General features: G+C 45.1%; 8 protein-coding genes and 1 pseudogene across 8 annotated transcripts in view; 6 read left to right on the forward strand and 3 right to left on the reverse strand.

Moving 5' to 3' along the window:
• The first annotated feature begins 7898 nt into the window (after positions 1-7898).
• Positions 7899-9527, forward strand: LOC133930729 (hydroxycinnamoyltransferase 4-like). The gene has a single exon (XM_062377450.1). It carries the CDS (start codon positions 7968-7970, stop codon positions 9252-9254), a length of 1287 nt encoding a protein of 428 aa, XP_062233434.1. The 5' UTR covers positions 7899-7967; the 3' UTR covers positions 9255-9527.
• An 8341-nt stretch (positions 9528-17868) lies between these two features.
• LOC133930730 (hydroxycinnamoyltransferase 4-like) lies at positions 17869-19726 on the reverse strand. Its single transcript, XM_062377451.1, has one exon. It carries the CDS (start codon positions 19517-19519, stop codon positions 18236-18238), a length of 1284 nt encoding a protein of 427 aa, XP_062233435.1. The 5' UTR covers positions 19520-19726; the 3' UTR covers positions 17869-18235.
• Positions 19727-26071: 6345 nt separating this feature from the next.
• Positions 26072-27550, reverse strand: LOC133930247 (uncharacterized). Its single transcript, XM_062376899.1, has one exon. The coding sequence runs from the start codon at positions 27548-27550 to the stop codon at positions 26072-26074; it is 1479 nt and encodes a 492-aa protein (XP_062232883.1).
• A 5608-nt stretch (positions 27551-33158) lies between these two features.
• Positions 33159-33746, forward strand: LOC133930732 (uncharacterized). Its single transcript, XM_062377453.1, has one exon. The coding sequence runs from the start codon at positions 33247-33249 to the stop codon at positions 33598-33600; it is 354 nt and encodes a 117-aa protein (XP_062233437.1). The 5' UTR covers positions 33159-33246; the 3' UTR covers positions 33601-33746.
• Positions 33747-34613: 867 nt separating this feature from the next.
• LOC133930731 (pentatricopeptide repeat-containing protein At3g25210, mitochondrial-like) lies at positions 34614-36454 on the forward strand. The gene has a single exon (XM_062377452.1). The coding sequence runs from the start codon at positions 34669-34671 to the stop codon at positions 35833-35835; it is 1167 nt and encodes a 388-aa protein (XP_062233436.1). The 5' UTR covers positions 34614-34668; the 3' UTR covers positions 35836-36454.
• Positions 36455-36954: 500 nt separating this feature from the next.
• On the reverse strand, positions 36955-38619 carry LOC133930733 (putrescine hydroxycinnamoyltransferase 1-like; annotated as a pseudogene).
• A 2071-nt stretch (positions 38620-40690) lies between these two features.
• Positions 40691-41428, forward strand: LOC133930734 (hydrophobic protein OSR8-like). The gene is made up of 2 exons (XM_062377454.1): positions 40691-40967; positions 41047-41428. Exons 1-2 carry the CDS (start codon positions 40872-40874, stop codon positions 41173-41175), a joined length of 225 nt encoding a protein of 74 aa, XP_062233438.1. The 5' UTR covers positions 40691-40871; the 3' UTR covers positions 41176-41428.
• Positions 41429-58068: 16640 nt separating this feature from the next.
• LOC133930735 (BTB/POZ domain-containing protein NPY1-like) lies at positions 58069-62285 on the forward strand. The gene is made up of 4 exons (XM_062377455.1): positions 58069-58332; positions 59655-59724; positions 60149-61318; positions 61431-62285. The coding sequence occupies exons 1-4, from the start codon at positions 58271-58273 to the stop codon at positions 62007-62009; spliced, it is 1881 nt and encodes a 626-aa protein (XP_062233439.1). The 5' UTR covers positions 58069-58270; the 3' UTR covers positions 62010-62285.
• A 7522-nt stretch (positions 62286-69807) lies between these two features.
• Positions 69808-70675, forward strand: part of LOC133930736 (cinnamoyl-CoA reductase 1-like) — a 3401-nt gene continuing 2533 nt past the window's right edge. The window contains exons 1-2 of the mRNA XM_062377456.1: positions 69808-70083; positions 70172-70326. Of these exons, the coding sequence (XP_062233440.1) occupies positions 69906-70083; positions 70172-70326 (333 nt within the window). The 5' untranslated portion in view covers positions 69808-69905. The remainder of the gene's footprint in view (positions 70084-70171; positions 70327-70675) is intronic.

The raw sequence follows: 70675 nt of genomic DNA on the forward strand, positions 1-70675 counted from the left end.
AAGGCGAGCGCCTCAGGTTTTTGAGACACGTGTGTGCCCCATGGGTGCAATATCAGACCCGGATCCTACTCAGGTCGGGGGCCCGACGCGATAGCCCCGCAGGGCAGATTCTACACCCGAACCCACCCCCTGTCAGGTCTGAAACCTACAGGTCCCGACGCGACCTGGCCCACTGCCACCCCTAGGCATCATGCATGAGCTAATTAAAGTGTGGAAATTACAAAGGCCGTGCATCATTCCAAGCATAACTAGTGTTTCCTAGTCAAGTCGTTCTGACGGCCTGGCAGGTTATTTTCAAGCTTTGCCAACTCTGAAGAAATTGAAGCCATCAGCTACTGAGAGGAAATTAGGTTCTCTTTGGATAGGATTTTTTTTGTTTTTTCTAAAAATAAAAGCAATATGCTATCCAGAGGTTGGCTTTTGGCCCCGACTTCTTGTGGCTTTTGGCTGTCTGAGGAAGCGGTTGTAGCTAAAATAAACTAGAAACTGAGAAGCAGACTGAGATGAACTTGTCTGGCTTTCGGTGTGCTGAGAAGCTAAAAGTTTATTATAAAAGTCAACAACCAAAATTCAACAATCACAGCCACTTCCTCAACCAGCCAGAAGCTCTAAAGCCACAAACTATCCAAACGGGGCCTTATACTCTACCAGCGGAGGGGTCCTGGATCATGATTGTATTGATGTTGTTAATTTTCTCCCGTAGTTGGATGCAAAACTTTGTAGCACATGAACTCACACAACTTGTTAAGTGGGCGATACACGTTAACTGCAATGTGAAGGCGCAGACACTTGTGTGATCTAGCAGTAATCATGGGTGTCAAGTGACACCAATGACATACTGCCAACACTAGGTAAATCTCTAAGGGCCTCTAAAAGGATCGAATGGCTCAAGAGGGAGGGTGAATTGGGCTATTAAAAAATTTACTCCTACTAAAATCTAGAACAAATAACAACATTAGCCTAGATGAATTGAATACGACTACATGATCAAACTAGACAGAAGCGCAAAAAACAAGCAAGCTAGAACACAAAGTAAATGCGAAAAGAAAAGCTCGCAAGAAGTAAAATGATCAAATGTAAATGTGGGAAAGTAAGGAGATGAACAGGAGAATATTGATTTTTTTTCCGAGGTATCGAGAAGTTGGCACTCCCCCTAGTCCTTGTTGGAACATTCACAAAGGATATCGCTCTCTCTTAAGCCACGAAGTCTCAAGTTCTCACTCATAATTGTCACTTCTTCATCTCTGAATTGGTTGGTATCAAACTAAGCACATAGCTCTTTTTGGGGCTCCCACAAGAACTCTAAGAGCTCATCGAGACACCTCCAATCACCAAAGACCGGCTAGGTGTTGTCAACCACCAAGAGTAACAGGCTAATATCTTCACTTGACCAAGATCAAGTCTAGACTATAGCTAGATACACACTTGCTACTCTTGAAGCATTAATGAAGTCCTTAACCTTCAATTAGGGACTTAAAAATCAACTCAAGTGATATCCCTTGCTTCTTGATGACATACATAGTGTATGAACTTCTCTGGGTTACAAAAGAGACAAATAAAATCAAGTGAGGGAGTATTTATAGGCTAGATATCCAAATTTAGTCGTTGTCTAACCACCCACTTTTTCTGTTAGCACCGAATGATCCGGTGAGTAGAGACTCCAGAGATAACTGTGCCAGCTGTCATTAGTCGTTGATCCTCCGGTGTACTTATCTGGTGACCACTTCAGTAACACCAGACAAACCGGTCAGAAGAACCAGACCAAAACACTCGTTGCAAACCTTTATGCAAGAATTAGTCCAGTGATGTCATCTTTCCCTACACCGGACCATCCGGTGAGTGAAGCCTCTTCTGAACCTCACTACAACATTGCTCTAGTGCATTTTTCTGGTGAGCACAACGTAAACATCAGACTATCCGGTGAGTAGAGCTTCATTTTTCTGCACTTAGAATTTGTCTCTGCAAGAAATAGTCTAGTGATCCCCTCTTTTCATCATCGGATAATTCGGTGAGCTCAAATTCATTTTTCCTTGAAAATTTTGCTTCTGCTGAAAAAAGTCCGATTCACTCACCACTCTAACATCGGACCATCCGATGAAACACTCTGAAATTTTTTGAACACGTGTCACAGAAAAAAGCTTCTAGTGATTTCACTAGTTAGACATCGGATCATCATGTGCACTAAGTTCTCTTCTGATCTAAACCGAAATAAAAACTCCGATAAGAGTTCATTTCAAGTCAGCGGACTATCCGGTGAGGTATATTTGTTGTTGAGCTCATCCAATTCAACCATCTTTGAGCTCTAACTTCTTGACGACTCAAACAAGAGCTTATATAAGCTATCAAGTGTTAGAAATTCATAAGTGTGCATTAAATCAAGTCTAGACACACTAGATCAAGCTACTACTCTTAGACTCTCTTTATAGTATAATAAAAAAGACTAATAAAAAAGACATACTACTCTAAATGTCCTCCATCTCCTTTCTGACACTTAGAACTAAAAGATCCTTAATCTTGATGCATATGTCCTTTGATCGTCCATATGATCAACTTAGGAACCAAAAATACTCAATTATCATTGTGAACTAAATTTTTGATACCATTAAAAACACATTTGTTAGTCACAATGATACGATTGTCATTAATCATCGAAACACTTATCACTTAGCTAGAAGCCTAGATGCTACAACCTCTATGGCAGAGCTCTTAGAGTGGAATCAGTGGGAGCTTTGCTAAACGGTAGTTTGCAGTTTTTAACTTCTAGAGTGATTATGTTGGAGTGATTTCTTGAAATGAACTATATGCTGGGAGCTAAAAAACAGTTTACTCTAATTCACTTTTTTAACAGAATCACTTCATTCATAGTGTTTAACTTAGAGAATCACTTTCAGATTTTAGCTACGGAATTACTTTCTCCAGAGAATCACTCCTCTAAAAAATTTAGATCAGAAGAGCTCTACCAAATAGACTTAAATATAATTAGCAAATACACTTATATAAGTAATGACTCTATGTTATAGCAGTAGTGACACCAATAATATTTTTTTCCTGTATGGGCCCTTACTTGTGTGCGTGTGTTGGGCATCTCATTGCTCTGGATTGTACTTGTATCTTTAAGTAATGAATAAAGCTCTCTTTCCTAAAAGGGGAAAGAAAAATCCAGAGCCATTCTCCTAGCGTGATGATTTAGGCTCCTCTGGACTCTGCTGTCTCCACCCTTAAAAAACTTCAGAGAGCTCCTTTCGACCCTAGAATATTTTCCTGTTCTCGCACGAAAAGGACATCTTTTGTTCTTGGTGCCCGATCATTGCAGCCTTTAGAATTTCTGTCCCTGCTATTGAGAGACCGCCGTAAGCAACTGAAACTTAAAAAAAATGGCATATTGCAGGTAGCTCAGTGAAGAGGAGAAAAATTGTCCCTGCTTTTGACTGCGAATTCGGCCCTTGTGTCAGTTTCGCGGACAGTGAGCACGGCAGTCAAACAGGAGTACGAAAGCAGACTTAGCAACTCCACCAAACGCCACGATTGATGCATGCAGTGTTCCGGATCAGCATGAGAATCTACTTGCATTTTCCAGGAGACCAGGACAGTGTCACCTGAGCAACCAAGCGTCATCTTAGTCGATTCAGTCACTTCAGCGTAAGCTGATCATCAGCCTGTACAGACAATTAAACAAGATCCTATGCAATCTCTTGCTAATACTGAAATTCTTGCTCAAAACGGACTTGTACACGCCCGCACTTTGAGCTGAGCTAGTCCGCAGCCAGCTCTACTTAATCGCCGATAGTTAAACGTTGTTTATGCTAACTCCACCTCAGAAAATTTGTAGACTGAATCTTCATAATTTGGATCCATTGACTCCAATTGTTCCATTGTTACGGCTTGTTCAGGACACATGAATTTTACAGGAAGTAGTTCGATCCCCGTGTGAAAATTGTTCTGTTCTTAAGGGGGTCTTAGTCTTTTGTTGTTTCATGGAAGGAGTTTATGCCATGTAATCGCTGGACTGTCTGGAAATGAATCATCATCACTCTTCAGTTAGCATAATTGACTGAAGGAAATGAAGCAAGTACGACCTCTGCAATTCCTCCCACCAAACACCAGCATTTCCTCCCACCAAACACCAGACATTATGGGCTCATGCAGCCATGCGCGTCTACTCATGGAAGCTGCATGCGAGTACCTTTTTTCAACGGAATGTGGTGATTGCATTGTCCTGGCCATGAAGCAAACGTTTTCAAAAATGGAAAAAATCCCCAGGAATCCCCTAGATTATGTTCGTAAGCTATGACACCATGACTCCGAATTGAGAAATACTTCGTGTAAAAGTTGTTTGGGAAAATCTTTAGTGCAAACAAACAAATAGGTATAAAGTCTTTAGATAGGATCAGACAGGCAACATTCGTTGTTTGCATATTTACACCTGTTTATTTGTTTGCATCAAGATTTCCCCGTTGTTTTTACAAATCCGTTAGTTTTGGACCCTTTGATTCATAAGTGAGCCACCATCCAAGCAATTTGAGCTCTTCGATCTCCCGTTTGTGAAGGAGATGTAAGTATAATAGCACCTGAATTGAGAAACTGGACTTCACTGAAAATTAGAACCTTGCACTTAGCTCGTAGGTGGGCATAGGCACAGAAGCAAAGGTCAGATTATGGGCATGACTTCAGTGACACTTCAGCAAGCAAAGTCCAAGCCGGCAAGCCCACAGTTGGTGGTGATTTTTACCACTGAAAAAACAAATACAGTTGGTGGTGACTCTGACTGATCTAATTTTCAATAAATGAAAGACTTGACAGTGCGGTGTTTTAGCATCCAGACTCCAGAATCTAAATTTACGGTAGGTGGCGTTTTTACTGGACAAGCTAGGATTTAATTTTCAAGAACGAAAAGACTTCACCGCCAAAATACAAGAATGCTAGGTAATTTCCCCAAAAGAATTTTGCTTCGTTGTGCTAGATGCCTCCTCCCCTACCAACTTTCTTTGCGTGAACAAACATTTGTGAGAGGCCTTATGAAGGGAGTCTGCTAATTCAAGCGCGAGCTCTTGCAGGGCTCCGAGCGCATCTCCCAATAGCAACTTGACAAATTTTTCGTGAATAATTTTGTAAGTAGTTTTTATAAAAAAAGTTGTGTTTATAAAACTTTCGTGAATAACTTTCCAGAATAATTTTGTAGAAAAGGTTCCATTCAATATTTCTACAGTACAGAACTTTTAGCTAACAATATTAAGTGAACAAAAAGTTTGTCTAAAACTTAGGTTCTTAATGAAAAAAAAGTTGTAGTGAACAACTTTCGTGTACAACTTTGCGAAACAAGTTTTACACAAAAATTTACAAAAAAGGCATTAAAACTTTCGTGTACAAAGTTTTTGTACTTTTGTTGTGAACTTTGCAAAACAAGTTTTCAAAAAAAAGCTTACAATAAAGATATTAAAACTTTTCTGATAAATTGGCTTGAAACTTTTCCAACAAAGATACGACTACTAATGGAATGTGAAACGAGTGGTGGGCTAAAACTTACCGTGTTTGGTCTAAAGCCAACTTCAACAGCTACCTTAAAATTTCGTACTCTATAACACTATTGCAGTATCCACTATCACTATTATAAGACTATTTTTCCAACCATCTTCAACAGATACTCTATACATTAACCCTATCTTCTCTCCTATATTTTTTTCAGTTAACCGTCCACTCCCACCTCTCCTCCAACTGCCGCCGCCTCCCTCCCTCATCCCTTCCCCAAGTCCATTCTCGTCAGTTCAGCCGCGCCGCACTCGTCGTGCCGAGGGCCGCCGCCGTCTCCTCCTCCTCCTCCCTCCGCCTCCCCACGCGCGCCACCAGGATCTCCTCCTCCTCCCTCCGCCTCCCCACGCGCGCCGCCAGGATCTCCTGTACGGCAGTGGCCGCGCCGTCCCCCTCCTCATCCGTCACCGGTGCCACGGAGCGTGGCGTCTACAACTTCGCGGCGGGCCCGGCCACACTCCCGCTCTCTGTCCTCGAGAAGGCGCAGGCGGAGCTCGTCGACTACCGCGGCTCCTCGCGTGGGCCGTGGGGGCTGTCGCGCTGCGCCTGCCCGCTCTGCAGCGCCGAGATTGCCGTCGACACCACTCGGCTCCAGCATTACCTCCTGTCCTCCGCCGCGGTTGCGAACGCCGTCCCTGTGGAGGAGGCGGGCGGAGATGGCGCGCCTCGCAGACGAGTTCCGCGTACAGTGTTGCAGCTCCTCAGTTTCGGCTGTAAAGAAGCCGCCCCTCTCTCCTCCCTTTGCCGCCACTGTGTTCCTATACCACTGAATTCCGGCTCTGTTGGAGTTCGATGCAGGTCCTACAGTCCCTCCGCAAATTACTGTAGCATCGGATTTCATCGATTTGCCGAATCCGATGGAATTGGCCTTAGGCTCGCAATGCATGGGCGTCCAATAGTCATTTTGCTTATGAAGAGTAGAGTTATGGCTAGACAGAGCAACTTACCATATTTACACTCAACTGAACTAAAGATAAGTATAGAAATGTTATTTGTATTATTCCCAGCATATTTTTTGGTTTGACGCATTTGCTATCTTAAAGTGAACAATACCATGGTATTGCAAAGAGTGAGAAACACAGTTTTTGTGCCATGCTTACAAAGGTTAGGGTGTTAGGTGATGTGGAAATGACCATTCTACCACTGAAGGCTTGGTTAAACTGAAGCGCATTTTGTCGAAATAAGGATGAGACTGGACAACGAGCTAGAAAATTTGTACGCAAGAAACCATATAACATAATTAAAGAGATGTGAATTCCGTGCATGGAGTCAAGCCCAACTTATTCTTCGATAGGAAGTCACAAAAATAATGGGACTTATTTGATGACACATAATTGGTTTTCTTTTAAACGTAACGATATTCTCATGCTTCAATTTTCTAGCAACATCTAGAATCAACATAACAGACATTGTGTGCTTGGCATTGGGCACTTGAGACCTGTTTCACCCTGTAACCCTCTCGGTCGTAATACTAGAACCCTTTCAACCATTACAGTGATTTCTTCTCAGGACTAGAGGGGTGGGAGAGCACCACACCTGGCCAGTGTTCCATCTTTATGCATGGGCTAGGATGAGAAACACGCGTTTGAAGAAATAAAGTCTTAGAAACTAGAGCGAGCAGAAAAACATAGACCTTTAGCCTGGATACTCGGTAAATTTTGCAACTATATAAAATACGAGTTGATTTTAACGTCACATTATCTCCTATTCTTCTAACATCTAATAAAACTCTTAAAATTCGAATAATTTACTCATTTTTATCATCCACTCTCGTCCTCCAGTCTCTCCGGCTACAGATATAGGATATATTTTACTAATAAAAATAAATAAATAAATTATGAGAGAAATTAGCGGATAATCTCACCATACTTTTTTTATCACATCCAAAATCAAACTACATACGCTTCTGATATATTCGTTCGGTGACATTCCTATGTCATATGCAGTTATCTATACTTGAATTTATACTTGATGTTATCACGTTTAATATTTATATTTTTATTATAACGCATGGATACTTAGCTAGTTTTTAATTAAAAATTAAGCTGTCAAGAAAGACGAGCATTAGAAAACGTCAGTACCTCTGTGTCATCTAGCAAAAGCCGCTATAGCTACTCACCGTCGCTGTAGCTGTATACGAAGACGAGTCCGCAGCTTACCAATCAAACAGATTAACAAAAAGGCCGGCCCCGTGATCTGGTTGAATCGTCTAATCATTTTCAGTCTCCCAGTGTCTTCAGTGCATTCACTGCCTTCTAACCAGTCAGCTATGTGACACGCCTGCAGACGACGATGTCAACACTGGACAGCGGAGCCTGCCGCCACCAACCGTGCCCTCAGTCCTCACGGTCTCACGCGCCTCTATTTAAACCGACGAAATACTCGCAAGAAACCATCACCAGCTGCTCATCACCACGAGTGAGCTAGCTTGTGAGGCGGCAATGGCGACGGTGGAGGTGCTGACGTCGGAGGTGGTCGTGCCGGCCGAGGGTACGCCGGCGGGAGGCCTCTGGCTGTCCAACCTGGACCTCGCCGCACGCCGCGGGTACACGCCCACGGTTTACTTCTACAGGCCCAACGGTGAGCCGGGATTCTTCGCGGCCGACGCCGTCAAGGACAGCCTCGCCAGGGCGCTGGTGGCGTTCTACCCGCTCGCCGGCCGCCTTGGGATGGACAGCACCGGGCGCGTCCAGGTCGACTGCACCGGCGAGGGCGCGGTCTTCGTGACCGCGCGGTCGGACTACGTGCTCGACGACCTGATGAACGAGTTCGTGCCCTGCAACGAGATGCGCGACCTGTTCGTGCCACCGACGCCGGCTCCGAACCCGCCGTGCGCGTTGCTGTTCGTGCAGGTCACGTACCTGCGGTGCGGCGGCGTGGTGCTTGGCCAGGCGATGCATCACTCGGTGTGCGACGCGCGGGGCGCGGCGCATTTCTTCGAGACGTGGGCCAGCATCGCCCGCGGGGCCACCCTGAACGCGTCCGTGCCGCCCTGCTTCGACCACAAGCTGCTCGCCGCGCGGCCGACACGCACAGTACTGTACGACCACCCGGAGTACAAGCCTGAGCCGGAGCCGGTGGACGCCGTCGTCGCGTCCACGTACGCGAGCGCCATCGTCACCATGACCAAGGGCCAGGTGAGCGCGCTCAAGGCGCGGTGCGCGGGGGCATCCACGTTCCGTGCCGTGGTCGCGCTCGTGTGGCAGTGCGTGTGCCGCGCGCGGGCTCTGCCTCCCGAGGCGGAGACGCGGCTCTACTCCATGATCGACATGCGCGCGCGCCTGGACCCGCCGCTCCCGCCGGGGTACTTCGGCAACGCGGTGATCCGCACGTCGGCCTCCGCCACGGTCGGGGAGGTGGTGTCCAGCCCCGTCGGCTACGCCGCGCGCCGCGCGCTCGCGGTGACGAGTCAGGGAGACGACTACGCTCGGTCGCTGGTGGACTACCTGGAGGGAGTGGACGCCATGAACCTGCCGAGGAGCGGCATCTCGCGGGCGCACCTCCGCGCCATCAGCTGGATGGGCATGTCTTTGTACAAGGCCGACTTCGGGTGGGGCGCGCCGGCGTTCATGGGGCCGGCTCTCATGTACTACAGCGGCTTCGTGTATGTGATGAACGCGCCGGGGAAGGACGGCGCCCTCGAGCTCGTGCTGTCGCTGGAGCCGGAGAGCATGCCGGAGTTCAGGAAGGTGTTCGCCGAGGATCTGGCGAGCCTGGAGGTGGTGTAGTTCCATCACTCGAGACGTAGCAGTTAGCCGCTACGGCCTACGTATAGAGTTGCATGCGTGCAACGTGGTTATAGACGTTTGTGTGGAACTGTGGATTGCAGTTTGCCTCCATGGCGTGTACTACATGTGAATGTGATTGTCTAGTTCTACAGTAATTTTCTTTTACCTCTTTCTCGGTGAAGTCTTGGATGCAAAGCTACGCATGATGTTGCAGTGACCAACAAGAGACATCCGTGGCAATAACCAAATATCCATATTGATTTATGACTACCACTCCTAATTGCCATTTTTTAATTCAAAATAGGAAATTTGAAATCAAATAGTGTATAACGTATTTGATGAGAATAGGATACCGCCTTTAATCTGGTCCCCACAATCCCAAGGTTTCTGAGGAAGATGGAGATCACTTTTAGTCTCCATTGCTGAATTTGGGACCAACTCACTTGCTCATTTGCTAGAAGTGACAATTGCTGCTGAGGATAACATACGATCTGTCCTGAATCTATGTATGTGGGGTAAGGTGTTAAATGAGATACCACTCGAGAGTCACCGGATGTCACTCAACATCAACGGGGTTAAGTACAGGCAACTATTCGATCTCCTGATTAAGGGTCTGAACCTATCTAAACATCCGAGTCTTGTTTGCTTGCACCACAGTTCTTCCCATCATTTTGCCTAAGTCTTGTGGTTGGCGACTAAATCTTTGGCTGACTTGTCTATAGTATTATTTACCCTTGGACATAGTCATATGTCATGTACAAGTCTTAAGTATCAGGATATGTGTGACTTAGGAATCTGTGCTTAGCTTGAAGCCTTAAACATTATCAATAGTTTTTTTTATATCACCAATTGTCGATAAAACTAAACTTAGTGTGTGTGTTGGGCATATTTGGAAGAAGCGTGACTGGCGTATCTTTGAGAACAAACTCGACTTCTGGAACTCAGTCATGCTCGTTCCGTGTCTCTAGCTAGTTGTCGGGGTGACAGTCTCTTAGCTTTACCTCTTTTCCTTCTCTGTACAGTGTTCGGTTTTGTTTTGGTTACTTGTACTTTGTTTTATCTTTCTATCTGTACTATTTAAAAAACGTCTATAAGTTTTTGTTCCACTCGTCCGATGTTCTGTTTCTGAAAATCCCGCTCGCCCCAGCATTTCAGGTAGCCCGCGTCGCACGCTCCCGCGCCCTCGCTCTCGTGCACACTCCCGCACTCCCGTGTGGACCCGCTTCCCACGTGATACCGCTCGCTGGCAGCGCAGGCTCTCACATTACTACCTATAAAGTATGTGTATCGAACTAGTAAATAAAAAAAATAGCTCTCATAGGAAAAAAAGTATCATATTGTCTTTATGTGAGGCGATGTCTGGACCCAATCCCCATGGATTATCAAGGAAATAGCTCATTTTTCCCTTCCGAGAGTTGAGGATCTCCATCCAAACAAGCCGTAGAAGGATTAAAAGGTCTCCACTCTCCAAGAACACCTCTGCCTCCATTAAATCTTTAGAGCCTTGTTTGGATGGGCCTTGCTAGAAATTAAGTAGAACCTGATGGAGGTGGAAAAGCCTTGATCTACTGATGAAATCTTTCAGGCTGTGCTTGAATGAGAGGTGTCGGCTGGGCGGCAGTGCTGTGGCAAAATTTTGGGCTTGAGATGGACTGCCTGGTGGCGCTGGGAGTGCTACCCACTTAGGGATGAAAACGGCCTAAACCACTCTTAATTTTATATTTTCTCTTTAGAACGAAGTTAATAATAATAATGATGAAAACGAATACAACATCGATAATACGATAAAACTAGAAAGGATATTGTCAAAACAGAAACATACCGGTATCGATCGTGAATCAATAACTCAAACCTGAAAGCACCTAACCGTAGCTCTGAGCGCTAGCTCTGACTTATGATACCTTATTTCTGCACTACTAAAAAAATACCAAGCAAGCAATTCAGTCGTAGTTTCTTGTGTTGCATCATGTAGGCTAAGTAATAGCTATTGGGTAATTGCTTTTAGGATTTCAATCTTCAGCCTACCACAGGCGACTAGGTGAATAGACAACAGGAGGCTGGGCTAGGAGGGTGGGAGCCTGGGAGGCCTGTTGATGGGCCGTGCCCGAGTTGAGCCACGGGAATTCCATACGGTAATTTCTAGCTGAAAATAGAAGAACTCGAAAACGATCGGAAAATAGCTAAATCATTTCCGTTATTATTTTTATATAGTTTTTTTTGTTTTAGTTTTTTCAATATAACATTTCTGACTGTTATGATCAGAAAAATTCAAAAAAAATCTTCAAAATATCAAGAATTACCATTTTTATTTTCATCCATATACCCACACGTACACGTGTGCTCTTTTTTCTCTTGCTCCGTGCGGCTCAGACCCCTTTTGTTCCTGAAATATTGTTCGTTTTAGTTCCATTTTTCTCCATGCTTTCATTTGCTTCCTGTAGTGTGTTTCAGGAAACCAGGTTCGTACCGCTACAACTGTTTTATTAAAAATAATATGTTGATTAGGGCCTGTCTGGAAATATGGTATTATGATCTAAATCTCTAGAATTTAGTACAAATTTAAACTAAATTCTGAAAAATCCTAAACCAGCCCTCTCTTCCAAACGTCTTAGTACAAATTTGGAAGAGAGGGTTACTTTAGTAATTTTCAGAATTTAGTTCAAAGGCAATATTCTTCCTAGAAATGATTCGCTACTTCAAAGCCGGTGTTCCAATTAACTAATGTTCCAGTAGTTTATTGTCAATGATCCTCTTGTCAAAAGTAGGTTTTCCACTTGTTCACGGCCAGTGTTCCGGCAAATTATCTTCAATGGTACACCAATCTAAAGCCGAATTCCACTACTTAATTGAAGGTCAGTGTTCCGGTAATTTATTTGCAGTAACCCAATAAATTCAGCGGTGGCATCACTGTCGTAACTATCATTTATAAAAAGTGTTTCACTAGTTCAAAGTCCACAGCTCCATTCTACTTTTTTTTTACGGTAGGATCCATTTACACGGTCTTCATTGCTACTTCAAAGCCGGTGTTCCAATTAACTAATGTTCCAGTAGTTTATTGTCAATGATCCTCTTGTCAAAAGTAGGTTTTCCACTTGTTCACGGCCAGTGTTCCGGCAAATTATCTTCAGTGGTACACCAATCTAAAACCGAATTCCACTACTTAATTGAAGGTCAGTGTTCCGGTAATTTATTTGCAGTAACCCAATAAATTCAGCGGTGGCATCACTGTCGTAACTATCATTTATAAAAAGTGTTTCACTAGTTCAAAGTCCACAGCTCTATTCTACTTTTTTTTTAACGGTAGGATCCATTTACACGGTCTTCATCGCCGAAAATAAAATAAAAAATCCCGTGTATATCGTGCGAGTGCAGCGCTCGAACACGGCTGACTCGGGATGGAAGCTCCGTGCTCCCTCCGTCATTGCCAACCGAGCTACAGCTGAGATCTTCATGTCAGCTGTAGATCTTCAGAGTTGATAGGGGTCTTGCCCCTCCTACCCCTAACGGTTATTACTCCTCTGTAGCCTTTCTCCTTCAAACCCTCTATATTTTTATAAAGAGAAGAAGGAGAAAAAGAAAAGGATGAGGTGGAGGAGAAAGTGGACCAGCCTCCTTCCATGACTTTGTTGTGTCCGCCACAGCTTCATGTAGATGTAGATAGAGCAGAGCATATTCAGGGGAGCAAGTAGTGCACATTGGCAAAAATGTGCCAGAACAAACTGGAATTGATGGACCAGAACGGGTCTTTTTCAACTCCAGGACACTGTCAGCTCCCTTCAACACCGAGTTCAAATTGCGCGCTAAAAGTCGTGGAATGAAGGGGACGTGCAGGGCAGGGAAGTGTCACAAACAGGACCGGTGGGGTCGACAGGAAGGAAATGATCAATGAGAAATCAGTGAAGAAGTGTTTTGGTTTTCATGTGATAAAGTTTTGATAACAGTTGATATATTTTAAACTTGATTAGCATGTATTTGTGGATGCTTGTTTTTTCATATCCAACTCGAGTTGGCGGTGTTTGGAATTGGTTAATTTTTCTCTGTACGTGGAAAAATTACACACATCGAAAGTTCTGCTATGAACATCGGATGTTTCGGTGTTCACCGGAAGTTTCGGTGTGAGCAGTATATACTCGTCGGACTATTTCTTGTAGAGAATAATTTTTCGGGTAAAATTGGAGATCAATGCACCGGAAGGTCCAGTGAGTGTGGTGGCTACACATGAGAAGAACACACTGAAGCATTTTTAGTGCTAAAGCAGAAATAAAGGCAAACATCGGATGATCCGGTGATGTACTTTGAGAGCACTGGAGTATTTTCTGTAGAGAGGAGATTTTAGCGTCAAGTTTGATTATGTACATCGGATAGTCCGGTGTGAGATTGTGAACACTGGAAAATGCGCCGAACCTTTTATTACAGAGAGGTTGCAGAAGTGTGGTTCAGTGGATTGGCACACACCAGATTATCCGGTGATGGATATGAGATCATTGGAAGCTTTCACCAGATCTTTTCTTGTAAAGAACAAAGTTTTCCTAGAACAGATAATGTTACACTCATCGGATGATCCAGTGTTTAGGAGAAGAACACACTGGAATATCCGGTGTTCAGGTTTTCAACAGGATGTGTTCTGAGTTAAAGTTTCTGATTTTATGCTAACCTAGAGATATTTTAGAGTGTGAAGAAATATGTTTGCTTGTTTCTTAGTGTGTAGGTGACGGATGCAACTTGACGGTCGACGCGAATGATCGGAGCTAAGCGGTTGATTGGTACTGGACAACCAAGGAAAGCCTGGTGGAGTCAAGGATGATCCTAACTGTACACATGAAGCTCAAGCAAAGTATGAAACGAAGGATGAAGATGGCATATTGACAAAGTCAAGTGAAGGAGATGCCGGTGTAAGTGATAAAGTGGTCCGATGGATCAGGAGCGAGAGACTTGCCGGCGGTCAAGATCGCAAAACGAATGACACGCGTCATCATCGGAGCGCTTGCTTTAGGTGGAAGCAAGTGGCAGTTAGTCATGCTTTGAGAAGCGTGCTGGGGTTTCTTGGTTTGACTTCAAAATCGTGGGAGGACTAGAGGAGTATATGGCACCATCGCGAAGCTTGCGTCAAGGAGAAGCTAAGTCGTAAAGGTGTCACGGCCATCTGATGAATAGAGAAGGAAATAGATTAAAATATCCTTGGTGATAGGTAGAAATGTATTACAATAGATGGCTATTTTGGAAAAAAAAAAGTTAGAAAACTTATAGATCAAATTTTTTAAATTTATAAATACAGTGGTAAGGCTATGTGAGAGGGGGAACTAGTCATTTTAAGCCCTTATACCACCTATATGAGAGCATTGTGTTAAGATTTTAATGGAGAGGAGGATGTGCGCGTAGCCTATGTAATAGGTGAGAGTTTTGAGAGTAAAATATTTGTAATCCCCCTAAAAAGGGTTGAGCTCTTTGATTAATGAACTTTATTTTATTTCATATGTTTGAATTCTCATTCTTCTAGTTTTACTCTCTTGCCTTGTGTGTCAGTTTTTACTTTTGATTTTTGTTTTCATTTTTGAGCTGAAATTTCAACACTTTGTGAGATCATTCTTCTTGTTATTGTAGGTATAAAATTCGTATATACACATTTATGTGATAGGATCTTGAACTCTCTTGCTTCTAGACAATAAATTTGGAGAGTTTCGTTGCTCGGTCTTTATCTTTTTTGTTTCTTTACTAGTTGTGATCTTTCGAGTGCTAAGACATATGAATTGAACTTAAATGTAACATATGGTTCGTATAACATTCTTGGAATTGTGTTACTCGATGTTTTTTTGATAAAATTTCTCTCGATTTTTACTTCCGTTTGAGTTTTAAGATGTATTGAGTGGTATAAATAAAATAAAAATTCATCGATTTCAGAAAAAAATTATTAAAGCATATATTCACCTTCTCTAATAGACAATCTCATTCCTACCGTCAATGAGTTGGTGCTCGGTACATGCTTGGCGTTCGAGCGGCCACGTTTAGAGACGATCATGTAGAAGAGTTATCTGGTGACCTGCCATGCATGCCGAGTTGATCAAGGTATTAATAGAGGCCTCGTGTTGATTCTCTGTTACCACCTCTTATCTGATTTACCTTTTTTTTTACCAATGGGGTTGGATTAAGATTAAAAATCGAGAGTGCATACCCTTTACAAAGATGTCCTTGAGAAAGAAAAAAAACAAAATTACATTAAAAGAAACCCAGTGCCACGACTGACGTGCTCCGGCACACGCAAGAGATGGTGGAGGAACATCGGCTGACTCCTTGCCGGCATAGATTGGTCAACAAAACTGGCACCAACAGCATCACACCTACTAAAGTTTTCGATCAGTATTTTTTATGATTACTATTTCTTCTCTAAGAATACATATCAAAAAATTAATAAAGTTACACTTATGTGGAACCATGGTTCAAAAATATATTCATGTGGAAGTGTTTTTCATGATACGTTTGCTAGTATCATTGACATGCAGCGTATAATATAAATACTTGATGCATAGTATGGCCCGACTTTAGAAGTTTAAACACACGCATTCGAACACGATATCTATTTTTCAACCACAGATAGTAGTAAGGTACTCACAATTTTTGCGTGGGCACACGTTTGCTCCACACGTGGGCAACAAGATTCTTGAAACAGTAAACAAGACGGTTCCTTCGGATGAGCATTGTTCGTGTGGGTGCCAGGGATCACATATTCTTTGTTTAGACTTTCGCGTATGATTGAGGCCCAAGCTTGGCTTTGTTGAACGAGTTTGTAATTAAACACGTTGACGTCTCCTCAGCGAGCTTTCCGTGTCATGGGATCTAAAACTCTGATCACATGCATCATGAGCCGTCTAAGCAGTTGCCATCCTGGGAAACTAACACATCATCGATCAATCCATGACACTGACATCACAACGACATCTTTGACTTTGAACGCTTCGTTCATACACAAGTGTCACGCAAAAGATGTCGAAGCGACATTGACTATGTATGCCCGCACACCAGTGATGTAAATGAGTACCTAACTTATAGTTTTAAGTCACTATTTGGTTTATTTCTTGTTGTTTATTATGAAAATTTTAATGTGTGAGAAATCTCGTTTGGGTCTCGATTCTTGCAGCTTGGCCCAGCCTTCTTCTCCTCTTGGCCCAGGCCCACTGGCCCTCTCTGTCAGAACGCTGGCTGCTAGGGTTATGGGCGAAGGAAAAAGAAAAAGAAAAGAAAGGGGAGAAGAGATAAGGAGGGGACTGTGCTGGTGATGGGAGGCGGCGGCGGCAACCACCTGCTCCGGGTCCTGCGGGCGTCGTGGGTCCAGGGGCGTGGCCGAGCTGCCGTTGGCCGCCGGATCCGAAAGAGATCGATCGGGTGGAGGTGAGCACAAACGATTTGGAGGGGGATTCGTCCCTGTGACGTTCGTGTTCAGCTCATCCCCTATATCTATCTCCTTCTCTCTAATTGGCAAGAAATACAGGAGATTGACTCACACCTTTTGATTTTCCCTTCCATATTTCTTGTTTCTTCTTGGCTGTGCACTGGTGGGTTCGAGCTCGAGGTTTTGTCGGGCTGTGGCCGGTGCGGTTTGGAGCCGGAAAGTGAAAGGTGGTGGTATTCGGAGTTGCATAGCCGAGGTTCGCCCACACATGCCGTCGCAGTGTGATAGGGTTTTGTATCTCCGATCTCCTCTCACTGCCGGCAACGGAGGGTGATAGATTTTCTGGGACAGCGGCCATTGAGCCGTGCCTAGCCTCTGTCGTTCATGCTTTTAATTGCATCTCACTGTGAGTAATTTTGCTTCTTGTTTGATCTGATCAGTGGCTTGGAATTACAGTTCTATGATGATTATATGCATTGAAATTGTGGTGTAGTCTAAGTAAGGTAGCTTCAGACCTGTATATGAATTCCTAGCTCAGTGCTGCTGTTTGTTCAGATCAATTTCATTGCTATAGCTGGTCCATGGTCTCTCTGATATGTTTGTTCAGTATATTGATGAATGTGGTACTGTTCTGTAGATGATATGATCTAATTGTTTCACTATTAAGTGGTTGATTTTTGAAAAGAACAACAGCACTGTCTATCTCTGTCTTTTGTCTAGACTTTATATATAGGCTCTGAAGCTAGTTGAGACTTAGACATAACTCAATTTATGATATGCATTTTGCAATATTTAGGGAGTAGGATTTTATAAGTCCTGGAGCCAATTGTTGCAAAACAATCTGAGAACACTGTTTTATTTCTTTCCAATCCTCCCTGTTCAGTTTCAATTGCTTAAGTACACATGAATAGTGCTTTCTTATCTGTTATATTGCAATCACTATTTTGTGTTATCATGTGTAATGGAGTTATGTTGATGTACTCTAGTTCTTTTATCTATGAAATATTGATTTATATGCTCATATGTTCGCACTATATACAACATTTCTTTCTTAACTCATATAGGTTAGAGTAAATCTCTAGTTCATTTATTTGAGTTTTAGATCGGGCAGTGGGGATTGGTGAGGTTTGGTCGGGCAGCTTTTGGACCGTTGGAAAATATTCTAAGTTCTAGGTATTGGTCATGCAATATGCAAAGTGTGAGTAGAAAGGGATTGGAGAGAGAGCAGAGTGAATCAATAGATTGTTTCATTGATTAGTGGTGTTTACATGCACGATGAACGGGTGCCGTTGGGAGACACCCTTCCCCAACAGACATAATCAAATAACTGGAATTTGCAGTTATGCTAATTGATCTTAATTCTTAACACAAAGTTCTGAGCTTCTGGTGATTGATTGATGCCGAATACAGTGATATCACAGGGTGAACATCTTTGTAACAAATTCACGTGTTAATTTGATTCATGCCTAATGTAATGACGTGGCATGTACCTATGATAACAACACAGCCGTCGACAAGGACACACCCGCACCTCCCAACCAACCGCTCTCGGCAATTACGAGCTTAATTACAAACACGTGCATGGACGTGTTATCGACTACAGCTCGAGACGCGCCAGCTCCTCGGTGAACACCTTCCTGAACTCCGGCATAGTCTCTGGCTCCAGTGACAGCGCGAGCGCGACGGCGCCGTCCTTCCCTGGGGCTTGCATCACGTACACGAAGCCGCTGTAGTACATGAGCGCTGGCCCCATGAACACCGGCACGCCCCACCCGAAGTCGGAGTCGTGCAGCGACATGCCCATCCAGCTGATGGCGCGGAGGTGCGCACGCGAGATGCCGCTCCTCGGCAGGTTCATGGCGTCCACGTCCTCCAGGTAGTCCACCAGCGACCGCGCGTAGTCGTCGCCCTGGCTCGTCGCCGCGAGCAAGCGCCGAGCGGCGTAGTCGACGGGGTTGGCCACCACCTCCCCGACCGTGGCCAGCGCCGACGTGCGGATCACCGCGTTGCCGAAGTAGCCCGAGGGGAGAGGCGGGGCAAGGCGCGCGCGCATGTCGATCATGGAGTGGAGCCGCGTCTCTGCGTCCGGGGGCAGCGACCGTGCGCGGCACGCGCACTGCCACACGAGCGCGACCACGGCGCGGAACGTGGACGCCCCCGCGCACCGCGCCTTGAGCGCAATAACCTGTGCTTTTGTTAGCGTGATGATGGCGCTCTCGTAGGTGGAGGCGGTGACCGGGTGCACCGGAGTCGGGTCGGGCTTGTACTCCGGGTGGTCGTAGAGCACTGCGCGCGTCGGGCGCGCGCTGAGAAGCTTGTGGTCGAAGCAGGGCAGCACGGGCGCGTCCCCGGTGGAGCCACGGGCGATGCTCGCCCAGGTCTCGACGAAGTGCGCCGCGCTCCTCGCATCAACGACCGAGTGGTGCACGGCCAGGCCGAGCACGACGCCGCCGCACCGCAGGTACGTGACCTGCACGAACAGCAGGGCGCACGGCGGGTTCGGCGCCGGCGTAGCGGGCACGAATAGGTCCCGCATCTCGTTACATGGCACGAACTCGTTCATCAGGTTGTCGAGCACGTAGTCCGACCGCGCGGTCACGAAGACCGCGCCCTCGCCGGTGCAGTCGATCTGGACGCGCCCGGTGTCGTCGAGCCCGAGGCGGCCCGCGAGCGGGTAGAACGCCACGAGCGCCCTCGCGAGACTGTCCTTCAGGGCGTCGCCCGCGAAGAATCCCGGCTTGCCGTCCGCCCGGTAGAAGTACACCGTGGGCGTGTACCCGCGGCGCGCGGCCAGGTCGAGGTTGGACATCCAGACGGCGCCGGCCGGCGTCTCCTCGGCCGGGACGACCACCTCCGACGTCAACAACTCCACCGTGGCCATCGGCACGTCGCGCCTTTTAGGTTCGGTGGGTTTGCGCTGTGCGTACGAGCGCGCTTCCTCGCGAGTGGATTGCGCTGTGCGTGCTAGCTTCCGGGGCTCCTGGCGAGTTCACGGGCTGTGTGTTTTCGGCTGTGCTGTGGACTTGTGGTGTTTTTGCGAGCGTTTTGCATGGCTTATATAGAAGCCAGGGCCCAGGAAGCGTGTTTCGGGATCAGGATCTCCTGACCTTGGAATCACGATGACTAACGGTGAAGTTAGGGGATCCCGGTCGGAACGAAACATACATGGTTGGTGCCTTGTTCGTATGGTGGAAGTGCGCGCCACTTTTGCGCGCGTGAAACTCCTGACTCGGTTGGCTGCATTGGAGAAACGGAGACTGGGAACTGGTATCGAACATTTTACTTGACTACGAGATGAGATGCGGTCAGACATCGAAATTATAGCAAATCAGATGCTTCTTTGTGTGATACGATACATCATCAGTTTGCACTTACGAGTTCTCAGAATTTGAATTTGGCGTACTACTATAAAAACTATTTTTTAAAATAAATAATAATCTATTTTTATAGTTGTTTAGCATACCTATCTATGATCAAAGGTCTAAATAAATGGACAATTTCTACAAACACAAAAACATAACTTATATGAAAACCGATTTTCACAGGTGGTTTCTTAAACGGACCGTATGTGATAATCGGTCATCGAATCGATATTTTTTAATAAAAAATATTTTTTTGGATTGATAGGCACCCCACGGTGACTCTTGTCACTCGAACTCGAAACCTCTCAAATCGTGCGAATCCTACTCACCATCACACCACAGAACTACTACTGATCATAATAACATATGCATTCCTTTTGATATCTTCTATTTGAAACTTCAAATAATTATTTGGGTATCTAAAATGATTTCAAATGAGAAAAAATTAACTACAAAGTTGTAGATCTCGTTGAGTGCTATAATTTTTATATAAAATTTATTCCCATCTGAATTCGTATAAAAAAATTATAAAATTTTTAAGATAATAATCTATTTTTAGAGACGGTTACATATGTAAACTACCTATAAAATTAATCATCTATTTCTATAAGCAGTTCACAAAAGAACCATTTCTAAAATTAACTATTACCGCATACAGTTTCTTATGTGATCTGTCTACTATAATAATACGATTATCATATGCGATTCACGTAGGAACTAGGTGCGAAAATAATATTTATACATATGGCTTTTTATATGATTCGTATCTGAAAATCGTTAAGACAGTTTGCATAAGACTCGCCGTGGGAAGAGTAAAAATTAGTTTTGGAATAATGTCGGTGGAGAATCTTTGATTATGCCGCGCGTGTATAGTAAGATTAGTGAATGGACGAAGGATTAGGACTTGGAGATCGAGAGTTTTGACGGGATTTGCCTTCCTATGTTCAATTTGGGTCACAAACACATGTCAAAATTTCGAGAATTTGGCTATCAATACCTTTGGAATATTTACATTGAAAAAAGAAAAATTATATGGATAAATTTATCTCGAAAAATATTTTCATAGTATTGAAATTTTACTAGATTTTTTTTTCTAAAAATGAAACATAGTTGAAATTTGTTCACTACTAAAAAAATATGATCCCACTCAATTCCAAAAATGTGATCCTAACGGTATCAAAAACCGACTTAGATATTTTTATCCTAGTCAGTTATAAGCTCTACCCGTCTGAGATAGCCAAGAAGCTAAAAGCCGACTAAGAATGTGCCTCACATAATAGCGACATCACGAGGTGATGTTATGTCAAAGGATCTCGTTCCGAACCTATGGGAGAGCCGGCTAGATTTTAACCTAGTTCGGTGAGAGATGTGCCGGCCTAAAAGAAAAAGGCCGACCAACCAAATATTTTTCCATTCAACCAATTTTACAAACTGACTATGATGAGCCGGTACATTTTTCTAGTCTGTCCATTTTACAAACCGACTGAAATATGCAAAAAAAACCGGCTGTGATATTTTTGAGTCGCTCCTAGATCAATAACCGGCTATAAAAACATTTTTACAGTTTCGTGCTAGTTTATTTAAAAACTAACTGGAATTAACGTTTTTATAGCAGTGAAACCACATGGTAGCTAGAATATGTGACATTCTCAAAAGAATTGTGTGGCATGCATGCATATATGGACTCGATACTCTGAGCTGACCAGGGAGTAAAAAAGGAACCGGAACGTCTAGGAAACTGAAAGGCATACGTGCAACTAAAATTTGACCAATCTGCTGTGGTATATTATTCAGTATTTTTCTCTCTCGAATATATAGTGGTATACTACTTCGGTATCACAGTTTGTTGGTGGCACTGGCTCCGTGGGTCCGCAACTCTCGGTTCGAATATTGTGCTGCAACCCCGCCCATTCTTCAGCCGGTCACGTCACACTCGCAGAGGCGAAGGATCGTCTTACGCATAGGCGGCACGACTGACCGGCCGGCCCGACCCGCACTCGCACCAACTCCTGGACTTGAGAGGCTTGGACCTTGGAACTTTGGAACGCGCAACGCGGAGGCAGATTTCGTCTTGCACACCAGTGACAAGGCCGATGCGGTCATCATCTCGTCACCACGCCCAGGACACAGCTTGCTAATAAGTACGAGGATATCCTGATATAGTGTCGCTGACGTGTAAAACTAGCTCACATATCAGCGATGGAATTATCGTAACTAGGGATGGTAATTTTCCCCGTTAGGTCGGGTCTCCGTGGGTTTCAGACTCGACGGGGGCGGGTTCGGATGGAAAAATAGCCTCACGAAACTATCAAATTGGGTCGGATCGAGTTCGGGTCTGTTTTTTTTTTTACCCGCGGGTGTCAACTGAAACCCTGCCCACCCAGCACCCGCGCCCGCTGCGCCCCGCCCACCCCGCTCACCCGCGCCGCTCTCCCACTGTCGGGTTTCGTGTCCCCGTCGGGGCCGGGGTCGGAGTGGTTTTGCGCCCGATATTGATTTCGGATCCGGATCGGATTTGGCAAGTCGGGTTTCGAGTTCTGGTTCGTTCCAGCAAAACCCGACAGAAATAGATTGTTACTATCTCTAACCGTAACATAAACGTCAAAGGATCCAGATCTTACTAACAAAACTAGAACCACACAGTAGAGCCTACTCCGCCGCCAACGGGCTGAGACCCAAACTGGCTTAACATCCTGGGATTTCAAGATGGTCCCGAGACAACCGAGCACCAACAGGACCCAAGTCGAATCGCACAGTGAAACGCACAAACATATCCCTGCGCGGCGGGAAAAACAAAATTCAATGGAGCGGTGCTGCAGAACCTCCCCTGCAGCTGTTAGAAATCGCCAGAGATACGACGCCTGTACGTCGTCGGCGAGCTTCCTGGAAGACACACGTACGCGAACAGAGCTGGAAAGCAGAGAACGCACGAATGTGTGCTGCAATGCGGCAGCCTTTCTCTGAACTCTATTGCTTCTATATAAAAGAGATTACAGACTCTACATCGTCGTGGCCACTGGCTTTCCGACGGGCGCGGCACGCCGTTCGCACGTCCCAGCATGCCGCGTCAACCGCTATGACTCCGCTCCGGCATGAACAAGCATGCCTCGAGCTACAAACGCGCACAACCAGTTGATGTGATCGTGCTCTGAACCGAAAAATGAAACAAACGAACCCAAAACTCGACGCTAAGCGCTCAAGACTTATTCTAACAATTCTCCCCCTAATTCTTGACGCGCAACACTACTGACTTGACAAGTACTGAAGTCCAATCTTCTCGCAAAGATCCTGGAACTTCACTCTGCAAAGAGACTTCGTGAGATTGTCCCCAAGTTGCTCTTCTGTCCCGATGAACTTCACTTCGATTTTTCCTTGTGCTGCATACTCCCTGATCAAATGAAACCTTGTGTCTATGTGTCGACTGCGATCATTCAGCACTGGATTCTTGATGAGGGAAATAGCAGACTTGTTGTCCACCCTTAGCAATGGCATGCTCAGTTCTGAATTCAGGATTTCAGCTAGCAGCCTTGCCAACCACACAACCTGACAAGCAGCAGTTGCAGCAGCAATATATTCAGCTTCACAACTTGACATAGCCACCACTCTCTGTTTTGCAGATTGCCAACTAATAGGACTATCACCAAGGAAGAAAATAACACCAGTAGTGCTCTTTCGGCCATCAATATCTCCTGCTAAGTCACTATCACTATACCCCTCCAAACTTGGTTGTATTCCCTTCTTCCTTGGGTAAACCAGACCCCAGTCACATGTGCCAGCAATATATCTCAGAATGTGTTTCACTGCTAGCAAATGATCCATGTGTGGCTCTTCCATGAACCTACTCACATACCCAACTGAATAAGCAAGATCAGGGCGAGTATTGACTAAATACCTGAGGCTGCCAATCAAACTTCTATAGAAAGTTGCATCCACAAGAGGACTGGTGCTCTGCTTACTGAGTTTCAGTCTGGGCTCCATTGGTATCTTGCATGGATTGCATTCAGCCATCCCTGCCTTCTCCAAAATCTTCTTAGCATAGCTGCTCTGACTGAGGAAAAACCCATCTTCTTGCTGTTCCACCTCAATGCCAAGATAATAATGTAGCAACCCCAAATCACTCATTTTGAACAATTCATTCATCTCCTTCTTGAATTGTTGGATCCCTTCTCTGTTGCTGCTAGTGATCACAAGATCATCTACATAAACCCCCAGTACCAGGCGCTCACCACCATCTCCTCTACAGTATATAGCATGGTCTGAAGGACACTTTAGAAAACCCAGCAGAGTCAAGCTCTCATCCAGCTTCTGATTCCAAGCTCGAGGTGCTTGATGTAGCCCATATAGTGCCTTGTGTAGCTTAAACACTTGATGCTCCCTTCCAGCTCTCACAAAGCCAGGAGGTTGTTCAACAAACACTTCTTCCTGCAAATTTCCATTCAAGAAGGCTGACTGGACATCCATATGGTGTACTTCCCAGCCCAGATGAGCCGCCATGGCCATGATCAGCTGTACTGCTTCTAGCCATGCCACAGGCGCAAAGACTTCACCATAGTCGATGCCATGGCGTTGGGCATACCCCTTTACAACCAATCTCGCCTTGTGCCGCACCACTTTTCCCTGTTCATCTCGCTTCACTTTGAATACCCACTTCAAACCGATCGCTCGCCGCCCTTTGGGGAGCTCAGCCAGCGACCAGGTCTGGTTTTCTTCAATGGATTGCAGCTTTTCTTCCATCGCCTTGTGCCAACACGGCTGACGTTCCGCATCCGCCAATGTAGCCGGCTCCTCGGCGCTCACTGCGTGCAGCTCGCTGTGGCCCAGATTGCGGATTGCCTGCCCCGGCAGTGTCACCTCCCTGAGGATGTTCTCCATGGTTCGGAACCGCAAGGGCGCGTCATCGTCGTGGTCGGCATCCAGCTGGTCCCCCAACTCCGTCGGTGGCGAGACCAGGTGTACTGGAGTGGACGCCGCGCCACCAGCTTCCCCGGGCTGTGGTGGTGACGTCGGTGCCGCCGCAGGTTCTTCTTGTGGTTCTTCCCCCCCGGTGATCACCATGTACTCCACTGTAAACATGTCACTGGCATCAGCCTTGCCTTCATCTTCATCGTCCCAATTCCACTGAGCATCTTCATCAAACACCACGTCTCTGGTGATGTGAACTCGCTGCGTTACCAGATCATAAGCTCAGAACGCCTTGGAGCCTCGTTCATAGCCGATGAACACCGTGCGCCGACCCCTGTCCTCCAGCTTCTTCAAGTGGGGCATCGTGTTCTTCACATGAACAATGCATCCAAATGTACGGAGATGATGAACCGATGGCTTCTTGCCGTACCAAGCTTCAAATTGTGTCATACCTTCCACACTCTTCGTCGGCGTCCGGTTCAGCACATACACAGCAGTGAGCACAGCCTCCCCCCAAAACCAATTCGGGAGCCCTTTCGCTTTCATCATGCTCCGGGCAGTGCCCACCACGGTGGCATTCCGCCGTTCCACGACTCCATTCTGCTGAGGGGAATATGGCGCTGTTGTTTGCCGCCGCACGCCATGTTCCAGACAGTAGTCATGGAGCTCTGCTAAATTGAACTCCCCGCCACGGTCAGTCCGTAGCACGCCCATCTTCTGTCCTGTCTCCGCCTCGGCCGTGAACTGAAACTGCTTGATTGCTTCAGTGGCTTGATCCTTCATCTTCAACAGAGCTACTGACATGAACCTGCTCTTGTCATCCACCATGAGCAGAAAGTATTGATTTTCGCTTGGTGTGACTGGCGTGATCTTGCCGCAAATGTCTCCGTGCACCAATTCCAGCACTCGCCCAGCGCGGTACTAAGCTTGATCTGGGAACGACGTTCTCCTCTGCTTCCCTGCCAGAAAAGCTTCGCAAAGTTGATCCACTTGACTGAACTCAGGAAGTCCGCGTACCAGAACCTCACGGGCCAACCTCCTCATTGCCGGGAAGTTTAGGTGCCCCAGCCATGCGTGCCAACGCCAAGCCGCCTCACTGCCTCGCAGCGTCAAGCACACCGGCCGCGCGAGCTCAACAGAGAGCACATACAGGCGGTTCTGGGCACGCTTCACCTTGGCAGGCGTCCTCCCAGTTCACGAATCGTCATCACTCCGCCATCAATCAGCACCTGATAACCTCCCTCGTCGAGTTGACCCACACTCACAATGTTCGTCGTGAGCTGGGGGATGTAGTAGACACCGGCAAAGGAGCGGTGCTCGCCGTTCTTGCAGACGAACATCACGGTCCCGCATCCTTCGATCCGCGCGACGGATTCGTCGCCGAACCGCACCGTTCCGCAGACTTTGGTGTTCATCTCGACAAAGGCGGCTCGCGACCCCGTCATGTGGTTCGTCGCTCCAGTGTCGAGGATCCATCGCTTGGCATCGCGGTTCTCCTCCGCTCTCCCAAGCTGCACGAAGACCTTCTCCTCCCGGATTTGGGGCGGGGAACCCGCCGACGCCTCCACAGGTCCGATGTCGAGGTTCGGGGCTAGGCACGACACCGCCCGCTCCTGCACGACCTCACATTTCGCCGCTCTGGTCGTCGGTGTGATCGCGGGGGAATCCTGTACCGGCGACGAAATGGGGATTCTGCCGACACTCGCTCGCAGCAGCAGTAAAGCAGCCTCCTCTTCGTGGGCCACATGGGCCTGCTCCTTCTTCGGCTTCGACCTGCACTCCCGGGCCCAATGCCCATGTTTTCCACACCTCCGGCACTGGTCCGAGGCCACTGGCGGCCCGCCCGACGACAATCCGCCGCCATGGCCCATTCGTGCATGCCCATTCGAACGCCCCCTTCCTCGACGCGCGAAGTTCTTGCTTGAGCCGCCGCTGCCATCACGATTCTTGGCCTCGCGCCGTTTTCTCCTCGCATCCCATTCCTCCTCTGTCAAATACAACTTGCCATCGTGTTGCACCATTGACAGTGGCGGCTCGAACGCATCTTCGGCGGCCTTCAACCTCCCTGTCGCATCCGCCAGCGTGAGCTTGGACGCGTCAAGCAGCGTCTCAATTGCCAGGACGATCTGACGAAATCGCTGCGGCACGCTGCAGAACAGCTTCTCCACTACCTTGGTCTCCTCCACAACCTCGTCGAGAGTCGCCAGAGTGGCCACCATGCCGCTCAGTTGCAGAGCGAACTCTTCAACGGACTCACCGTCCTTGAACGCCGCTACCTCGAACTGCCTGCGCAGCTGTTGGGCGCTCGACTTCTTCACGCGGTCATCGCCAACTCGCATGGTCTTGATAGCATCCCAGGCTTCCTTCGTCGTTTCTTTGTCGGCGATCGCGGACACCATCTCCGGCGGCACGGCGCTGCACAGAGCATCGAGCGCCATCATGTCTTCCTGAGAATCCACGCCTCCTGTGTTGACGGCGGCCCAGAGCGCCTGGGCCCTGAGCTTGACCCTCATGAGGAGTGCCCACTCGGTGTAGTTCGTTTTGGTGAGAACGGGGTAGCTAGTCCCGCCTGACACCTCACGCACCACCCGCTGGACCACGACGCCATCCTTGGCGCCGCTCCCCTCGCCTTTACCGTCGCCGGCCATGAGCGCGTAGTCGATTGCGCAGTCTCGATTCCAATGGCGGTACCTTGCCGCGATCGAGCTTCCTCCTGCAACCTGCTCTGATGCCACTTGTTAGAAATCGCCAGAGATATGACGCCTGTACGTCGTCGGTGAGCTTCCTGGAAGACACACGCACGCGAACAGAGCTGGAAAGCAGAGAACGCACGAATGTGTGCTGCAATGCGGCAGCCTTTCTCTGAACTCTATTGCTTCTATATAAAAGAGATTACAGACTCTACATCGTCGTGGCCACTGGCTTTCCGACGGGCGCGGCATGCCGTTCGCACGTCCCAGCATGCCGCGTCAACCACTATGACTCCGCTCCGTCATGAACGCGCATGCCTCGAGCTACAAACGCGCACAACCAGTTGACGTGATCGTGCTCTGAACCAAAAAAATGAAACAAACGAACCCAAAACTCGACGCTAAGCGCTCAAGACTTATTCTAACAGCAGCCTCGTCGGGATGTCCGCCATGTGACCACAAAAATGATCTCAAAGCAAATGGACGAAGCCGAGCAAGACGCATCCGTGCGCGAGCCGTGAGCCTAGCGAGCTACTCCGTGCGAGCCGTCTGTCTCTATTTTCTCTCCGTGCGAGCGCCGCCGCCCCAGCTAGAATAGGAAACGATCAAAGAAAATAGGAAACCGTGAAACGAGATCGTCGGCCACGCTCCTGGACTGCACCATGATGAGATCGCCGCCCCCGCCCCCGCCGCTGCCATCAACCATCCTCGCCGAACAGTCTGATGCCGCTGAGATCGCTGAGTAGGCCGTCCCTGATGAGCAGCATAACGCCACCGAGATCGCCGAGCCGGCCATCCCCAACACCGACGAGATTGCCCAGCAGGCTGGCCCTGTCGGGCTACCATCAGCTGAGGATGCATGCGGCGTCAACACCAGTGACGCTGTGAACGACGAGGACGAACTGGCAACATCAGGAGCAGGAGAAGACAGCCAATAACCTCACTGCCACTTGAATTTGAGTCCCGCCTGAGATCAACTTGTGTGTATACTATCTCTTTCTTCGATGAATGTTTATGCTTTTGATCCGTTTTCAAGGCTAAACAAAAACGTCAACTTATATATTCATGTCAGCTGCTTCCCTTTGCACTAGCTTTTCTTGCCAATAGTTATTCATACACTAATTTGCATTATTTTAGTAGAATTGCCAAGCCATGTCAATTTTAGAAATACCCGAAGGCATGAGGCCTAAGGAAACGCTAAACAAGGTAACCAGAGCTAACGAAGTTAAGTCTAACATATATTTTTTATTGTAGTTAGATCATTTAATTTTTCCCCATTATACTGCAGGTGGACGATATACATGGTCAAACTTTACTTGTTCCTCATGATGGAATGAGTTGTGTATCATGCATATGAAATGTACAATTCTTATACCAAAAAGGTTGGGTTTAATATTAGAAAGAGTTGCATTTACTTGAATCATCTGATGCAAGCACCAGTGCTACTATTACCATACCAAACTTTTCAACCAATACTTATGGAGATTCTTCAACCATGGTTGCTCCTTTGATCGAAGGATGATATACAACTTTTTTACTTCATCAAGATGCCACATTATGGTCCGCTGTTAGAAAATTACATTTTGATGAAGTACCAAATCATGCAACATTTAAGGAGTAGGTTCCAATGAATTTTGTATAGAAAGCAATCTCACATTCAAAATTTTTAGCTTGTAAACAAAACTAAGTTTGTTAAACTTTTCTGCATGTGTTTTCTTTAATGGAGATGCAAGAACTCATGTGTTATGTCATTTGTAATAGGTTTATGTGTCATTCAGTACTAAAGGATTTAAGCTTCAATGTCATCAGTATTCCTTCTTAGACATAGTTCTTGTTGGTAAAAAAACAATATTACAATTTATGTGTCATTCAATATTTTGGTAACAATCTTACATGGTTCTTGTTTGGAGCAAGACATGGTACTGATTTGAAGGGAGCATCAATTTTGAAGGCAAAATATTGTCAGCAAACAGAGACATACCAACTGAAGTCAGAACATTGCACTATAACTCTCTCAGTACACTGTAACTCTTTCGATACACTACTTTACGGGAGAAACAAAAAAGAGCTACAACATCAGCCACATTGTTTGTTCGCGCTAGGCAAATCATCATCATAATGGCCATCATCGCTTGCTCCATCTTTCTCGCCCTTCTTCCTGACAAGGATCTTGTTTATCGTGTGGAGGTCATTCGTGAGCTTTTGGTATGTCATCCTTGTTCTGCTTCCTGGTCTTCATGTCATCCTGCATCTTCACCCCAAACTATGCAGCCTTTGGCATGGCTGTATCACACGAACAAAACATTAAAAAGCTGAACATCTAGTATCACACGAAGTAGGCCATCCTGCCAATCAATAGAATTTCAAGAAATGTAGTCCAGAACTTGTTACAAAACCCCATCTCAAATTAGTATTGGAAGATATACTTAAAAACAATAAACAGGGGAAGGATGGAAAGATTAAAAAGGATGTTGCATGGTGCAAAATCAAATAAACTACTGAAACCATGATAAAATACATGGTGTCATTTCCATAACTGTCAATTGTAGATGATATCATCAGAAATTAAACCAGGATATTCCTGATAATGCACCATATTAGTTGTAGCTAAGTTCAAAAGGGAAATAACACCAGAGTAGGAACCGTGAAAGATATAACTGATTACCAAAAGCATATTTAATGTGTCTATAACAGAACAATTACTGAGTAAGCCAACAATACGAAAGAAATTGTAGAAGATGGAACTTAAGATGAGGGTGATCAGTGGCGGCAGTGATCCACAACAAAGAATCACCAAAAAAAAAAAAGATGGAAACTGTAGAATTTATTGGGGGAAGGACGCATTCGGGAGAGAGAGATCACTCATGACGCCGTGGGGGAGCTGGTGGTGAGGGAGAACTTTCTATTGCGTGGGGCCGTGGGGGAGCAGATCTTCGCGCAACCGGCCATGAAAACCGTCAAGATCAAGCGATTCTTGGGCACCAAACAGCAGCTAGAACAAGAAGAGGAAGGAGGAGAAGAATAAAATCAGAGGGAGAGAGATGGCGATCCGGACCTCTGGTCTTCTTGCCGATGCCGTCCCTATCCCCAGGCGCGACCCGTCCGTTCGCATCCAAAACAAATTCTATAAAATCTGATCTTACAAAAAAATATATAATTAAATCAGAATCACACAGAGATCTTCTGAAAAAACTATTAAATTTGCTTTCTTCGGCACCGCCAAACGATCTGACACCTCTCTCGGCCGGCCCCATGCACGGTGCGCCAGAAAAATTCGCAGCGTACACGGGCAGCTTCGGAGATCCGGGTACTGTCGCTCCGTTGCCTCGTGTACCTCGTCCCTGGCCCCGACGGCAACGGCCGGGTCGACGTCGTCGTGGCCATGGAGCCGAAGAACCTGGCCAGGTTCAAGGAGCTGTTGTACGAGGAGCTCAAGTAGATTAATTACCGCTTTAGCAGAGTACTACTGTGCACTAGCAACTATTGATTGAGTGCTTCCGTGCATCTCAAAAACTGATTCATTGTGGCGCTAGCTGCATGTGAATTTTCTATGTTGCTTACCGAAATCTTGCCTGTGAGGAGTGACCTCCTTCTCAATCATGGATCTAAGAAAAGACAGATGCCACTCCCACCAAAGTACTCCATCTAATCCCAAATATAAATTCTTTAGAACATCAACCTGCTCTCCAATATAATACTTCAAACAATAATATATATATATATATCAAATATAAAGAGTTATATCTTATGAATAGATTTTTTATAATAAATTTAGTAACATCAGTTTTATGTTGTCAATCTATGTGATTTTTTAGCTATTGATGGTCAAAGATAAAAAAAACCTAAATGAACTTATATTTGTGATCGAAGGGAATACCAAGCAGCTCGCTGTCAAAGAGGCATTAGCCGGTGCGTCCTAGTCACATATCTTCGACACAGCTCATATTAAATGGTTCGAGTACATCATATGGCTACGGGTATTACCAGGCCCACCGACCACTTTTAATCCCTTGTTTGATGAATCATAAGTGTCATGTTCAAGTGCATTTCTTCCTTATTTGGTGCACTGGAGAGTGAAATTTGTGATGGGGTTTATGTGTTGAAAATACCGAGGTAACTCGATTTTTTCAAGAGAGAGGCACGCCTTGGTATAAATAAAGCACTCGTAGCTCTATTTATACCCTTCTTCAACTTCCATCCTCAGAGCCCCTCCATCCCCGCCTCAACCCCACATGCCACCGCTCGCTGCAACCTCCGACATCATGGCTGCCCACTGCACCGCCACCTCCTCTTTCTCTAGCAATAGCCAGCGGTGTCCTCATCACCTAGACATCGCTCTTCCCTAACCATTGCAGTTGCTCAACCCCCCTCCACCCCACACGCAACTGGCTCTGCCCATCGCCCTCCTATCTCTCGCAGCATTGATGGCATCACTACTGCACCGTCACGCTGCCACCCATAGCTGATCGGACCATCGACCCTAGCCATCCGTTTAAGCCCGCCAGACTCGATTTCTAACCCCTAAGGCCCCAACAACCTTAAAACCTAACTTGAGCGGCGACGACAAAGGAGGCACGACGCAAATAAGGTGGGGCCCGCTGTCAGTGAGAGAAGATGGGGTGGGCGACGGGTGGCTTAGGGTAGTGTGGGGCGGACCAGATGATTGGCGCTTTCCAGAGCCAGGATGAAATGGCACACGACTGTGCTGACAAAATTGTTATATAAGCTATAAGTAAAGATGGGTTGCAGCAGAAAACTTTTTTTTTTGACGTAAAGCAGCAGAAAATTACCCGAGGTAAATATTTGGGTAATATGTCTGGTTCCCCAAGTGAAACGTAAAATCTCTAATACTGATAGCTGGCCATAAATATTAAGGCTAAGGGTTCTTCTATTAAAAAGCTACAAGATGATAGTGTTGTTGAAGATCATATCATATTTTTGGCAAGATGAATGGATTCATACATGACCTCTCAGAGATGGTTTTCCTTGAATTGTTTCCAAAGAAACGAGGTAACATTAGACTATAAAACACGAGTTGATTCTCGCATAAACTTTTCCATTACTCTTTCCTCGTTTAATAAAAAACCTAAAATTTGAATAATTTATTCAATTTTGCTATTCACACTCATCCTCCATTCACCCTGCCTTATTACTGGCTACGGATATAAGACATATTTTACTAATAGAAATAAATAAAAAATTAGAAGGAAAATTAGCAGATAATCTCTTTCTTTTTTTTCGAATCTCATCTAAAATCAAACTACAGCATCACTTCCGACGTATTCGTTACGACCACGCTCTCATAGCACATCTACATCTTTATACCTTATATATTTATATGTAATACTATCATATTTAATATTTATATTTTCGTTATAACGCAACATTTAGCTACTTAGTAATATTAAAACGAGGAGTTTACGTGATGGGCCGAGTCTCAGTGTAAGTTGTAGCCCAAAGACCTGCTGGCAAAAGAAAAAGTGGCCCAAAGCCCCAAACATTTTCATCTTTTTCTGCGAGGAGACCACGAAAGAAGAGTGGTCGTTGTCGTTCCGTTACCCAACCCAAACGGCGAGAAGCATTCGGACCCATCGCGGCAGACGGGGAGAGACGGACTTCCGTCCCGACGGACTCGGCGGCGGCGGCGGCGGCGGATGGAGTGGGGCGACGAGTGGCTCGCCCCCGACAAGCTGCAGCACGTCCTCGCCTGCCTCCTCATCGCGCTGGCCGCAGCCGCGCTCGCCGGCCGCAGCGCCCGCCCCGGCATCCGCCGCCGCGCCGTGGCCGTCGGCTCCGTGGCCTCCCTCGCCGCCGGCGCCGCCAAGGAGGCCGCCGACGAGGCCGGGTTCTTTGGGTCCTCAGGTGCCTCGCCCAAGGACGCCGCCGCCGACCTCCTGGGCATCGCGGCCGCCGCGCTCGTCGTCGCCCTGTTCCGCCGCGTCCGGCACCGCCGCCGCGAGAAGAAGGCGCGCGAGGATGGCGCTCGCGACGGCGTCTCCATGGTGTGACAGCAAGAGCCTGCGAGGAGGATGCGTCGATCTATTAGCTCTGGTTTGCTTGTAGAGCAGTAGAGGCTACTGATCTGGTCTCTAACATCTGGAGACCGATGTACCAAAGTTCGATTTGAGGAAAGGAAGATCTACCTTTTTTGGCTCGCACATGGAGATATTCATGATTATGTTTGGACTTGTTCAGCAAAATTCAATGGAATTCTTGCAGTCCATGTGGCTGAATCGATCCCAAATTGAGCAGGAAGCCGAGGAGAGAAGCATCATGGATTCGTTATGCGAATCAGCAGCTGCAGCAATCATGAATTGAATCGTGAAATGCTGCCATCCACAACCAGAGCAACATAAGTTACAAAAGCTAGTCCACATCCCTTCCTAGTTTTTACAGAAATAAAAGTGAGAATGTTTTTATTTCCATGTTTTAAATAAAAATAGCAAATATATGCATTTGTTTTGAAAAATTACAAATCTAATGCGTATTTGGTTTGATGCCCAGCTCAGCCAAGCTAAAATTTGGCTCAAACGTATCGGGTGGAAAGTATCGTCAAGTATCAGAGACGTATCCCAAATTAAATGAATTGTTTCTAAATCGCAATTGCTCGATACTTTCCCACACATATGGAGCCGTATCGCACCATATCCCATCGTATTGGATACATGTATAGTGACCCCCGCCAAGTTTCGGTGAAACATAGCTTATCGTCACATGGTCTAGATTTGCAAATTTTTTCAAAATAGACATATATATTTACAATTTTTTATTTAAAAAATATAAAAATAAAAAAGTTCACAAAAGTAAGGTGAAGAAAACGGCAAGTTCTAGAGCCCACTAGATCGTAACCAGACCCAAGCCAGCGGTACCATCCATCGGGTAGAGATCCCAGTCCCAGAATTTCGCCCGGTGTAGCAAACAAACGGCCCATGGGCCTAGTAACAAAAATAGGCCGTCCCGGAGGCCCAACTCGTCTGGGCCTGCGCGGCCGTCTTTTTTTCGCCGCGGCTCGCGAGCCCCGTCAAGTCCAGTGAACCCGACACCGCGCAGACCAAGACGGGCAAGCCCACCCCACCATGGCGCTGCTCGCCGCCGCCGCGCGCCGCCTCCCTCGCCACCACCTCCTCCTCCAAACCCGCTGCCTCACCACCACCTCCTCACCTTCCCCTCCCCCTCCAGACCCCGACCCCCGCACCGCGCCGTCCCTCGTCCGCACTCCCCCAGACGAGCAGTTCGCAGCGTGGGTCACGCGCCTTCGCCCGGGCTTCACCGCCTCCGACCTGGCCGCCGCCATCTCCTCCGAACCCGACCCCGACCTCGCTCTCGCGCTCTTCCGCTGGGCCGCGCTCCGCCCGGGGTTCCGCCACGCGCCCGAGTCCTACCTCGCCGCACTCGTCGCCGCCTCCTCGGGCCGCCGCCCCGCGGCCGCCGAGGCACTCGTCCACGACGTCCTCGCGGGGGCCTGCGCGCCCGACCTCCGCCTCTTCAACGCCTGTCTCCGCTTCTGCTGCGCGCGCCGCAGCCTCTTCCCGCTCGCCTTCGACATGTTCAACAAGATGCGCGCCCTGCCCACCTCCGCCGGCTGCCGCCCGGACGTAGAGAACTACACGCTCCTCCTCACCGCCGTCGTCCGCCGCGTGCGCCGCCCGCCGGCTTCCATGGTTTACCTCCACGCCGTCCGTTCCCTCTCCCGCCAGATGAAGGCCTCCGGCGTGGTCCCGGACACCTTCCTGCTTAACCTCATCATCAAGGCGTACGCACGATGCCTTGAGATAGACGATGCCCTCAAGGTGTTCCGTGAAATGCCGCTGTACGGCTGTGAGCCGAATGAGTTCACCTACGGCTACATTGTTAAGGCCATGTTCCAGAAGGGTTGGACAGACAAGGGGATGGCGTATTTTGGGGAGACGAGGGACAAGGGATTTGTGCCAAGTGGTGGTGTGTACATGATCGCCGTGTCGGCGCTGGCGTTAGAGTGGAGGTTCGAGGAATCAAGACGGGTACTGTTGGATATGTTGGATAGCCAGAGGAAGCCGGATATGATCACCTACAGAACACTGCTGGAGGAGATGTGTCGGGCTGGACGGACAGAGGAGGCATTTGAGGTGCTGGAGGAGCTGAAAGGGAGAAAGCGAGGGCCATTGGACCAGAGGATGTATTCAGAATTGCTCGATGGGCTGCACTGGATTTCACAGCCTCATCGGGACAGTCATCCTGTCCATGACAAGGGTTCTGATGATTGAAATGATCAATATATTGACCCGCTATTATGTGGCGATCATGGTCATTCAGAATCAAATGAACGACCAGTTCTGGTTGAGAAGACTGGCTACCTCTGCTTGAAGGATTCACAGTGAATTGATGCAGAAGAGTTACTCCATCTCACATAAGTTCTAGCATGATTGATGCAACCCAAGGTGTAGGGAAGATCTGCAGAATGCCTTATGGGATATGTGGAATCAAAATTCTTGCTTTGTTGGCATGCCCTTGGCGACTACTGTCGGGATGGTAGCTGATAAATCCTGAACTGGGATAAATCCTGTCAATGACAAATTCTGAAATAAATCCTGCACGACCATTCGGAAAAGTTGTTCTAGGTATCACATATGACATGAATAGCTACACAAGAATTGCAGTGTGTTACTTTTGTATTGATTTAGCTCATAAAGTCTAAAACTGATAAATGATACTACGTATTTATACCTGCTATCTGTACTTCTCTAGTTTCTGTACTGGTGTTCAAAATACAGATCTTGTATCCTGTATGATTGATATAAGTTGGTACATTCTTGCATAATTGAGATGCTTATCTGTGTGTCCAGCCCATTTACTTGTATCGAAATAGTGAGGATACAACACAAATGGAATTTCTCCTTACATATCAAGATTTGAGTGCTTAGATTCAATCTGAGGTATTTTTAGACCTCCTGGACCTTGTGTTTATCTAGAATAAAAACAAGATGACTGGCAGAATGCTCGTGGTTGAAGACTTGAAGTGCGAGAGTAGCAAACTGTCGTTTATCCAAATCAACAGAAGCAGCAGGTAAGTTGAATTAAACCTGACCCTTGTTACCTTGTGCTATCTACTCCAACCCAATGGTTTGGACCATGAATTTATCTACGGCCGAATACAACCGCAGTAACTTCGGGGCGTCTTCCCTGGTCGCAGATACATGTAGAGTGCACAAATAGCAAATATCACATGCATGGAGTCCTCAACTCACATTCATGTCGAGGGCGCCTTGCCTTGTGCAAATAGCATCTTTTCACACCAACTAGTTTCTAGTGCACAATAGCCATTCTTATAGTGCTAATGCTCCCTTCCATCACAAATACATGTGGTTCTGGACATTGATACAGTCTTTAAAACATAAGGTTGACCAATTGTTTTTATTGTGATATACCTATAAAACCCAATAACAATTGTAATATTCTGAAAAGTACGTTTTGAAACATATATATATATAGTTTTCGTATTTTTTATTTAAATATCTTAAAAGACATTGACTATTAAAGTTTCGAAGGTTTAACCCCATATATGTCCGAAGCACCATGCATTTCTGATGTGAAGGAATAATGCTCGAGCCCCTGATAGAACAACTCCTTGAACCTGGACAGTGTCTGTGGCTCCATTGAAACGGTGATGTTTAGTCGGCCATCGCCGTCTGGGCTGGGGACGAGGTACACGAGGTTGCCGAGCTTGAGGATCGCCCGACCGATGAACGCTGGCCGGCCCCAGCCGAAGTCCACCTCGGAGAAGGACAGCCCCATCCAGCTTACGACCCACAGGTCAGTCTCCGGGATGGCCCACTGCCCCAGGTGCAGCCCCGCCGCGTCGCTCATGGCTTGTTCCAGGTAGTTCACCAGTGACCGTATGTACTGGTCGCTCAATCGGGCAGTGGCGACGGAGACCTTGTCCGCGACGGTGTCGAGTGGGCCGGAGACGATGTCGTTCACCTTGGCCACCGCCGACGTGCGGATGGTGGCGTTCCCGAGGTAGCCGTCCGGGAGCGGCGGGTCGATGCGGGAGCGCACGTCAGCTGTCGTGTAGACCCGAGTGTCCTCCGTTCCCCTGAGGCCCCGCGCCTCGCACGCGCACCGCCACACATGAGCGACCACGGCGTTGAACCTGGAGACCTTCTTGCCTTGGGCGCCGGCGCCGGCGCCGGCGGCACCTTTGAGCGCGTCAACCTGGTTTTTGGAAATGGGGAGGATGGCAGTGTCGAACGGGACCTTCGGGTTTGACGGAACACAGCCACGCGCGGGGTATAATTCGGCGTGGTCAAAGCGCACGTCGGGAGGGGAGCGCGCGCGTAGCAGCGTGCGGTCGAGGTACGGGCGCGACATCGCGGCCTCGCCGGCGCCCCTCGCGATGGCGGCCCACGTCCTCAAAAAGTTGCCAAACGCGCGGCCGTCCGACACCATGTGGTGGATGGCCGTGCCGAGGCACACCCCACCGCACTTAAAGAACGTCACCTGCACCGGTGCACACGTCAGAATTACAAGCGACGATCATATCCTCGAAGCTAGAGCTGGAACATGGCCAAGATGCCGGCGTGGTCCTCGGTCGAGGGGACAAACATCCGCCGCAGGTCATCCGACGGGGCGGAGTGTCCCATGTCGTCGAGGGTGGCGTCTGCGCGGGCGGTGACGAAGAGCACCCCGTCGCCGCCCGCCGGTGCAGTTGATCTCCGTGCAGTCAGCGCTATCCGATGCGAGCCGGCCGGCGAGGGGGTAGAAGGGGACGAGCGCCTTGGACAAGGTGGCCTTCAGGATGTCCGGCGAGAAGAAGGCCGGGCCAGGGCCGGGCCGGTAGAAGAAAACCATGGGCGTGTGGGTCCTGACCACCACGAGGTCCAAGATGGAGAGCCACAGCCCGTGCCTGGGCGTCTCCTCGCCGGGCGTCACCATGCAGGACTCGAGTATCTCCACTGCCATTTCTTTCTGAGGGCGAAGCTGCGAGTGGTCGATGTTGGGCAGAGAAGCTATCCTTGCGAATAGCACGTGTAGTCTGTCTAGTTGATGATAATTTGTCTTGGATTATCTGTCTGGTTAGTCTGTCACCACATGTGAATTTAGTTAGTCTGTCAATATCAAAGAGGAAATGTAACTGTGCATGTCTTTACGCACACATAACTAATCTCAAACTTCTATAATTATCCCATGATATTTATCTATTTATTGATTTTTTATTTATTTTATATTTTTTACCTAATTTTTAGCACGAAGTTTAACACAAATAAACAATTTCGATGGCTCTATCTGCGCAAGATCTTGGGAAATTCCCCCCTACGGCCCTACCCATCAGAGAGGCGTCGCTGGGCAAAGGAGGCGCTTGGTGGAAGAATGTTCACTGCACGGCAAAATTGGAATTAGCCACTTCAATTCAAAGTATGATATTTAGGAAAACTAGCTGGATAACCAGAGCACTTTTTTATTTGTCAAACGTACCTGTATTAAGAGGTAAGGAAAACGTACAAAGACATACAGGCACCTACTAGAAGGATACATAAGTAACAGCTGTCCCAACCAATTCGCATAGATGTTCTTAGAAAAAAAAGGAAAACTACAAATAGCCCTATGGAGAACACTGTGCATACCAAAATTGTCGCATTCCACCAAACTCCACCACCAAAAACGACGCCAGAGCGGGAGGAAGATGGTCGACACTTCGTACAGATCCGGAAGAGCACCATCACATCATGGCTTTGATAGGAGTCACAGAAGTCTCCCATCCTAAGAACGCGAAAAAAACACCTCTTGTCATCCATCGGCCGGGGACACGCCCCATGTCTTCGAGGCCTTGGACCTAGCTATGTTGCCGAAAAGCAACGTAGGAGGAGAGCATGTCCATCCGCAACATTGCCATAACACACATAGTCGTCCTTCTGACCACGAAACACTAAGTCGTCGCCTCCACCTCACCTGGCCAAGACGTCGGGCAGAGCAGAACTCATATACAAGGGCCAAGCAAATCCGAAGGCGAAACTCCAAATCTGCCTAGCACCGACCTCATAAGCCCTTTGATGGCACCAGAGCAAACACCGCTAAGATGGAGAAAGGGACATAGTACTTTATTTCTAGCGCGGCTAGGACACCTAACCTTAGATACCCTAGGATCTAATCTCCGCCACCGGAATAAGGGGGATGGCCACCTTGCCGGCTGGAGCACTCGTGCTCCACTCGCCCAGCCCCCCCCCCCTTCTCCGGTGCCAGAGAGGACGTCGGAGGCAGGGGCTGGTACATGGGCGACGAAATCCTAGGTTGCCCTTGATTCACCTCTTCGTCTTCTGCGATAGTTTCTTATTTTTTTGGTAAAGAGAGCTTTATTAATTAGGTACAAGACAGTTACAGTCGTTCTCAATAAGTTGGGCAATACAATTTGGATGTGCATGAACTTCATTCTTTTTCCAAATCATTAATCCTTTTTTTTTACAAAATAGTATTCAATCCTATAATTTTCTTTTTGATATCATTGTTCTCAAGATGAACAAATATTTGGTCTAAAAAATAGATGAACAAATATTTACATCCAATGTGGTCTTGCGTCCACATCCATAGCATTTATTCCCTTTGTTCAAGAATACAATGTGTATTTTATTTAAAAAACCAAACTTTATATATTTTGATCAATAATTAGTTAAATTATAAATATATTTAGTATATAAAAATATATAATTTAATTTATATTTCAAAATAATTTCACACTATATTAATTTTGTAAATACAAATTATATATTTATAAAAAACAATAATTAAAATCTAATTTTAAAGGCCGTGTCAAAATAAAATACACCTCGTATCGCAGGGGTACGTCAGACATATTGCTACCCACCCACTAATGGATGAGCTGTCACGAACACTGGCTGCTGCACGGCTGTGCCGCGCCATTGGTTGACCGTTGACTGACCATCTTGCGCGCGAGTGCGCGACACGTCTGGTAGTGGTACTGCGTCGGCTGTACCATCCCTCCTCCCCCACATCTGTTTTTATAGAAAGATATTTTTTTATATATGTTACGTGTTTTTTTTCTTTCTACCTATAGTTGAATAAAGAAAAAATGGTATAGATTAAAATTTGTAAAGATATTTCAGTAAAGGGTCATAGAATTTCATTCCACTTCCGCTCGAAGAGAAGAAAAAACCGATCCCCCTTCCCCGTCCGGACCCTAGAAGAATCCCATTTCCCAGAGCAAGCGGAGCAGCGCGCGAGAGGGTCGGAGGCGGTGACACCGTCAATCAGCACCCCGCAGGAGGAGGAGGACGACGACGGCGACGAGATGGGCCTGTGCTCGTGCTGCTGCCGGTGCCTGGAGCTCCTGTGCTCCGTCCTCCTCCCGCCCCTCGGCGTCTGCCTCCGCCACGGCTGCTGCTCCGTCAGACCCGCTCCCTCCCCGCGCCTTTTCCCTCGCTCGATTTATCTCTCACCGTTGGTTTGTTTCGCTCTTGGAGCAGATGGAGTTCTGGATCAGCGTGCTGCTCACCATCCTCGGCTACCTCCCCGGCGTCCTCTATGCCGTCTACGTCATCTGCTCCGTCGACCCCCACCGCCACGACGACGACGACTATGTCTACGTCGCCTGACCGACGGACGGATCGCGGTGGCCCGTGCCTCTACCCTCCGCCGCGTGGATTGCTGTCTATCCGTATGATGTTAATTAGTAGAACGAACGGATCCTGTTCATGTCCCCTGTAAACTCGTGTGTTCAGCCTTAATCTGACAATCTGATCAAATTAACTTGATGGACTTGTGGGGTGGAGGTGTGACGATACCACTCACCTACCAGATTTGAATTCTGACGCTCAAGATTTATTCATATATAAGTGTTTTCAACGATATTATTTATAGACGGATGATATAGATGTATTTTCAGTGATGAGTGCGTGTGTGCTTATCATCTTATAATAAAAGAACTTGATGGGAATTTGGTGCTATGGGTTTAATACTTTAATATATGTAGATAGTTGGGGTTAATTCGGTACCTAGTTCACTTTGTGCTTGCGAATTGGCTCCTTCGAACTTGAAAATGGTTTGAATCTTGATTAGTTCGCCTCGTTGAAGGCTGAGATCGATTTGAGATAGCTTAGTTCAATGAATCATCAGTTCATCACGGATCCTCGCCTATAGTGAGGAGTGAGGACCATATTAGTGGAAGCTATCAGACTTGCTTTAGCGATCCCATTCCCAGGTACCAAACCAAATAGCCATGGAAAATTGGAAACTGGGCAGGAGTCAAGGCAGTGGAGTTCATGTAGGACATGTCTTTCAGGAACAAGCCCCGATCCATTTCATATAGCTAGAGATCAGAGCTTCTGTTAGCTAATATCTAAGGGTGTAAATTAGAGTATTATAGCTGTTCTTAGGAGCTCATTGGAGCACAAAACAACTGTTCTCAAAGAGAGTGCTAACACTAAAGACTGCGATGACTTCGTTAATTTTTAAACTCTGTATCTTTGGTTTATTAAAGATTGAATGAGACAATGAGTACGTGTATTTAATGCTATGAATGCGTCTACACGTTGTGTTGGTGTTCGTAAAAAATTGCTATCAAGTTGGTCCTGCTCTTTTTTAAACGAGAGTACAAGATTGGATTGCAACAACAAGATGGGCCGGGGCTCTATCAGCCTTCTCGAGCACCAAATGCGTTTTCCCAGCCCACCCGTCCGAGTTTTTTATTTTTATATTTCCTAACATTAATATTTAAATAAATAGATCAATGGTAAAAAGATATATAAAAATAGCCGTCTAACGTGTTTTTATGGGGTGGTTAGGCACTTAACATTCTTTGAGAGGGTAGTAAACGTGGCTGCGCCTTACCGCCCCGTCTGGTAAGCCAGTGTGAACAGTACCCGGACAGAAGTACTATTCATAGCTATATTTTACTTTTCTATTTTTTTTTACAAAACAATGGTATTCTATTTCTCTAAAATTCTATAACTTTTTTTATTTATTTCATAATCTATGTGCAACCTATTTTAATTAGATTCACTAAAAACTTGGGTAAAATTTAAGCTAAAATTCTCAAAAATGCTACTTTTATAAATTTTAACAATTGTTAGGACCTCAAATCAATTTCCAAAAATCTTGAAAAATTCACTAATATTCTTCTTATTTGATAGACTAATTTTTAAAATTATTTTCAGCCTAGTTTATATGGTGAAAAAGTGAGTTCATTTGTAACACTCTATTTATATACATTTTTATCATTTTATGTGATATTCTTCTTTTTATTCAATTTGAATTCAAACATATACACCTTTTGATTGTGTCAGAAGTATTGTTCATAACTCTATTTTCTCCTCCCATCTTCTCTATACAAAATAGAGAACTTCTGTTGCTCCAAATATCTGATAAAATTCACTAATATTCTTCTTATGTGATGAACTAATTTCTAAAATTATTTTAAAATTTATGAATTTGGCTATTATGTTCTTCACCGACTAGTTGTGTCACAGAGCAGCTGGCCACAGTTACTCCGGACTCAGCTTTAAGCATTAAATAAAAACACCTTACTGCCAGCAGAGCATCTCTGTCATGATTCACACTTCACACACGAAGTGACCACACAGTACAAGTTTAGGCATAAAATAACAACACTCTGTCGTGCATCGGGCTTTAGACACGAATTGTCTACATGACTCAGCTTTAACCATAAAATGACAACAATTTTATCCTCACTCAGGCTTTAGATACGAAAGTGACCACACGACAGAGCATTAATCATAAATTAAATATCAACACCTCTATCCTGACTAAGACTTCACATACGAAATGATCACAAGACAAAGCTTTAGGCATGAAATGACAATTTAAGAGTTCATTTGTTGGAAAGCGGTAGTTATTTAATGCATGAGTTGTAAACGGTTTTAATATAGCTATCAGTGGGTGGTAAGACGCTGCTATTGTATCATAGGTGCTTACCGTTCTTTAAAAAGCGGTAAGGACATAACCGTCTCTTGAGAGGACGGTAAACGTTAAACGTCTATTTTTTTCAGAAGTTCTTCATAGATCTATTAATTTAAATATTAATATAAAAAAATATAAACATAAAAAACTCTACCTGTCCGGCACTACACGACCAACCAGGAGCCCAACCGATGGCGCGTTTCAGGATTCAGCCCACAGGTGACACCAGCCAAAGATGGCTTGTGAACCGATCAAGAGAAATGAAGGCTTTGTGACACCGTTCTTCCCCATCGGCTTCGAATTATGCACGGCTGACATCAAAGCCGAACCAGATATATGACGAACGTCACCGGAGCTAAACATCCCCTGTCCATATCTCTCACCCCTCGTGCCATGGATTTAGAGCGTGATGCTTGATCGGAGGTAGTCCAAACTAGCAGATAAGGTACCGAGCGCTTCCATGGCCAGGCTCCAACTTAAACGGCTCACATCCTCAACCTAGACAAAGAACAGAGGAAGAACCTGCAACCTCAGCCATCAAACCCTCCTTCCAATCGATCCCTACTACGAGTCGACGACTACCAGACAAGTGAAGTAAATTATGTAAGACCTACAAGAGAAAGACTTCCACAAGATTTTCATCCGTAGTATATAATTTGGATCTAACGGCTCATGCGCGTCCGCATATGGGTCTACGTATGAGGTTCAATCCCATATAATTTGCTTTCCAAGATAATAGCGCAGTGAAGTATGACGTGGTTGTGAGATCACCGCTGTTTATGAGATAATCTAACGTGGATTATACACTCCCTCCGGCCACAAACAAAATACATGACGTTTTGAACATCTTTAACTGTAATTTTTTAGAAAATTTGATCATCTTTAACTTTTATAATATTTTGTTTGAAAATATAAAAATTATATGTGAATTTATATTATAAAATACTTTTATAATCTGCAAAACTTATTGTATTTTATAAAAATATTTTGATTAAAAAGTAGCGGCCAAAGTCACATGTCAAAAACCGTTCTTTATCCAAACCTTTAAGTATTTGAGTATATTCTATGGAGAAGTTGCAAAATTTGCAAGTTGCCAAACAGTGATCAGTGTGATCACCACCCCCCTACGCAACTCTCCTAAATTCGGTCGCCCTCATAGCTCGGTAGCTAGCCTTCCTCCGAGGCGACAAGGCAGGCCACCCCTACCGCCCTATGGCAGAGCCTCCAATTGACCTACCCTACGCATGCACGCTACACGATTTCTTCTTACCTCTACTGGTGTACTAGTAGAGTAGTGGTGGTAAGCTTTATGTAACAGTAGGATAACTAGGTGGCTAGGTTTTGTGCCCTGAGCAATCATGCAAACTCTATTGGTCAATCGTTACTCCCTCCATTTATAAATATATATATATTTTTTAAAAGTTTCGACCAAAGTTTGAAAATTTTGATGAGTAAAAGTTTCCAAAATATTTAGTTTAAAAATCTTAAATCATAAGAATTTTCTTTTTTATTAACATTAAGAAAAAAGAATATAACTAAAATGGTGTAGATTTATCTTTAAAAATATTTTGATATCAAAAATTATATGGATTTAATAAATATTATAGTAGAATATAGTAGTAAAAACTATATATTAAAAACCGTGTCTTATTTAAATTGATATATACTTACGATCAGAGAGGTAGGTTGATACAATATTTTAATACAGGAATACACTAGATATAATTGGTGGGAAAGAGTCGAAATACATCAAAATGTTATGTACTACTAGCTAGGCAGTGCGCATCATGATGCAAAGACCGGAATGACTTTTCCTTTTGTCTAAAAAAATCTTAATTAGAAATGTTTCCAAAAGGCGATCATAAAAACGAGTATAGAAGGCTCCGTAAATAGGAAGCAGTTTTGTATGCCTCCGTATCCTGTTTGGAACTCTAAATATTTGCAAGAAACGAAGCGATTACTGCATGAAATGGTGGGGGGGGGGGGGGGGGAATCCAGTACTGGATACTTCAGTTCGTGATACTTCGATCTTATTGCGTGATGTACCCTTCCTCAACTTTTTATCCATACTGTACAGCGATTATCTGGTCGTAGCAATGTTTTTGGTTTCTTCTTTTCGTGCATAAACCTAAAAAAAAAAATCCCCTAAAGGAGTTAAGTTATTTGTCACCCTTGCAGTCTTTTTCAAGAATGTGATTGCATTCACCAACTTTCCGATCGATTTGCACCATCATCACCTACTCAAAACTTTCATTGATTTTACAATGATATATCGCAGGCGCATACTTTTGTAACACATGATAGCAGGTCGTGCAGCACAAAATGGCCATACCCTGCAAGAGATCACGGAAATTCGAGCGCAAACATTCACACATGGCAGCACCTTTTCTTTAAGAAAAAGATCGATGCCAAACAAACAAAGATGTTTGAACCGTTCTTGTCTAGAGAAAAAACTTCACTTATCAGGTAAATAAAGACTCCAACTCACATTAGGCCAACTCCAGCAGCTTTCATATCCACCCCGCAAAACACTGTGCTGATTGGATTTGCTGAACGGGTGACCGCATCGCTCCTTCAGCAGAGTTTGTTTCTGGTATCACAGTGAAGGTGTGTCACTGGAGCACAGGAAGAACCGCAAATTTGCTGATCGAATAGAGCTCCCGTTTTACTGTTTATAGTGTATAATTGTGGATCTAAAGAGATGGTGAGAGTAATAGAAGGTAGTAAATAGGATAGCTGCAGGAGATAAAAAATAAAGAATACTATAATAGTGTTAAAGGATGTTATAATAATATTATAGGTGATGGATTTTTAAGTTCCTGCTGAAGATGATTTTAGCTTGAGCCAAATCCCATATTTTACTAGTTTTGGCAGATCACACGTCGCATTGCTCATCAAAATAAGGTCAAATCCACAAAAGTGTGTGGATATCGTTGACACGGAAAGAGAAGGCGCGGCACAACATTCACAAAAATATATACCTCTTTCTTTTCCAAAAGAGAGGTGAAATTAGGAGTGGCAGCAGCACTGAATTGACTGGCTGGAAAGTGAGAAAAATACCCAACGCCAAGAAACAAGAACACGACGATGCACGCAAAGCTTTCAGCAAAAGCTATGAACAGTTTCCGGTGAATTCCTTGCGAGTGACAAAAGTTGGCGACTGCTGCATGCTGCATCAGCAGCTGGTGATGCTTTGGAGGAGCCAGCCCTGTGTGCTGTGCTAGGTTGCCAAGGCAGGGCGTTCTTTTTGTCTCTGGCAGGAGCGGCAGCCCTGCACTTGTGCACCCAAAAAAGAGGGGAAACAAAGGCAGGCCTAGTACGCCCCGGTTGCAGAGATTGGCGCGCACTATGTGTGTCCCTCTGCATTTTTCTTCTAGTTTTATTCTTTTGAATATAAGGGAGGAAACTTTTCGTCTAAAAAAGATTGTTTATTTTTTTTATTCCCGTGGAACGGGAAATGCTTCAAGAAGTTCCGGCTGGATTTTTCTCAAATTTCTGCTCGTTCACTAGCCTACGATACTGCCAACAAGCTTGGTTGTGACGTGTGAACGGTATGGTGCGGAAATAGTAGTTTCGTGGAGAAGGTTATGTCACTTCTGTTTGCATGGCCAATGGCTCTACGGAGAAGGTTTTTTTAGAAAATATATTATTCGGTTTTTATTGAAAGTCAATAAAAGATCACTGACAGATAATCAGAACCAAAATAAAGAGGGAAAAGTCACACTGAGAACTTTAGCTTACAAAAGCACAAAGCTTTGATCGATGCCTAACTATAAAACATTAGATTACCTCTAAACTAACCAGCAGGTAACCACACGATCAGCATGTAGCCAGGAAGTCTAAAGTTCTATTACATCAGATACAGATATTGAGCTCACATTTAAAGATATGATCCAATGCACCATTTTTGATGGTATAGCCTCTATGATCACCTTTTCATCAATTTTGAGGAAAACCTTCCACTTTTATAACTAGAAATTCCAGGAAATATAATGTCAATCAGTGAAGCAGCGAAATTCCTTTCTATCGCTATTTTATTGTGCGTCCTCTAAATAGTCCATTTTAAACCTGCGAACGTAAATAAGACCAAATTGTGCGATTGTTTAAAGACCAAATTAAGTCAATTATGAAGTAGATCATCCATAGATTTGGTTTGTTCCATCTAACCAAAACATTCAGCCAAACATCACCATACAAAATGGGCTATGTGATACCTAAACAAACTATAATTAGTAGTTTCTAAGTTACCATAGAGTCCATATTTTTTACGCCCTTTATAGCCTCTCTTTTTTAAAGTAGCTATTGATTGTAGTTTGTTGTTGCCTCGTACAGAAGGTTGGGTCTGTACTCTGTACTTTTAAGTCAAGAACATGCATGGGATTGACCTGCTACTAGTGGCCCTCTGTTATCCATGGCAGAAGAGAAGACTAGCACATGGAACGAACAACGATACCCATTGAAATCCAGTAGTGTGGCAATCGGTTTAACTTTTCTCGCTGAAAGCCATGATCAATCCGAATGTGATTACATGACCATTAATTGATCCGAAAGCGATTTTAACATATAGGACATGTTTGACAGGCTTTAGATCTCAGCTTGGTATGATTAAGTTTGTACAATAAATTAAAATGGTTAAGTCTTTATTTTTTAGTTAGATGTCTCATCTAAACACTTATGGCGTCATTCAGCACTGTAAATTCTTAAATCTAACAATATCTAATTTTAAAACTTATTAAAGCTAAAACTCTGCTGAACAAACTATAATATATATTTTTAACCATGGAGGGATCTTAAGATAGTGGTGGTAAAGAATCGAAGGCTGTACACCGAATACTAGGCGTTAGTCAAAGGTGGTGTCGCCACGACAGAGATTCCATTTGTACACACCCTTTTATCGGCTACTTTCTGCCAATGCCTAATTCAAATTCGGATAAAGTGATTCTACAGAGAAACTGATTTTGTATAAGAAGTGAATCAGTGTAAATTGATTTTGACAGCTCCTCAGATTCTAATTTACTTTAGAAAATCAATCTTACAAATTTCATTCTATAAATAAAAGTTAAAAACTGATATATTCGAATCGAAAAACTGCTTACACACCGTCGACCCCATCGACGCCAGAGCTAGCGCGCCGAGCGAAAAGTTCACCGCGCCGAGCGCCTGAGACTGAGAGCTGCCTTTCACTTTCCACTGCTCGACCGATCGCGACGTAAGAGATCACGCGCCCAGCGTCAGCTTCTGCCGCGCCAAGATTCGCGCGGGGGCATGTGGGAAAGGGAGACGACGGAATAGTTTGGCTCTGCAGGTGCACGCTGCGTGCATTGCATGCGCCGGCGGCAGGCTTTGTGAATTGTGAGCTGCCAGCCCAGCCGAAGCGGTGCGCGTCCGATCTGAGACCTGAACCGCTGGGTGTCGTGCAGCCAGTACGTGGCGCGTGGCAGCGTGAGCCGGCCTCAAAAGCGCTGCTGCGCCGGGGCAACGGCACCACCAGCGCTTGTCCTTGCCGAGCCAGGAGCCCATGGAAATAACCCTAAAAGACGTATCTAATGTATTTATAATTAAATCTAATTTATAGTATAACACATGTTAAAAATTATAATAAAACTTACAGTAAAAACAAAGAAAATCATATATGAAAAATTAAAAAAATAAAAATTATCACGTTATTAGATTTCCACTATAAATGTATTAGACAAACCTTATAGGATTATTTAACAGAGCCCGACGCTCTTGCCGGGAAGCAAAATCCTATAAGACTATGTCTAGAAAAAATTTTATGAGACTTTATTCATATTATATATCTCGTGATCTATTGATTAGGTTGAAAAATAGAAAAAAGAATGGATACATATCGCTATATAAGATATGGTCTTCTTTAGGACAGAATTTTATAGAATTTGATTTCCTTACCGGGTGCCCGCGTATGATTCCGTTGCGAGAATTGGTCGGGAGATAGTGCTGGCGTGCAAAGTAGGAACCGGGGTGTCATATGCGTGACGTACTAACACGGCAGTCGAATTTCTTCCTCTTGTTGAGATTAGTTAGGCCGAACTGTAACGTTGAACCTCGGAAGAGCTTTGAAACATACATTTCCCGGGAAACTCATGCGTTCCAAAATTCACCTTACTTGCATATTTTGCTTTCTCGCAACCTTAGGAGAACAAAAAGAAACTGCACGAGACAAGAGAAAAACTTAGAGAGATCAAATCCTATATTTACTCTATATTTATCTTATTAAGTTGGAATTTCCTTTCTTTGTTAGTAGACAATAAAATCATTGACAGTGAGATACTTGTGCTGATTTTGTCAGTCTCTAAACAGCATATTTCTGATCTTCAACAGATATTGTGGGGTGCGTCCGTGTTGTCATACAAGTATGTGCGTGTTGCAGAAAAGCTTGGAGGTGTTACGGTGTAAGTATGTGCATGTTGCAGAAAAGCTTGGAGACTAGACCACTCTAGTCAACACAGGGCGGATATATACAGATAGGTCATGCTCCGTACTCTGGCCTGTAGAGTGGGTCAGCCCTGATGTCCATCCATCACATCGACAAAGGGACGGGAGACAAAGGAACTCTGCAACCGTCTCGGTGGTCCAAATGCTCATCCATGTTTGACTGTTTAACGGCCTAGGCGAGGACCATGTCTCCACATCCTCAGCTGGTACCCGAGCTCTCCCAGAGGCAATCATTCGTCAGGCCCTAATCATGGATCATTGCAAGAGATCAGGCGATCATGATAGATCACGAGCGATTTAGCTCCCATTGGTGCTGTGGTCCAGCAACGCCAACGGATTCTTCGAGCTGATTAATTAGTCTAGAGATTACCCAACGATAATGTAGTGCTAGCTTGTTAATTATTTGTTACTTCCCTGTTGATTAGCCACTGGCAGTAGTTGCTAAAGGCTACGAAACACATGGGTGGCGACTGGCGAGGACAAGACAGAGTTTGAGCAAATATTGGAATTATTAGGTCAGCTTATATAATAAATCTTAAAGACCTATAATGTGGAGAGATGATTTAAGGTTGAGATCTACTTTTTATTAATAACATATTACTAATAGAGGTAAGGTAAGGGTTTTCTCCTTATATATACACAAAGATCTCTACCTCATTAGTTACACGTTCAATATAAACTGCTAATTAAAAACTAATTTTTAAAATAGTAACGTTCTCATTATGTGAGTCTATATAAGAATTAGGTTTTTGTTTCTTTCTCTCTCGATTGTGCTATCGGTGTAGTCTATTCTATCCTGGCATCAGCGTGCACCGACGAACGGTAGTGCAGGTCTATGAAACCCTCGCTCTTGAGATTTTGCACTGGAAGAGGAAAAATAAGATTTTTAGAAAGTGTTTCACGTAATTACTCAAGATCTTCACCACGGCTCATCTTCATAGTCGTTTGAACACTGCCTGCTATCATCGTCAACAAACCCGAGCCATCATCAGCAGGAAGGAGGCCGGTTGAAAAAAAGCAGATGTGGTCCTTCTATTCAGTTGATTTTGTTTTGGTTTTTTTTTCCTTTTTGCTGTATATCCTCAGATCTGTTTCTTTTGGTTTAATATCTATTAACCAGTAGTGGCGTGCCCCTTCTGTTCTAAAAAAAAAAGAGTGAGAGAGTTTGAGCCAAGGAATCGTACGTACATGCGTGTTGGTATGGATGGGGACAATTGGCCGTATTTAGATCCTAGCTGCTTGTCGGGACGCAGCAAAAGATCCGAAATTTACAGGGTGATGATCGGTGCTTGTGCGTACGTGGAACAGCAGGTTTGATGCGATTTGTTTTGCCTTTTCTAAATGCAGCGTTTTATATATATCCCCCCGTTAATCATGAGCCAAGCTCATGCCAAATTAGAAGCTGCAACCTGAGGCTCATAATGAAGATCAGAACAATGCTAGACCATTTTACTTTGATTATCACCCTCTGATCATTTTATCTCCCTGAACTTTGTTAGAACATTTTACTTTGATTATCAGCTCTAATTCTCTTCTCTCACAGGGAGTTATGACATCATGCATACATATATACACGAGACCTATGTACAGGAGTACTATGCGTGGATAAAAAATGTATCATGCGGTCTTTCATGTGTGTTTGATTCTCGAACGATATTTTATAGAGTTGTATCATATAAATAGACCGAGGAGAAAAAGATTTATCGAAAGTCATATTTGTTAAAAAAAAGAATTTGGTTTGTTATATCTGTGTGGACTGACTGAGTTGAGTTTCTGTTCGGTTAACTAAATCTAAGATCGTATAAACAAATGTAAGAGTTGAGAATTTTATTAATTACTTGTATAAAGATAATTTTATAATATTAACAAGTGAATTCGCGTCTGCATTATCTGGTTATAATGTAAACCGAGTTTCACTCATAAATCAAAATAATACTGAATATTTGCACCCATCAGAACGAGTGTAACAATAAATACAAACAAACATACTTATTTTTGAGATTCTACGTATGTGCGAGATCGTAATAAGGGAGGAGTAAGGAATCAAGCACGCCTTTAGGCCTGCACCCTCCATGATTACCAGCGATTGCGTGATCCGTAAAAGAGATTCGGCAAGCTCCCCACTACGGAGGGCACACCGCTTTCTACTTCGTTTTCGTTAGTCACGTCTGCCGGTCGATGCGGGACTCGGCCAACATCACGAAAGCGCCAGGTCTCCAGTCCCTGTTCTCAGCTTCCTTTTAAATTGTGGCACGGAATGGTTGGTTATTTTTCAAATTACCACTCTGCAGTTTCAAGCATGCAACAATGTCGTCGAAGGTTTCGTCTGGAACTCTGGATGCAACAATGGGTCACGCGGAAGTCGATTTTTTAAGCGTACCCCGAGTGCGATTCATAAGGAGAGAGAGCACGAGATTTTGGATCATGCAATCTAGTTTACATATTCATATTCATCATCACGCCAACTGAAATCGGGCCCATCCAACCAAGAACTTACAGCTAGTGATAATTGCATTATTGCACCTCCTAAAAATACCATCCTAATTCTATGTTTGGAACGGAGCTTTGGGATCAAATACTTAGAATTTAGTGAAAAGTTTGAGCTAAGGTCATGTTTGTTTTGAATCTAACTTTGTCATGTATAAGTTTAATCACGTTATAGATTTTGAGTGCATGTTTATTTGACTGTCATAACTATAGCAAACAATATTTTGTTAGCTCTCTAACTCGTACGTTATGCACTTAATTTTTTAATAACTTAGCCACGCTTACGAATAAGAATTTGTTAACCACACTTTCATGATAAATTATATCTGACTAATCTTAAACGTGATAAATATAGTTACAATTTAAACATTCTATTTCTCATTTTCCAAACAGGTCAGAAAAAACCTTACTAGGGACAGAAAACACAAATGATTCTGGCAGAATAAAACGTTTTCGTGTTTGGGATGTGGAGGGCAGGAAAGGCGCATTCCTCGCTGCTGCCGCATGCCTGCCTGCGCCGTGCTCTCGTGAGCATGGGGCCACCGCGGTCCCGCCTACTTCTCCACCCAGTCCCAATTCCCAAGCAACACTTGAAGCTCCTTTCCCTCCCCCCTTTCCCTTTGCATGACCAGCCACTGTGCCGGCGGCGGCGGCACAGGGCTGAAATTGGAGTCTGCCACAGCAAGCTACAGTATCAGCCTCCTACAAGGCTACTATCCATCAGGCTATCAGCTAGTGCCGACCCACATGGAGTGCAACAGCTATCTGCTCCGCACTAGATCCTTAGACACGTTTGGTTGTTTGAATTTCTCTTAATAGGTTAGATGCATAGGTATAGTTTTAATAAAAAAAAACGTGTTTGATGGTAGATACGTATAATTTTAGGAAAAAACTTGTTTAGCTCTCTGTATTTATTATTTCTATCTGTATGAGAAGATGTAAATATACGATCTTATTCTAACGCAGGAGATGAAGCTTGATTTGAGCTTCACTTCTCATCTAGCGAATACAGGCTCTGCATCTACTCATATGTCACGTCACAAAATGCAAATTAGTAATTAGGTATGCATAACCATCATCGCATGTATTTGCATGTGATTGTCTATAAAAACTAATTAAACATATCTTAAACACTTTAGAGATGTTTTAGAGCATTTTGAAGAATCTCTACATACCTTGGAGAAGGAAAATAATAGGAGCATGATGAGGAAATACTTAGGAAAAATTCAACAAAAAAAACCCTCGCGGGATCGATATCACGCGCGGTTTGACCATCAGGTGCGCTGCCACGTGGATTTCCTGTGATCTAACTGCCCGAGCTCATCGTCTGACCGCAAGCACACAAAGACATTGGTTAAGTGGATCGATCACTTTCCTTTGCTCTCTTCCTCTCACTTTTCTCTCACTATTCCTCTCTCCACCCGACCCTAGAGAAAGAAAGTGAGCTCTACTCGTCGCGTTCGAAGGCCGGAGGTGGAAACTCCCACAAGCTTCCTGGAGGACTTCCCCAAGGTTTCCCCCTCTTCTCCCTCACCAGAGACCCATTCATCGACCGCAAGCTTCATCACCACTCCGGAAGTCGATCTGCGAATCTGAGTCTCCCCGAAGCATTCCAATATAATAGAAAGCTTCCATAAGCTAAGGTGAGTTATCCCCTACTGTTTTCGTGTTGTTTCCGAGCTCAATTCGACCCTCATGTCGATTATGCCTAAGTTCAACCTAGCCTAGTCCAGTACATGGGGTATTTTTAAGCTTCACTTGGTGAATAATGTACAAATCATTTCAGAAATATTCTATTAGTCCCATAGAGCATTTTGGTACCCTTCGTTATCGAAGGTTTCGTCGGAATTCTTGCTGGTGATCCCGCAAAGGCGTTGCCGGCAAGGTCAGACCAACAGTTGGGACTGAAGAATCCGAGTTGAAAATTTATACAGGAGTCGGATCGTCACTTGGGTCGGTATGACCGTTGGTGGGCGGTCTGACCGTCACCATGCCTATGGTCAAACCGTCAGATGCCAAAATTCTCTATTGCCCACCGTTAGACTGCCATCTACGTACCGGCATGACCGCCAGCCTATTAAGGCTAGGTATACTTATGTTACCTTGTCCGGGGTTTCAAACTTCGAAATCCTAATCACTTAGCGATCTTTTGCAAATATTTTCGAAACACAATGCTCTATTATACTTCAAGCATGCATCATTTGCACATTTTTTTTCATCATTTATTTGTTTATGTAATGCATATTGATTCATTTAGAGGGCGCTGTGCCGACGGTCCAAGCGAGTGAAGATGATGTTAACCTCTCAGAGTTTTGCGAGTGTTGTACGGAAAGTATCAGGAAACCCCAGAGTAGCAAGATAAACATAAGCATATTGCACCTTTCGATTTGAATTGTGGAGTCTAAAATTAATAAATTATGTATTATGTAAGTTTGCATGTTAAATGAGTCGATGTCAGGCTTATATGAGTAGAACCTATGTGACGTATTGTCGTACCTTGGTTATTTGATGATTCATATCCTTGTAACCTTGATAACATTGTTGATGCCTAACTTGAAAATTATTCAAAATACTTAGCAACCATTGTTCATGAGCTTAGAGCTTATTTATTGTTCACGAATATTGAATATGATGTCGATGTTTGGACGAGATGAGATGTGGACGATGTTAGGGGTGTTTTCTGTCCTGAAGGATATTAATTTAATAGTAATGTAAGTCGAATACCTCTGTAGTTATAATCATTTAGGCTTGAACATCGACGGTGTAAGCGGATGGGCTTGTAGAGACACTTATAGTTGCTGCGAAAGTTAAGCAAAGTGGGCTCTACACCGAGCGATGCATAATCCAAGTGGTTAGGGCTTATTAAGAAAGGTTGACATAAGTACCCCTGTATACAGACTCGTGTAGTTATGCAAGCAGTGTGATCCTCGAGTCTTATGGGTAAAGTTGTACCCCTCTGCAGGGTGTAAAAATCATTTGAATTGCCGCGCTCTCGGTTATGAGCATGCTTCTATCCATTTATATTAGTCGTAGAGTTACGAATGTGGAATGGTGGTATGATGGTATATTGGGTAATGTTGATGGCTGGCTATTGATGTATTACTATGGTTCCATTTACATTTATGTGGAGGTTGGTAGTTACAGGTTTGAGAATGGTATGTTGGTTAAGTCTAGATATTCACATATTTTTGTCTAGGTTGTTGGCGCATATGTTTTAATCAACTTTGTGATCCTTTTTCTTGCTAATGTCCCAATGCATATTCCTTGGAGTCGAATTATTTATATGTACTATATGTGGATTAAGTCTTACGAGTACCAAGTCTAAGGGCATATGGCTTCACACATCTTTTATTGTCTTTAGCTTTTGTTTCCGTTGCGTAGTTTTCTCTATTAGCTAGAAGTTGATCATTTTTAGGGGCCGTTTGGTAGAGCTAATTCTGCCCCAAAATCGGCGGGAGCGCTACTAAACGTCCCGCGGCAGAATCAGATAGAATCACTTCCAGATTTTTTACTGCGAGGTGGGAGCCGAAAAATCTAGCTTCCACCGATTCTCGGCTGATTATCCTCAATTTCAACATAATCTTCTCTCAGAAATTACTTCTACCACTAACATATCAAACGATTTCACAAACATAATCGCTTTCACCATAGAATCTACTTCGACCACAGAATCATTTTCAACACAAAATCAGAAGGTTAGAGAGCTCTACTAAACGGCCACTTAGTATTCTCCTAGATATCTTTTGTTGTAAATTGTTAAAGTTGTAAATGCTTAAGAACTTGTGATAAAATTTAATTAGCCGTTTTTATTAAGCTTGGTTGCGATTGTTTATGTTGGAAATATATGTGTTCCGATGTTAGATACAAAACATATTTCAGAACTGTTGGAATGATATTATGTGTAATCGTTGAAGTCGTGATTATGTAAATGATTGACTTGGTGATTAACTAGAATATTATTTAAATGGTTTTCCCACAACATGCAAGTGGGTTTACTTATTATTATCATAAAATCATATTCATACAAGTAATCAATCACAATCTCAACTTTAACATCCGCTCATATAATCTCAAATTCAATCAAATAAACTGAAACTCAATTTAGTCTATATAAAAAAATACAACCAATTAAATATTTTTCAATACATATAACCCTACTTATAGTGTTTTTCCTCTACCTACTTATAATATGCAGATCCTCTTCGAGTAACCAAACATACGCCTAGTGCCAAGTGCTACACGCCGACAGTGGTGCCCGCAGAAGTGGGGCCGGTTGTCAGAGGCACGCCACGCGGCATGGTACAGATATACTAGGCCAGGACCGGGGCCCGGAGCTGGTCTGACTTTGAGCATTGACTACGTCCATGTCCTGAAACGAAATGATGCGTTCGGCATTCCTACCACCGCTCTCTTGTTCTGCGACTGTTTCTGTTTTGGACGAGGCCTTGTGCAAGTACTGCATTCTTGTATGACGACTCTGCTCGCGTGGGTTATATAGACTTTGATTTGTAACAGGTGAAATTAGAAATAGAGTTAAAATTGAATTTTTATTTTCGGGTCAATCATAGTGACGGTATTAAAATATAATAAAAAATGTCCGTAGTCATGCTCCGATGATATGGACAAAATAGCCGAATCTCGTTAAAAACACTAGGTCCCGTATGATCTTATGATGATTTGTCTACAGTACTTCCGTTAAAATCGTAACCGTTTTCTTTTCGCACTTGCACTCCTATACCTAGGGTACTTGTTCGGTGCAAAGCATGACTATTTAGAAAGTAATAATTTCATGCAATTCTATTTACAGAATCTTCATTAAAGAACCGCTCGGTTTCTCAATGTTTCACAAAGTTTTGATGGAAAAAAATATAAGCACCGCAGAAATGTTGTAAATTTGTTTTATTCCAGAGAGGGCATGATCAGGAGAAACCAGCATTCAAAACAGGCCAAAACGCATCGCTTGGACAGTTTGACGTGACACGGGGTTGTACTTCACAAGAAGTTTAAGGATTACAACACACACTGAACTTTCAATCGGTTCCCTGAAAGATAACCACTTGGCTCAAAAAAAAAAAAAAAAAAAGAAGATAAGATAACCACTAACTGATGAATAGTTTCGCCTGTGATGTGAGTAACACTGGCAACGACATGCGTAGAAACATGAACTTTGGACACCATAGTCAACACATGTTTTTCACCCTGCAGCTTTTCTACAGGATAAGATCTTGAGAACACAAGAAAGCAAATCTCCAATTAATAGAAATTCGAAGAAACGGAAAGCTGACTAAAGAACGAAAATACTTTCCATGTGACAAAGAAACAAAGCAAATTTAAGACCAAAGAACAATGCGCAAGAAATAATTCTGAAAAATGGAGAAAGAACTGACCAGACACGCTAAGGCCTCTTCTAATGCTTTATTATGATTGATTTTTTTAATATTAATTAGATGTATACGTAAGTAAAAAGCTGATGTGATAGATTATTTAAAAAAGAGAGAAAGTTTATTTTTTTTATATAAAAAACTAGCTCTTTTAAGCCATCTAAATAATTGTAAGATAATAAATTGTTTTGGCCTAACGGCTTGCGTAGCGGTAAAGAACCCCGAGTAAATGCCACCACCCCGCTTCTCACCAAACCATTTGCCTCTCTTCTCTCTCTCACTGCCCCCGTGTGTGTTTCTTGGGACTACGACCTGCTAGCTGCTGCGCTGGTCTCCACGGTTCCCTGCACAGAGCAACGATAGAACCGGGGCAGGAGGCGTGAAATGTAAGCAAGGAACACACTCAGCTGAAGCTGCAGAGAAGTTGTCGCGGAGAATCGTTTTCACCATGAAGTTCATGAAGCTTGGCTCCAAGCCGGACGCCTTCCAGACCGACGGCACCGACTCCAGGTGAGCGCGCTCCCCTCCTCCTCCTCCCTTCGCCACTGCAAGCCGTAGCTACTTCTTTGCCGGCGTGATCAAAAGGAAACGCATGTTCTTGGTTACGCTATTCTTCTCTGTCAGTGAACGTTCTTGCTTTCGTTTTGAAGAAGCAGCAGAGCGAAGTTCTTGACCTGTTTCTTTTCACTTCTCTCTCTTGGTAGGAAGTAGGAACAACGCAATGCCAGTTGATTGGTTTAGAGAAATAGCAAACCTGTTCTTGATTTCCTTCGCCTCAGATGTTTTCTTGGTTGATTCCTTGGTCGATCTCTACTCTCTTACTTACAGAAACAATGCTGTGGTATCTGAAAAAAACAAAACGCTTCTTCTGCAAGTATGAATCTTTCCCCAGATGTGTGAGTTCTTGTTTATTGGAAAAAAGAGAGCCTTTTCGTTGGGTGACTGTCATATAGAAACTGTTCTGCAGTGATTATCTTGCGATGTGGGGTTGCTGCTGCTTGAGTGCTTGTGAGCTACGTGGGTTTCCCTGCACGGCATTTGACCATGGCGCCCAACCTTTTGCCACCCAAAAGACCCTTTTGGCTGTACAAACAAAACATAGTAGTTGTAGTTGTTGTGATGAGAATCATAAGGTTCTGTTTTAACTAGTACGTGATACGGACCACAAGATTCTCATTTTACTTGAAACGGTGGTGGTTAACCCAAGTGTTTGTTTGATTCATGTTCTTCCCCTTCGCCTAGAACCACATGGGCATGGCCAAGACTACTGGATCTTGAACTTATTTCTTCTTGGCTGAAAAGGCTTGTCTTTATTTTTTTAGAAAAAGTTTTTCTTCTTTATTTTTCTGATGAAGTGTATCTGTATGTCTTGACCTGAACACGAATATGCAACCAGAAAAAGAAACAAATATTTGGTTACTTTCAATTACTATACCTCTCTTACGGAAAGCAGGAGAGCTACATTCATTTCAATTAAGTACAAGAAAGTTTTAAAGAAAAAAGGGTATACTGTACAAGTACTTGAATTACTCTGAAAGTTTTACCTGCTGTGTTGTAGATGAATAGGATATGCTATTTCTATGTGTTAACCAACAACTACTTGCTTTGCATGTTCTGAAAAATTCCTGCAAATTCTGTTGTTGTGGTCATGGAATGATTGCTGACCAAGTGACAAGAACACCAGTTTTAGCCTTTTGCCTGAGCAGGAAATCCCAACTCTCCTTACTTGCCCATGGCATTTTCAATGGTTTCCTTTCGGTCATGTGTTGTATTATCTTGTTATGCGTCTTCATTAACAGTTATGTAACTCTGACCATGTCGATCTTATGAAGATATGTGCTGTCCGACCTTCCGTCAGATATTGTTGTCCGTGTCGACGAAGCAAAGTTCTATCTGCACAAGGTAATTCCGTACCATTTCACTCATCTATTAACAAAAGTAGATTACACTGTCATTCTGTCTTAAGACACTTCTTGTACTTAAGAGTTACAACAATGGATCCGCCAAGGTACAGCTATCAGCACACTAGAAGATGCTGCTATAGTAACATCTTTTGTCAGGTGCCATTTGTAATTTGGATCTTTGTTGCTTTCAGAATCTTTCCCACCGTTTCTTTAGATCATGCTTCAATTCCCATGAGTTTCTTCTGTGGTAGGTGACAACTATGAACATACCATGTGATTAAATAAGTCCACTTGTTGAATCTGTTCAACAGATAAATCTACAGAAAACCTACAAATGTCTACTGTTCAATTATAGCAATTTTCCTATAAAAACTCTGAGAGATAGTCTCTGTAACTTTGATCACTTTATCGTCGATTTGCAGTTCCCTCTTCTTTCCAAGAGTAGCTTGTTACAAAGGCTGATAATCGAGGCCAGTCAGAACGGCACTGATGATGTTGTCATACAAGACATTCCTGGTGGAGTGAAAACCTTTGAAATCTGCGCAAAGTTCTGCTATGGCATGGTTGTGACCCTAAATGCATATAACGTTGTCGCAGCAAGGTGTGCAGCGGAGTACCTTGGGATGACCGAGGATGTTGATAAGGGCAATCTGATATTTAAGATCGAAGCGTTCCTGAATGCCGGCATCTTCAGAAGCTGGAAAGACTCGATCATAGCGCTACAGACCACTGATGCATTGCTACCATGGTCTGAGGAGCTAAAGTTGGTTGGAAGATGCATAGATTCTATTGCTACCAAAGCTACCGTTAACCCGTCAAATGTGATGTGGTCATACACCTACAACCGGAAATCTGCGTCTTCTGATGAGATAGTTGAAGCTCGCAAAAGCTCACAGGCGGTTCCGAAGGACTGGTGGGTTGAAGATCTGTGTGAACTGGATGTGGACCTCTATAGGCATGTCATGGTTGCAGTTAAGTCCAGAGGAAGGATCCCTTCTGATGCAGTTGTAGAAGCTCTCAAGGCTTATGCTGCTAGATGGCTTCCTGATTGCTGCGACACACTGGTTGACGATGTCTACTCCTCCACGTACAAGCATCTGCTTGAAACAATCGTTTGGCTACTGCCCTCGGACAAGGGATCGTTGGGATGCTCGTGCCGGTTCTTCCTGAAGCTTCTGAAAGTCACTGTCCTGATTGGAGCCGGAGAGCTCCTGAAGGAAGAACTCATGGACAGGATTGTCTTGCAGTTACACAAAGCTTCAGTCAATGATCTTCTGATCCCGTCCAAGCCGCCAGCTCAGACCACTTACGATGTTCAACTTGTTCAGACACTTATCAGTAGATATATGAGGCGCGCCGGAGTAGCTGAAGATGGGATCTTTCTCAACAACCTTGACCAGGAGATGTTTGAGACAAACTTAGATCATGAATCTTTGCTGTCATTATGCAAGCTCGTCGACAGGTACTTAGCTGCGGTTGCCTCCGATCCGAATCTGACAGTCTCTAGCTTTGTGGGCTTGGCGACTTCCATGCCTGAATCAGCTAGACCTTCGCATGATGGATTGTACACCGCTATCGACATCTTTCTGAAGGTTTGGTTGACAGCAACCATGTACAATTGCAATCTTATTTTCACCTTTCTCAAGCCATCAAGATCAGTTCGTTAAAAAATCTCACTTTTCTTCTGCCTTTGTGATCAATCAGTTGCATCCCAGCCTACCCAAGATGGAGAAGAGGAAGATCTCCAGCCTGATGGACGTCAAGAAGCTGTCCAAGGAGGCGTGCATCCACGCGGCGCAGAACGACCGCCTCCCGCTCCGCGTCGTGGTCCAGGTCCTCTTCTTCGAGCAGCTGCGCGCCGCGGGAGCCGCCTCGGCCACGGGCGGCGCAGCCAACGGCGGCAGCGTGGCTCGGTGCATGTTGCGCCTGGAGAACGACGACTGGAAGGAGGGCCGCGCGCTGCCGGAGCCCCCGACCCCCGGCGCCCTGAAGAAGCAACTGGGGAGCCTGAAGCTGGCCGACCAGTGTGACGACGATGGCGGGCGGCGGCTGGTGGCGAGGAGCAGCGCCGCCAACCAGAGCAGCAGGCTGTCTCTGTCGTCGCGGTCGCGGAGGATCTTTGACAAGCTGTGGGTCGGCAGCGGGAACCTGCCCGGGGAGGCCGTCGTCGGCAAGGGGTCGGATACATCCGGGAGCTCGCAGAGCCCGCGGTCGTCGGCGAAGCCGCTGGAGTCCAAGTCGTCCAGCTCGTCGTCGAGGAACCGGCGGTACTCGGTCTCGTAGGCTGGAGGCTGCTGTACAGAGGAAGGAGGAGCCTGGTCCGTCGTGAACGATGAACTGCTGCTAACCTTCACAGTTGGTGTCTGTGCTGACGTGCTGTAGTCGTCTCTTTTCCGAAGAACATGTTCAGACGTGCTTGGGGGCGTGCAGCTATGCAGCTAGAAAACTTTTCTCTATCTCCAAATTCCAATTGCTCTGATCTGGGGTAATGACCTTTTTTCTGTGACAGACTTAACAGTTATTCTTAAGCTTAACTCGGTGATCTGGGCAATTCTTTAAGTGACTATGGTAGTATGTTTGATGGCAATCACTGATCACTTAACAGCTGCTCGGGACAAATATATCCACATGACACGATATGAAATAGTACTACAGCGGATGAAAGATCAGGACCCATGGATCGATTCCAAGGCTACTTATCACGTTCCAGAAGGAGCAGCGCGTCGATTGTTCGTTCATTCCGCGTCTGCAGGCGCACAGGATCGCGTTGGCATCAGGGCATGAGGTTTCTCGATCCAGTTCCAACCGCACCAGTCGCTCACCGCCCGTTGCACACAGCCGCGCGGCGGAAGATCTGCCCTATGGACCGGGGCCTGCCGGCTGCCGATCCCCGCGGGACGGCGTCACGGCGGGCGGGCGACATCCTGCTCGGCTCCGGGCCCTAGGTTGCACCTGGTGCCCGGGGGACGGATAGTACGGATGACGCGTCATGCCACGCGCGCGGCCTGTTCACTATTGGGCTCCCTCTTCGTCCGCACTCTCGTGTTCAGCCGGCCAGTGGACTATGGGCCTTACTCTTTGGGACGGAAGGAGATCCTTTGTTGTAATGATATAGTAACCTGATCGCTCACATATGAGTCAATTCTCAGCGAGCTTAAGTGTTAATGACGATGTCACGAGGTAGAGGAACCGCTTCCCTTTGGACATGGGCAGAGGTGTCAACTGGGCTGCCCGGCACGACACGATCCGTTTAGGTCCGTTAACTAAGCAGGTTATGCCATCCTGGCCCATGTGTCCAACCTTAGGCCCATGTACGGCACACGGTCGGGTCGTGCTATGCTGGTCCACAATATGATAGGCTCGATGAATTTTCTTGACCCGTTAGCCCGTTAAAAACAAGTGCCATTTGCAATTGAACTCGTGACTTTGTGCTTGGTAGTAAAGTGTACTACTACTACATCACAATTCATATGTGATGTTACCTCTAAAACAAATTATATATATATTTAAAAAATAAAAAACTTAAACTGGTTGTATCGTGTCGACCCGACGTGTCACGCCTCCAATGCAGACACGACCGCCTAGCCGTACCGTGCCGGTCCAGCCCGTTCCCAACCAGGTCATGCCTTGTTTGGGCCGGGCTAAATTTGTTGTGCCATTTGGCTTGGCCCAGATGGACACCTTTAGACGTGGCCCTCCCGACTAAAATGGATGGTGCACAGTGGGCAATATGGACCACCTCCTCCTGCTCCGCTCCACCGCAAGATCCTCTCGCTTTGAATGGAAGTCCGTATGGCGCGTTAGTTCGCTCCAAATTGTCGTGTCCATGGAGCCGGTAGTCGAGGCATCTACAGCACACGTGCGGTGTCTACGTCTGTTGCCCTGACGACGAGACGAGTGATGAGCCCTCCGCCCCTCTGACCTTTTAGTGATGCCTGCCTTGTTCGGTAAATTATAACGTCCTTGTAGCCTGGCGTGTACCCAACGAAGGAGACGCGGGGTTGATGGTGGACTGACGGGTTGGTTGGGCGAATCATCCGTCAATCAGACACGTAGAATGCGAGTGCCGTTTCAGCGTCCACTAATGACACACAGTAGGCGGTGTGGGGCACAAGGGGATGTAGGACTAAGAGCAACTCCAGCAGTTACCTTATTTGCTTCCCTATAGCTAAAAGTAGGGAATATAGCACAAAAACTTACCTCCAGTAGCTTCTCCATCCGCTTCCCTATCATATCTGCTTCTGTATCCTCATCCATTCGTTCCCTAAATCTAGAAGACGAAAGACTCTAAAAGACGAAAGACGTTCCCTATCTCGCCCCCTCTACCTCCTGTGCGCGCTGCCTCCCCCATCTGTGGCGCACGACGCCACGACAGGCAGGCGGTGCGGCTCAATGGGTGGGAAGAGGTGGGGAGGGTTGGCAAGTAGGCCAAAAGAAGAAGCGGCTTGATGGGCGGGGCGACTCGGCGAGCAGACGAGCAGGCGGCCTGGCTCGGGCGGGAAGAGGTAGGGTAGGTCGGCCAGCAGGCCAGGAGGAGGAGCGGGTCGGCGAGCAGACGGGCAGGTGCTATAGCTCGACAGGCGGGAAGAGGCGGGGCGAGTCCGCTAGGAAGCGGAGCGACTCAATGAGAAGACGGACAGGCAGCGTGTCTCGACGGGTGTGAAGAGGCCCGGGGGGCGGAGTGACTCAGTGGGTGGGGGGCTCGATGTTCAGGCAAGCCGCTCGGCGGGGGAGCTGGTGGGGCGGCTTGCTGGGCGGGGCTGGTCGGCGAGCAGGAGGGCAGACAGTGCGGCTCGATGGACAGGAAGGGGCGTGACGGGTCGGTGAGCAGGCCTGCAGGCAAGTGAGGCAAGTGGGTCGGCAAGCACATTGTTGCATGGGGCAGACGCTCAGTGAGATGTCTTGCTCCTTGCGCCTGCAATTCATCCACGAATTTGACACTAAAATTCTTTAATTGCATAATACAGTAAATTTGTAGCTTGTGAAAAATGGAAAATATGGAGAACTACTTTGTGAACTTGATGAATGAGAGCAACAATCTTGATGACCTTGAACTGTGTAGTACAATCGGAGAGTAAGAGTCCCCGATTGAATATGCATCTCCCCCCATTAGAAAGAGTCAAAAAAGATCAATCAATTACAGTGAGAAGGAAGACGAGACGTTGGTGTTGGCATGGCAAAATATTAGTCTAGATGCAATCCATGGCAATGAGCAATCTTGTGCAACTTATATAGAATTCATGCTTGCTTACATAAGCACAAGGAGTATGAGTCTGACTGTAATGTAAGTTTCCTCACTCATCGTTGGTCTACCATTCAAGAGTGTGTTAACAATTTCGTCAGATGCTATGAGCAAATTGAGCGTAAGTGACAAAGTGAGGTGATATTGCAAAATATTCATATCTCTGTATTTTGCTTGTAAATTTATATATTGGGTAAATTTATATGTTGGCAATATGTTTAACAGAATATATGCACTTGCACAGATTGTACAGGTATATGCTTTGTACAAGGAAAAAGACAAGCAACATATGTCCTTCCAAATGCTGCACTCTTGGAATTTGTTGAAGCACAATAAAAATTGGATTAGTAGGGCATCTGAGATGATTGCAAAAAAACAAAAGATAACTACCAAGTTCATCTTCTGGTACATCTTCTCCTAGTACCAACTCAAATAGTTGTGAAGGCCACCATGATGCACTAGATCTTGAGAATGAGTATGTGATTATGAGAAGACCAACTGGCAGGAAAGCAGAGAAAAAAATTACGATGAGGTAGTGATAACTTGTACAAGGAAGGTCTAGATCATTTATGTGCAAAGAAGGTAGATGCGGGGCCGTGAAAGAGAAGAAAAAAGAAGAGCGCTATGAACGAGCATATGCGCTAGAACAAGAGAGGTTGGCAATTGAAGGGAGAGCCTATGAACTTGATAAAGAGAATATTGCAATTGAGGCAAGAAAGCTTGAGGTAGAGAGACAAGCGATAGAACTCAAGAGAATTAAGGAGGAGGCGACAATTATGTTTATGGATCTTAGTGGCATGATTGATGCGCAAAAAACAATACTACATGAGCCTGCAGAATGAGATCCTAACTCGACGAGCCCGTACCTCTAGTTGAGTAGTTGTTGTAATGTAATATTTTGTAAACTACTATGTTTGGCACTTATCTACTATTTTCTATGAAAGTGGCATGAACACTTGTTGTAATGTTTTAATATTTTACAAACTATTAAATGTGGCACTCATATGTTAGCTTTTGTGAAACCAACAGAAACAAACATATTAGGAATAGTTCCCATTATTACATATGCGGCATACAAGATCAATGAAACTGCTAAAATAGCCCAACACAATTTCAATAAAATACATCCCACCATGATGTTGCCACATGTGCTCGACTAAATCATCTTGTAGTTGACAGTGAGTCTGCTTGTTTCTAATGCTATGATGAATTTGAATAAACTCTTCCAGTTCGGAAGTAGGAGCATGGGAGGGCCTGACAGTGTCTCCAATAGCTTCGTACTAGAAGTCTTCATCATCATGTCGCTCGTCTTCAATTATCATATTATGCATGATGAACAAGCGGTCATAATTTCCCACAGTATGTCATTATCCCAAAATCTAGCTGGTCCACGAACAACGGAGAAACGAGATTGGAGAACTCCAAAGGCTCGTTCAACATCCTTTCTACCTACCTCTTGAGCCTGTGCGAAATGTTTTTGCTTGTTTCCTCGTGGGGATTGTATTGTCTTCACTAATGTGGTGCATTGCGGACATATGTCATCTGTAAGGTAATATCTCATTGTATATTTGTTGTCATTGATGGTATAATTTACCTGTGGAGCTTACCTTTCAGCAAGTCTGGCAAGGAGTGGGGAACGTTGAAGAACATTTATATCATTATGAGACATTGGTAAACCAAAGAAGGCATACCAAATTCAAAGATCGTGTAAAGCAACATCTTCTAGAATGATTGTGGGGGTCATGCACATAGCTACTTTATTGACCTTGCCATGTCATAGGATAATTTCTTCACTTCGAATGCATGCAATCTAAGGACCCTAGGATTCCTGTAAAACCTTTTGCCTCTCCAATTGCAAGTAACCTAACGGTATCATTCGCATTTGGTTGTCTCAAATATTCATCTCCAGAGACTTCAACAATAGTTTTCACGAACCTTTTTAGACTCTATATGACAGTACTTTCTCCAATGCTAACATAATCATCAGTAGCATCTGCTGGTACTCCATAAGCTATCATTCTAAATTCTGTGCTAATCTTCTATATAGAAGATAGCCCAAGATGTCTAGCAGCATTTCTTTTCTGAACAAAATAGTCATCGTGGGCTTCTCCATCATTCACTAAGCGCAAGAATAGAGAACGTGACATTTTAAACCTGTGCGAAAAAGAATAATAATTTATAACAAGAGATCAACGATAAAGGCGAAGAAAACATATGGCCTAGTTATAAACCTTCGTCTGAAGAAAGTTGGACTGTAGGTAGGAGCATCTGAAAAGTAGTCGTTGTATAGTCTCGAATGCCCTGCTTTCCTATTGCAATGAACTTCTTGATGGCTAGGCATAGAACCGCTATGTTGTGGGGCATTCAAAAGCTTATATTGATTGTGTGTTGTGTGTGTGGCAACAATAATGAGTCTGTCATCGTCATCATCATCAGACGACGACTCTAATGCCTGATGCGAGGAAGCTGCGACAACTCATTTTAGTGTGGTGGAGGAGAGGCACCAAAAACAGATAATATATAGAAGTTCAAAATATTGCCGTTAGAGAAATAACCATTTGAAAAGGAGCCGTTTGAAATGTAGTTGTTTGAATATTCGTCGTTTGAATTTTTGCTGTTTAAATTATAGCTACTGGATATAAATAAAATAGAGGATTCTAAGATATAAGGGATGGGTTTTAAGAAGTTGGTGGAGATTGAAGAGATATATGGCTTGAATTTTTTTGGAACATTTTGTATATAGGAGATATAAGAAATTTGATTTAAGTAAGCTGCAAGAGTTGCTCTAATAAATCGTAAGCAGCCAACAAACGGAATGGCTAGATGGCAGGTAGGATTAAAATTTCATCAAAATTTAGGAATTTTTCTTTCACTAACACATGGAACTAACGGAGCAGAGAATAAAAAATAATCAAAATTTTAATGAAACTTTGTGAATTTTAATCTTTTCGCTGATGAACGAAAAAAATATAAAACAAAATTAAAGTCCCTGCCAGACTGGGCAGCTTAGCTTAGCTTAACTGGTTATCGTAACCTTGAACCAAACGCAGCCTTAAAAAAAGGTTGTTTCCACAAGCATCAGTTGCACAAGTTTGCAACAAGCTACATGTATCTCTTGCGTCCAAGGCTGCTGCAGGTTTTGCTGGACCTTTATTAGCTAGTGATGATCACCGTGCATGATTAACGTACGCACGCATGACAAGCAATGGCCATTTGGCTGGAGTGCCTTGGACAGATGTACGTAGCTCCGTGAGTAGATCCTGGGCAACCACCGCATGACTTGTACTCCTTCTCTATGGGAAACTGAAGGTCTTATAAATTAATCTGCTTTTAAGGACATGCATGCTGATGTTTGCAATCAACTGTGAAAGCCAAAAAGGAGCATCTTCTTTCACAAAAAGTTCCTTTTCTCAAGTACCGGGCTTGTCGCTCCTTTGGGGTGTTTTCCCCCCTTAAAAAAACACAAATATTATTCTTTCTTTCGCAAAAGAACAAACATTGAATCGTGGAATGAAGCATATGCTTTAGGAAACCAAAGTAGCATGAATCAAATCGTCCAGGGAGCGGATGCTTTAGGGATCAAAAACAGAATCAACATCCTCGTACGACGAAGTGATCAGGAGGTGATTACAATATGTGTTGGAGATGATCTCCCATATCCCTTCAGATGGTAAATCGAAGTTCACCGGTGGCTGAGTACCGATGGATGTTGCAGTTGTGTTTTAGGTAAAGCAGGCGAAGGCTATGACGGATCTTCGGTTGGAGGCCGAAGGTTGATCTGCGACTTCCCCGCCTGTGTAGGTAAAGGCTATGGCGGGCCTTCGGTCGGAGGCCGAAGGTTGATCAGCAATTTCACCCACCCGTGCAGGCGAAGGCTCTGGCGTGCCTTCGACTGGAGGTCAAATGTCAACCCACGGCGCCGGAGAGTAGGAGTGAAGGTCGTGGTGAACCTTCGGTTGGAGGTCGGAGAGAGACTCGTGGCGCAGTCACGAGACTGGCCGAAGGTGCCCAATGGACGTCGAAGCCTATATAGTCGCTCAGGGCACAGTTGTAATTATACAAATGTACTTGATTGCATCACAATACCCCCGAATATGCCGAGAATGTGACAGTTGAGGGGATAAAACTGTAAATACTAGCGTGAAGTGGTTAAGTACGAGTTATAAATAGAAACATACCGTACCTGAGATGACAGAGGAATTAAGATTATTCATCTTCTAAACACGTATCACATCCAGGAGCCTTCAGCTTTCTATCGGAGTGAAAGTTTTTCTTATTCGAGATCTTAGTTTCAACAGTTGACGTCGATCGTAGAGATCAAACCCACGACCAAATGGTCCCAGTTGGGCCCTTGCCAGAGTGAGGTAGCTGGGTGTATCAGCACGGGTACGGCCCGATCATCAACCTTCGTTGCTGCCAGTGATCTCCATGTAGAAAGAGATAGGAAGATGCCTCTAGTATTACCACTTCGGAACTAATACTCACGATATAATACAATGGCAGCTTATATAAATACATATATCTATATATATGTATATATATATATATTATCGGCCATCGTGCATTTTCGCCAGATAAAGGAAGAAACGTCCCAGCTTGTGAGTGCACACCAGAAGTGCGCCGTACGTACGTGACTCGTCAATTGGCAAGTGCCCGACACGGCGATGCCGCATCTAGAGTGCGTAGGCCCTGTCAACGCCATGAACACACCTAAAGGACCGAGGCGATGAAACCCGAGGAGTCATCATCAAGCAGGGAGAGTGTCCTGTCCTGTCACGCTAGATACCACGCTACGTACCAACTCCAACTCTTGGCCGGAACAAACAGGTCTACCGAATACACACACGACGCGTCATCTATAGATACCCCACCAAACACACCGCCTGGCGCCTGCACACACCCAACCCCTGCAGTTGTTTTCGCCTCAAAGTAACGGCATGACTGCCGGTAATCGCGCGCGCGACATGACTGTGGTCGACGGCGACGACGGCGAGGCGGCGCCCGGGAGCGGGCAGACGGTGTGCGTGACCGGCGCCGGCGGGTACATCGGGTCGTGGATCGTCAAGCTCCTCCTGGAGCGGGGCTACACCGTCAGAGGCACCGTGCGCAACCCTGGTACGTACGCGCTAGCTAGTTCTGACTGGTAGACAGATGGCGCTAGAGATGGATCTTGATTGGTCTCTTATTCTGTTTGATGAGACAGATGACGCGAAGAACGCGCACCTGAGGGCACTCCCCGGCGCGGCGGAGAGGCTGGCCCTGTGCAGGGCCGACCTGCTCGACAGCGACGCGCTGCGGGCGGCCATCGCCGGCTGCCACGGCGTGTTCCACACCGCGTCGCCGGTAACCGACGATCCGGTACGCGTAACGTAACCCGGACTGTAAGGACGGTTTGTACTCTAGTTGGGTCCATGATGTAGTTCACGGACGTTTGATAGGATGATCTAAAAACCACTGCAATTCGTGACCATATGAACGCAGTTTTTCCCCTAAGGGGATGTCTCCTGCACTCTGTGTTGTTGAATCTGCTCTGAGATCAGAGAATCTTTGTCTCTCTTGCTCTGCACGAATCTCGGAACAGATCCGACAATGCAGAGTGTAGGAGAACACCCTCTTAAGTGGAAAATTTACTTTGTCATAACCATAACCATCATAAACTAGATTAAAAAATTAAGTGATCATATAGAGAAATATTGGAAATTTATAG

This window comes from Phragmites australis, chromosome 10 (genome assembly GCF_958298935.1).
Source record: "Phragmites australis chromosome 10, lpPhrAust1.1, whole genome shotgun sequence".
Classification (NCBI taxonomy): Eukaryota; Viridiplantae; Streptophyta; class Magnoliopsida; order Poales; family Poaceae; genus Phragmites; species Phragmites australis.

Excerpts from the sequence above, each read along its gene's own strand:
- LOC133930732 (XM_062377453.1), top strand. The coding sequence starts at position 33,247 with ATGGAGTGGGGCGACGAGTGGCTCGCCCCCGACAAGCTGCAGCACGTC.
- LOC133930247 (XM_062376899.1), bottom strand. The coding sequence starts at position 27,550 with ATGGCCGGCGACGGTAAAGGCGAGGGGAGCGGCGCCAAGGATGGCGTC.
- LOC133930730 (XM_062377451.1), bottom strand. The coding sequence starts at position 19,519 with ATGGCCACGGTGGAGTTGTTGACGTCGGAGGTGGTCGTCCCGGCCGAG.
- LOC133930729 (XM_062377450.1), top strand. The coding sequence starts at position 7,968 with ATGGCGACGGTGGAGGTGCTGACGTCGGAGGTGGTCGTGCCGGCCGAG.
- LOC133930731 (XM_062377452.1), top strand. The coding sequence starts at position 34,669 with ATGGCGCTGCTCGCCGCCGCCGCGCGCCGCCTCCCTCGCCACCACCTC.
- LOC133930735 (XM_062377455.1), top strand. The coding sequence starts at position 58,271 with ATGAAGTTCATGAAGCTTGGCTCCAAGCCGGACGCCTTCCAGACCGAC. Across the intron at positions 58,333-59,654 it reads ACCGACGGCACCGACTCCAG|ATATGTGCTGTCCGACCTTC; the intron begins GTGAGCGCGCTC and ends GATCTTATGAAG. Across the intron at positions 61,319-61,430 it reads CTATCGACATCTTTCTGAAG|TTGCATCCCAGCCTACCCAA; the intron begins GTTTGGTTGACA and ends GTGATCAATCAG.
- LOC133930734 (XM_062377454.1), top strand. The coding sequence starts at position 40,872 with ATGGGCCTGTGCTCGTGCTGCTGCCGGTGCCTGGAGCTCCTGTGCTCC. Across the intron at positions 40,968-41,046 it reads TCCGCCACGGCTGCTGCTCC|ATGGAGTTCTGGATCAGCGT; the intron begins GTCAGACCCGCT and ends CTCTTGGAGCAG.